The sequence below is a fragment of the Neoarius graeffei genome, chromosome 20 (genome assembly GCF_027579695.1).
Source record: "Neoarius graeffei isolate fNeoGra1 chromosome 20, fNeoGra1.pri, whole genome shotgun sequence".
In the NCBI taxonomy this organism is placed as follows: Eukaryota; Metazoa; Chordata; class Actinopteri; order Siluriformes; family Ariidae; genus Neoarius; species Neoarius graeffei.
Genome location: NC_083588.1, coordinates 2,970,902 through 3,042,990, shown reverse-complemented (window position 1 = coordinate 3,042,990; position 72,089 = coordinate 2,970,902). Strand labels below are relative to the sequence as shown.

General features: G+C 43.2%; 3 protein-coding genes across 4 annotated transcripts in view; 2 read left to right on the top strand and 1 right to left on the bottom strand.

Annotated features, from left to right (window-relative positions):
- The first annotated feature begins 23,082 nt into the window (after positions 1-23,082).
- si:ch211-157c3.4 (Lipopolysaccharide-induced tumor necrosis factor-alpha factor homolog-like) lies at positions 23,083-33,122 on the top strand. 2 transcript variants are annotated; one of them, XM_060901100.1, is made up of 5 exons: positions 23,083-23,185; positions 28,255-28,319; positions 28,913-29,023; positions 29,107-29,275; positions 31,161-33,122. In XM_060901100.1, exons 2-5 carry the CDS (start codon positions 28,277-28,279, stop codon positions 31,273-31,275), a joined length of 438 nt encoding a protein of 145 aa, XP_060757083.1. In that variant the 5' UTR covers positions 23,083-23,185; positions 28,255-28,276; the 3' UTR covers positions 31,276-33,122. The 2 variants fall into 2 exon arrangements, with proteins under 2 accessions (XP_060757083.1, XP_060757084.1); XM_060901101.1 differs by lacking the exon at positions 23,083-23,185 and adding an exon at positions 24,623-24,724.
- A 1,163-nt stretch (positions 33,123-34,285) lies between these two features.
- Positions 34,286-64,037, bottom strand: usp7 (ubiquitin specific peptidase 7 (herpes virus-associated)). Its single transcript, XM_060901099.1, has 31 exons — positions 63,087-64,037; positions 60,549-60,653; positions 58,407-58,605; positions 55,690-55,828; positions 55,490-55,578; positions 55,293-55,401; positions 54,372-54,502; positions 53,639-53,693; positions 53,468-53,548; positions 53,286-53,376; positions 53,045-53,127; positions 52,848-52,957; positions 50,732-50,888; positions 48,652-48,796; positions 47,280-47,410; positions 47,070-47,204; positions 46,412-46,513; positions 46,210-46,315; positions 46,002-46,094; positions 45,786-45,853; positions 45,574-45,674; positions 45,314-45,467; positions 44,157-44,224; positions 43,942-44,050; positions 39,806-39,883; positions 39,567-39,667; positions 39,209-39,308; positions 38,907-39,026; positions 38,584-38,655; positions 38,261-38,351; positions 34,286-35,911 (listed from the first exon to the last, which is right to left on the bottom strand). Exons 1-31 carry the CDS (start codon positions 63,181-63,183, stop codon positions 35,805-35,807), a joined length of 3,327 nt encoding a protein of 1,108 aa, XP_060757082.1. The 5' UTR covers positions 63,184-64,037; the 3' UTR covers positions 34,286-35,804.
- Positions 64,038-68,536: 4,499 nt separating this feature from the next.
- hapstr1a (HUWE1 associated protein modifying stress responses a) overlaps positions 68,537-72,089 on the top strand; it is a 7,369-nt gene continuing 3,816 nt past the window's right edge. The window contains exon 1 of the mRNA XM_060901098.1: positions 68,537-68,928. Within this exon, the coding sequence (XP_060757081.1) occupies positions 68,730-68,928 (199 nt within the window). The 5' untranslated portion in view covers positions 68,537-68,729. The remainder of the gene's footprint in view (positions 68,929-72,089) is intronic.

The window sequence follows — 72,089 nt, the reverse complement described above, 5'->3', positions numbered from 1 at the left end:
AAAAATGGGCGAGTGTAAGGATCTGAGTGACTTTGATAAACTGTGATGGTGAGATGACTGGGTCTGAGCATCTCCAAAATGGCACATCCTGTGGGGTCTTCCTGGTATGCAGTGGTTAGTACTGAACAAAAGTAGTCCAAGGATCCAAAGGACAACCGGTGAACCGGTGACAGGGTCATGGGTGTCAAAGGCTCACTGATTCGCATGGGGCATGAAGGCGAGCCCATATGGTCCAATCCCATACGGTAGTACAAACTGCTGAAAAAGTTAACGCTGGCGAAAACAGAAATGTGTATTCAAATTAAATGGTTTTAATCTTATGGCTGATACACATATAAATATATACATTGAGCACTGTTTTACAAACAGTGATGCTTCACTGAGATTAAAGATTGTTTCGCGTGATTAAAGACTGGATGCTCAGGGTAGCTCCAGTTTCAAGAAGAATTCCCAATCCCTTGTCAGTCACATAAATCACACTCAGATTATATCAGATGTTGTTGTGTTCTGGAGCACTGAACCTTTTTGGAACGCTGGAACTGGAGCACGGACTGCACCCCAGACAGACCTCCTCGACATTCTGACTTCAGTGCCTGACCTCATTCATGCTCTTGTCACTGAATGAACGAAAATGAAAATGAAAGCCTTCCCAGGAGAGTGGAGTTTATTATAACAGGAAAAGTGAATAAATCTAGAATGGGATGTTCACCAAGTACTGGTCAGGTGTGCACTGTAGGGACAGCTACAGTCCCATCTAGAACTACAAATCCCATCAACTAACTTCCGTGATGACCTACGTCACGGCGTCCATGATTACGTCACGTCACGTGACTGACTCTATAAGTGACCCCGTCACACTCAACACCGTCTCTCTCGCTCTGTGGACTTCGTGTCATACAGACATAAAGAGATACCCTCGCATCAGAACATCCAAAATCAAGACGTCTGCCTTGCAAGAAAAAAAGACTCAGCGCGCTTTTGTATATACCACTGGCCACGGTAAAAGTACCTAAGTTGCGCCGTCTCACTCAATTGAGTTACAACCGGTTTTATTTGTTTATTATAAGTAACGTTACGACTGCAGCCCAAGCAGTTAATTAAAAGTTTGAAGCGACCGGATTCCTTCTGACTTAATCGCTGTGCACATTATTGATCAGAGACTCTTCCTCACGAACGACGAAGCTTCGGATCAAGATTTCTCTGCCCTTTACAGAAGCGAACCACGAGCTTTCTGTGAAACTCCGCGAAACTTCGGGACATTTCTGCATATCCTGCATAGAGACATCAATACTGGAAGTAAGGCTGGCATTTGGGCAAACTAGTCTTAGGAATTAGCTTTATGAAGTAGTGTGAATTTAAACTCAGAAACTGTTTAATTATGCACACTGTAGACACTTAGAGTGTCGAGTTGATCATGGTGTTCTACAATTGTTCTCTCTCCGTTGTTTAATAGATAGGTTGTTGCATGCTCTTTTTCTATCTTCTCTAACGTCCCTTAATTTCATTATTACACACATTTTGACCTCATCAAGATTTCAGTGGATTTGGTAATGTTATAGGATAGTGGGATTAGCAACCACGACGAATTCCTTTGCCTCAAGAAGACCATGAGGTGATTTTCACTTCCCCCCAACACCTTAGATAACATTCCAAACTTTACAGCGCATCCTCCCGTGCGCACATTCAAACTCTCTTTGTCTCCTCCTCTCTATCTCTTCCCTCGCTTCCCCCCCCACACACAGACACACGCACACACATGCACACACACACACGCTCATCGAGTCCTACCTCACTGTTTGTGTCTTGTCTATATATTGCTGATGACCATATTGAATGTATTCAACTGCTATTCCCCATTTAGTATCATTGTTATAATAAATTCAATTATTCTGTTAAACTGTGCTTGTCTGTCTGTTGCTGCTGAAGTCACACAATCTCAAAGAACTCCAAATTGCCTTCACCCAAGTGTATATGAGTGCTATTGGCTGTAGCGTCTATGTAATCTCATCTCATCTCATCTCATTATCTCAAGCCGCTTTATCCTTCTACAGGGTCGCAGGCAAGCTGGAGCCTATCCCAGCTGACTACGGGCGAAAGGCGGGGTACACCCTGGACAAGTCGCCAGGTCATCACAGGGCTGACACATAGAAAAAGCTATAGAAGCCCAGGGTCATAAACAGGAATTTTTGGAATATCGTGAACATCAAGGGTGAGCTGGCCCCTCGATTGGATGATCAACGATTGTGTGTAATACACTATATAATATACTCACTGCTGTGTATTTGTGTGTGAAAATACAGCACTGTGCAAAAGTCTTTGGCATATGTAAAAAAAGTCTCATTTCATCTCATTATCTGTAGCTGCTTTATCCTGTTCTACAGGGTCGCAGGCAAGCTGGAGCCTATCCCAGCTGACTACGGGCGAAAGGCGGGGTACACCCTGGACAAGTCGCCAGGTCATCACAGGGCTGACACATAGACACAGACAACCATTCACACTCACATTCACACCTACGCTCAATTTAGAGTCACCAGTTAACCTAACCTGCATGTCTTTGGACTGTGGGGGAAACCGGAGCACCCGGAGGAAACCCACGCGGACACGGGGAGAACATGCAAACTCCACACAGAAAGGCCCTCGCCAGCCCCGGGGCTCGAACCCAGGACCTTCTTGCTGTGAGGCGACAGTGCTAACCACTACACCACCGTGCCGCCCGTCTATGTAATACGGTAAGTAATACATTATTGCTGCATCAGTAGTGATCATAATAATTTGGAATATACCATAATTTAGCTGTTTGGTAATTTATTATTAAACACCAAAATTAATGGTATTATTAATGAGACTGATTTAATGAGACTGATTTAATGAGACTGATCACTTAAGACCAATTGCACCCACAGCACAAACTTTTGGCCATATAGTGTAGCTTCTACTTTTTATCATTCATTCATTTTGAATAAGTGGTCAGCGTGGCAGTGACTGGCCCAGAGTCAACCTCAGGTGTGAAATACAGGTTAAATGGAACGCCAGTTCATCACAGGACTGACAGCTGCGATAACGTCAGTGAGAACAGAAACCGACTTGTTTATCATGTATGAAAAATTTTAATTGTTAGCAAATTGCTGTGGTATAAGCAGAGCAAAACACTTGCAGTTACTGGAAAATAATCAACTGTCAGGTGGTAACACCCCCAACTGGTCATGAACCAATCCCACTGCTCACGGTTATCATTGTTTTTTGGTTGTAGTATAATCGTATTCAAATATAAAAATATAAACTGCTTGAAAGGTTCTTTGGGACAGAAATAGTGGCTGCATCTGTATGTCACCTGTTTGACATTCTTCTTTCAGACACCAAATGCAGAAATCGTTCTCACTTGCGTGCTTTAGATCTCTGGTGAAGTTCAGCATTCTCGTGTGTGACTCATTCTTGTGGACACACAAACCAAGGAATGCTGTCCAGTTCACAATGTCATTCAAGGCTGACAAGACACTCACACACCGAGGGCAGCGCATTCCTCAAGACACACTCATCCGGACATTTCAAGGTGTTACCTTTAAAGGTAAAAGTTAAAGCTTTTGCACCTCGGGGGTCGATTTTGGAGCAGATTCCTGTTCGTTTAGTAGAGAAACAGCGCTGCTTTTTGAATCACAGCCTCCTCCTTAAATGTTCCAGAATTCAGGAATTAAACATCAGATTTAAATTTTAACTCAAAACTCAGCACTTTTTTCAATTAGGAGCCAAAGTGGGTTGTAAAACCCCAACTGGGATCACTTTTACTCGGACAGATAACTTTTATAAGCCAATCTAATTCCTAATGTCTAAAGAATACATATTAAAAGTTATTAATGAAAAGAAATGAATTGTCTCCCTGTCACCCTTGGGAGGTGCACATGCCCAATCCACATTATCTTTTATCTCAACATAGTGATGAAAATGCAACAAAACCTTTTTTCTCAGGGTGTCATGGTGGTGTAGTGGTTAGCGCTGTCGCCTCACAGCAAGAAGGACCGGGTTCGAGCCCCGTGGCCGGCGAGGGCCTTTCTGTGCGGAGTTTGCATGTTCTCCCCGTGTCCGCGTGGGTTTCCTCCGGGTGCTCCGGTTTCCCCCACAGTCCAAAGACATGCAGGTTAGGTTAACTGGTGACTCTAAATTGAGCGTAGGTGTGAGTGTGAATGGTTGTCTGTGTCTATGTGTCAGCCCTGTGATGACCTGGCGACTTGTCCAGGGTGTACCCCGCCTTTCGCCCGTAGTCAGCTGGGATAGGCTCCAGCTCGCCTGCGACCCTGTAGAACAGGATAAAGCGGCTACAGATGATGAGATGAGACTTTTTTTCTCACATTGACATGAAAATCCCTGTGAAATCAAATCAAATCAAATCTTCGAAGCCGTGATGGATGTCGACGTATTTCCTTTCCTTTGAAAAATTTGGCATCGCCAGTGGCACTTGAGATCAAACCATTAATTTAATAAACTGACAAATGATAAAATTAATCTCTGATTTGTGTGTGTGTGTGTGCTTGTTTTTTTCTGAATATACCTCCATTTGGGCATGGACATGTCCACAAATCTCTAAAACACACATTTTCAGGAGCACTTGAACTCTTCAAAAAGCTTTCGAAAAGTGACTTCCTTTCCAGAAGCAGCCTTTTTTCTTCTCACAATCATCTAACTTGATGGAGGAAACATGCACAAGTCACAAATTTTTTTTAAAAAAGCTCAAAACTCTCAAATCTGTGCAGGGCAGTGAGATGTTTATCTTTTGAAACAGCAAAAAAGTGTGTCGAAATTGTGGAAATGCGTTCACACCATCCTGATCGTGATCCTGATCCTGTGCTCTGTGCAGAAATGCCAAAGAGATTTATTCAGACTGGATTAGTTCGTGAAGAAGTACGCAAATGGATCTGATGTGTATTTCTGAGATTTGTGAAATTTTCGTTGTGCAAAGTTTTGGAAAAATGAGCAGTCGAGGAAACTCAGGTAAAATACGACAGTATATCCAGTCTGAACTGATTCGATGCTAAAGATCAGGTTATATTTTGACGGTAAAGAGGTTTTGCACCTTTTCTTCAGGATAAAGACACTCCTGGAAGTGTTCGCCTTTTTTTTTAATCATCTCCTGCCAAAATTCAGATGGGATATACTTGTATGTATATTACCTGGGGTTTGTTCAAGTGCTCATTTTATTTCAAAAAAATAATAATAATACGATGGATTCGGATGGGGCGAAAATCCCAAAGATATCCCTCCCAGGAATCATCATCTTACCCAACATCCTGATATGAAACTAATCCCGTCCAAATAGGGATTCGGTTTGAGTTTTTGAATTATCCTGACAAATGTGACATCAAAGACAAAATATTGTTCAGAAATTAGCACAGTCAGGCCAGGCATTTAGAAAATCTAAACTATTTATCAATTTGTTGAGTCAAGTCGAATTTAGAAGATGGATAATTCCCATCCGGAAAAAAGATGGCCTACTGGCCTGACCAGAACATGGAACATGACATGTCATGTGACTTCCTGATGCACAAACATGACCACACCTCCTCCAACAACTTTTTAAAATGAATGTCAAGGCAATCGGTTTGCATTAAAAATATCATGAGGTGTATTTGGAAAGCATGGAATGTTTGGTGTGGCAGACAGCCGTGTCATCATCAATAAGACGCCTGTTTACAGCTGTGATCTATCGCTGATGGAAATGGCTTATTCCTCGATCATAACTATGACAGACGTGCTCCAGGAACATTACTTTTGAGAATATCTGAATGAAACTTTGTCGTGTCATGATAATGTCCAAGATGCAACCTCTCATCATTCTTCCATCATGGAAAAAACTCATGTGTGTGGATTAGAAAATAAATGTGTGTTTATTTTATGGCAGAAACCTGCTCATCCAGCCTCCGATATAGGTGTTTCCTTGTTCCAGCGTATCTAAAGGATCATCAGCAACATTTCAGAGTTTATCATTTTCACTGATGTGCAAAAAAATTGACAAGAATGCCAATGACGATGATGATGATGATGTCTTGCGTTGAGGCCCAACACGTCCTCTGGCGATACCACAGACTGAATCACTCTCTGCGAGAAGAGATTTAACAAGACAACACACCCAAAACCTCACCCAAACACGTACACATACATTGAAATGCCAGACTGCATTTCCAATGGAAGATAAATGCAAAAAAAGTAAAAAATGCAGAAGAAAAACGCTGTATGGTGCACTTTATCACACATTACAGTGGAGTTCACCAAACCACACAGGGCAGCCGATTCCACAGTGCTACTGAATTCTGGATCCTGATTGGTCAGAAGGTGTTGAAGAATTCTTCATAACAGCAGCTGACAGGGGCGGCACGGTGGTGTAGTGGTTAGCGCTGTCGCCTCACAGCAAGAAGGTCCTGGGTTCGAGCCCCGGGGCCGGCGAGGGCCTTTCTGTGTGGAGTTTGCATGTTCTCCCCATGTCCGCGTGGGTTTCCTCCGGGTGCTCCGGTTTCCCCCACAGTCCAAAGACATGCAGGTTAGGTTGACTGGTGACTCTAAATTGACCGTAGGTGTGAGTGTGAATGGTTGTCTGTGTCTATGTGTCAGCCCTGTGATGACCTGGCGACTTGTCCAGGGAGTACCCCGCCTTTCGCCCGTAGTCAGCTGGGATAGGCTCCAGCTTGCCTGCGACCCTGTAGAAGGATAAAGCGGCTAGAGATAATGAGATAATGAGAAGTCAAAAATGCAGAAGAAAAACGCTGTATGGTGCACTTTATCACACATTACAGTGGAGTTCACCAAACCACACAGGGCAGCCGATTCCACAGTGCTACTGAATTCTGGATCCTGATTGGTCAGAAGGTGTTGAAGAATTCTTCATAACAGCAGCTCTGACAGGGGCGGCACGGTGGTGTAGTGGTTAGCGCTGTCGCCTCACAGCAAGAAGGTCCTGGGTTCGAGCCCCGGGGCCGGCGAGGGCCTTTCTGTGCGGAGTTTGCATGTTCTCCCCGTGTCCGCGTGGGTTTCCTCCGGGTGCTCTGGTTTCCCCCACAGTCCAAAGACATGCAGGTTAGGTTAACTGGTGACTCTAAATTGACCGTAGGTGTGAATGGTTGTCTGTGTCAGCCCTGTGATGACCTGGCGACTTGTCCAGGGTGAACCCCGCCTTTCGCCCGTAGTCAGCTGGGATAGGCTCCAGCTTGCCTGCGACCCTGTAGAAGGATAAAGCGGCTAGAGATAATGAGATGAGATGAGACATCATACAGAACAAGAACGATCTTGTTTCCTGGACAAAATGAACTGTACCCATAAATGGATAAAAAGTGTGACATGTTTATGCTGCGAGGAAGAAAACACTACAGAAGCGAGGCTCGTGGCTGTTGCTGTCACACTCGCCAGATTTTGCAAAAGTCAGAGAGTTCAAATAGAAAGACATGAGCAACAAACAAAAACCAATGAGCGACCACGGCAACAGGATTTGAGAACAGGAAGTACTGACCATATAAGAAATGTGGTGAGCAAAAAGTGAGAAAACCTGAACAGACAGTATAAATAGGCCGGGCGTCCTGAAGTGGACAAATATGGTAGGCGTCGCCCGAAGCGCCTTCGGTGTGTCCACATTCATCGCTCTCAGAACGACACACATGGAATTATTCAGAATCCTGATTGGATAATGTGCTCAAAGAGGAGTGAGTGAATAATAAGCTGAAAGAGTCTGATTCAGGAACTGGATTTTAATTCAGCTGTTCACGTTCGGATAATTCAACATCGTTCGTAGAAATGACTCTGTGACGATGATGAAGCTGATTGGAAAGGTGTGAAGTGTTGAGAATCATGGTTTTGGGTTAATGGGTTCAGTCCTACGCTTGTGAGGTCAAATCCCACAGTGATCTTGAATTGCTTCCGATGAAAGAGAGTGCTGAATGAATGAATGATATAATATCTGTGAATATTTTCTGAAAAGTCAACACAAGAAATGATTTCAGCGAGTAGCGACAGTGTAAAAGATGAAAGAAGTACATTGCAAACTTCCTGAAATCAATAGTTCCTACTTGCACAAGTTCCTACTCCTGCCATCTGGAGACCCAGAATCAACGTCTACTTCCGCTATCATGAAGCTTGAAATAAGCACCAATTGTCGGCCACAAGTTCCTACTCCTGCCACAATAAGGCTGATAAAGTTCATATTTCTGCTATCCTCAAACCCACAAGCACCAACCTGTAGGCCACAAGTTCCTACTCCTGACATCCTGAAACCCATAAGTTCCTTCTTCTTCCATGCTGAAGCCCAGAAATTTCTAGTCCTGACACCCCGAAGTAATGGCCCTTTTCCACTACCCTTTTTCAGCTCACTTCAGCTTGCTTCAGCTCACTTCAGCCCGACACGGCTCGCGTTTCGACTACCAAAAACCAGCACGACTCAGCTCGCTTCAGCCCTGCTTAGCCCCTAAAACTCGCACCATTTTGGAGTGGGGCTGAAGCGAGCCAAGCCGTGCCGAGTGAGGCTGGGGGCGTGAGCAGACACTCCCCTGTGCACTGATTGGTGAGGAGGAGTGTCCTCACTTGCCCACACACGCCCCGCGAGCGCGCTGGAATCTGTAAACACCGCAAACCCGGAAGAAGAATAATTACGAATTACGAGGATTTCTGAAGCCTTATGCGCCTCGCCTCATCTATACGCTCTTGCCAGTATCTGTCCATGTTGTCGGTGACAACAAGCCACAGCACCAAGACCAGCAACACTAACGACTCCATGTCCTCCATGTTTATTGTTTACTATCCGGGTCGTGAGACTACCGCTTAAAAGCTCACTGAATCAGTGACATACAGAGCATCGTGGACGAGTTCGCGGAGCGCAAGGCTCGTCGTATGCCCTTCAAATAATGCGCGCAGTAGGCTATTGATGTTTTATTATGAGCCATGTACAGCATGTCGCCTAATGTTTTTTGTTTGAGTTACATGTTCGTTTGAAGGACTTAATGTACAAAATAACATAGTTGCACCCTGTAGTGTTGAAATTGGTAAACACAGTGCATTCAGTGAGGTTTGCACCGCCCTCCTTTTATTTCTGACTCTTCCTGTCACCGTTGCAACCTCTGAGCGCTCATTCGTATGCCCTTCAAATAATGTGCGCAGTATAGGCTATTGATGTTTTATTATGAGCCATGTACAGTATCCTAATGTTTTTTGTTTCTGAGTTACATGTTCGTTTGAAGGACTTGATGTACTAAATAACATAGTTGCACCCGGTAGTGTTGAAATTGGTAAACACCGCAGTTGCGGACATTTTGTAGCCTAAAATGATGTTATGATAAGCTTTAATAAAGGGCCCGGTCATTTGCCCCGCCCCCGGCCCGGCTCTGACTTGTTCCGCCACTGTCACTGATGTCACTGTTTGCGCTGCTTAACGACATCACGTGACGTCCACCCACTTTCGCTAACTCCACCCAATATGTCCACCCACTTCCAGCCAGCACAGTTCAGCGCGGTTGTAGTCGAAATGCAACTCCAACAGCCCCGCTCAGCTCGACTCAGCACGGCACGGCTCAGCCGCGTTTGTAGTGGAAAAGCGGCATAAGTAAGCTCCTTCTCCTGTTATCCTGAAGCCCAGAAGCACCTCCCTGTAGGTCACAAGTTCCGACTCCTGTCATCCTGAAGTCTACAAGTTCCTCCTTCTTCCATCCTGAACCCCACAAGTTCCTACTTCTTCCATTCTGAAGCTCACAAGTTTCTTCTCCTGACACCCCGAAGTAAGTAAGGTCCTTATCCTGTCATCCTGAACTCTACAAGTTCCTACTTCTGTTATGATGATGCCCAGAAGCACCTACCTGTAGGGCACAAGTTCTTACTCTTGCCATCACGAGGCTGACAAAGTCCATACTCCTTTTATTCTTGTGACTTGTTGAAACTTGTGAGCTTCAGGATGCCATCTGTAATTGTGATTAATAGAAATAGAGTGAAATGTGCTGCACTTGTTTAAAACTGTGTCAAATTAATTGGGATTTTACAAATTTATTTTAAATAATTAATGAATTATAACAATTATGGGTGCGGTGATAATTATTGACATCATCCAGTGTTTGGGTCTGTGACTGAAATGAGACATACTTTCGTCCTTCAGTTTCTGCTCCAAGGGTGTCAACAGAACCTTACAACCATGTCACCATCAGGCAATTTATTTATCTGAAGGCTGGGTTTTGTGTGCAGGATCTCCAGCAGTCGGAATGGTGTTACACACGTTCTCAGACGACTGTGTGACAAATCGGTCCTAAAAAAACAACACGTAATGCTCCGAAGACGGGGATGGATCACGTAAGATTTCCTGAAAAATAAGCCATTCACATGAAAGAGAAAAAGAAGAATACAAATACGTATAAGGGTTTGATTAAATCATGTTTCATGTGATTTTTTTTCTCAACATTTTTCACAGTTTAAGTTTTCATATCTGGTGAATGTATTTTTATTTTTCACGTGATTTTTTTCACTACATTTTATTTATTTTCATGCAGTTTTTGTACACGATTAATTTATTTTCTCCTTGTTTGTTTTTACGGTTTTAGTTTTCTCATGTGATTTTTCCATTTGATTAATTGACACTTTTTTCATTAATATTTAAGTGTTATGATTAAAAGATTGAAATTTTTTCCACACATGACTCTTTTTTTTTCCACATGGAGTTCATGTATGATTTTTTTCCCCATATTTTTTTTAAATTATTTTTCATGTACATTTTTCAGATGTAGATTTTTTTCACCATGCTTTAATTTTTTTTTTACATGCGATGATTCGAGGAGTTCATGCATTTTTTTTCAAATGTGCCTTTTCATTCGAGTTTCATTTATGCATGATTCATGTATTGTCACATTGTGTTTTTAAACATAATTTTTTGGTGTTTATATATCTTTCACATGTCGTGCATGTGTTTTGATTATTAACATGTGATTTGTCATATGATCACATCTTGTTCACATGATGTTTCCTTGAATTCATACATTCACACAATTTCAGATGCACTTTCAGAGGTTTTTCTTCTGTAGTCATGAACATAATGAGATGGGAAAACATAATCACATGTGAGACGTGCATATGTTCTATCCATAAGAAGATTAAAATCAGATTGTGAAGCACAGATCCTCACATGCCTGATGAGCAGCCATTACTGGAATGTGAAACACAGAGGGTTTGGTCGTGAGCTGGAGAATGCTGTAGGGCAGGATCAACTGTGAAAGCAAAAAAAAAAAAAGGCGTGTCAGCCCTCGTATGTGTGTGTGACTGAACTGTCACTCTTTGGTCATCTCTTTGTGACTTTCTCTCCCACGCCCGAACTAAACCAGTGCTGGTGGCAAAAAGGTGTGTGATGTTCTCCCACTGCCTCTCCATCAGCTCCCTGTTCTCCCCCGACGCACGTTCAGTCCCCTGAATGTGGCTCATTCATGAATAATGCAGTGAGATTGCAAGTGTCAATCAGTGCGTTTACATGCACATAGAGAAAATCGAATTTCTGCCGTTGCTCGACTGAAATCGAAGTTCTAAATGGCATGGAAACACCTTAGCTAGGCTGAAATTGAACCGAACTTGATTTCTCATAATCGAGCTACACGACCTAGATTATGCGATTTTTGCCGAGCTACTTAGTGCATGTAAACCCTATCGAGCTACGTAGTCGAGCTACTTACTTCAGCACTGCCCCTTCCGGAAGTGACGAGACCACAAGCGGGAAACACAACAGCCTCGGTCGGAAAAAAAAAACAGCCTCGGTTGGCATGACACTTCACCTTAGCCGCCCACTTCATTAGGAACACTTCTGTTCGTACATACAAACTACAAACACTCTTCTTGTGAACACAGTACTGATAACTTTGTTTCTACTCTTGAATAGCTCTTCTTCATGACCACAACCGGAAGTGTACCAACACGATGGGGCGTGTAGCGCCACCTGTGGCTCGGGTGCACAATGTACCTCACACAATAGCTCGATTTCCTTGTGTGCATGTAGGATTGGATTTCTCTGGCACCCCTGCTGGGACCCTTAGCTCGATTACCGACAGTAGCTCGATTTGGATGTGCATGTAAACGCACTGAATGATTACAGGTGAAAGATCTGTGAGGCCCTTTGTGTGACGAACGTGGTTGGTGCAGGTTCTTTATACAGGATGTGAGTAAAGCAGGCACAGAAAATGAAAGAAGTGCTTTTGTACAAAGTCAGAGAGACCAAACCAGGCTGAGTGCAAGACATTAGCAAAGCACAACCACAAGAAAGATCCAGCCTCCTCGCAGAACAGACTGGAAACAAGATCTTGAAATCTTGAAGTCATTTCAGTGCAAACTTGAGAGAAAACAGGTGAAGCAAACCAGCTTACATCACCAATCCAATCCAACCCAGCTTTATTTATAAAGCACTTTAAAAACAACCAGAAGGTACCAAAGTGCTGTACATGATACAATAAATACAAAATAAATTAAAAGACATAAAAACACCAATAAAACAGACATATAATAAGACAAAACAATAAAATAACATAAAATAAGATCTCTCATCTCATTTCAGGGTAGCCGCTTTATCCTTCTACAGGGTCGCAGGCAAGCTGGATCCTATCCTAGCTGACTACGGGCGAAAGGCGGGGTACACCCTGGACAAGTCGCCAGGTCATCACAGGGCTGACACATAGACACAGACAACCATTCACACCTACGGTCAATTTAGAGTCACCAGTTAACCTAACCTGCATGTCTTTGGACTGTGGGGGAAACCGGAGCACCCGGAGGAAACCCACGCGGACACAGGGAGAACATGCAAACTCCACACAGAAAGGCCCTCGCCGGCCACGGGGCTCGAACCCAGGACCTTCTTGCTGTGAGGCGACAGCGCTAACCACTACACCACCGTGCCGCCCATAAAATAAGATAAAACAATAAAATAAAATCAACATCTTACAGGGTGTCAAAGGCCATGGAAAAGAGATGGGTTTTAAGAAGGGATTTAAAAACAGACAAGGAAGACACCTGTCTAACGTGCAGAGGCAGATCGTTCCACATTTTAGGGGCCGCCACGGCGAAAGCACGGTCCCCTCTGAGCTTGCGCTTAGTTTTTGGCACCCTCAGGAGGAGCTGATCAGCTGACCTGAGAGAGCGGGTGGGTGAATATGGGTGCAGCAATTCAGAGAGGCAGGGAGGGGCGAGACCATTGAGAGATTTAAAAGCAAATAAAAGAATTTTAAAATTAATCCTAAAATGTATGGGCAACCAGTGGAGTGAGGCTAAAATGGGGGAAATGTGGTCATGTTTGCGTGTGCCAGTTAAAAGACGTGCAGCAGCATTTTGTACCATCTGGAGACGGTTGATGGAGGACCCACTAACCCCCACATAAAGTGTGGTGACAAAGGTGTGGATTACTGTCTCAGAGTGCTGCTTTTAAAGAATTGGCTTTATTCTGGCTAGCTGCCTCAGTTGGTAAAAATTTGACTTCACAACAGTCTTGATCTGATTGTCAAGTCTGAGGTCAGAGTCCACCTTAACTCCCAAGTTAGTGATGTTGGATTTTAGGTATTGAGCCAAGGAACCTAGATCTAGACAGAGGGTCTGTCTTATTTTCATTAAAATTAAAACAATTTAGAGCCATCCAGGCCTTTATGTCGTCAAGACATTCAAGTAAGGGTCTTACAGAGAATGCTTGATTCTTTTTAAGATGCATATAGACCTGAGTGTCATCCTTAAAATCTTGCTCGCATCTGTGAAACAAAGTGACAGCTAGCTAGCTAACTAGCATGACTCAGCATTAGCAAGATTCAAGGGGGTGACATGGCCCTCTCACATACGGTGAGGCAAAAACAGCTTACCTCAAACAATATTACCTCAAAACAAATAAGCATCTGTGAAACAAAGCAATAGCTAGCGAGCTAACTAGCATGACTTAGCATTAGCAAGATTCAAAGGGGTGACATGGCCCCCTCACATACGGTGAGGCAAAAACAGCTTACCTCAAACAATATTACCTCAAAACAAATAAGCATCTGTGAAACAAAGCAATAGCTAGCGAGCTAACTAGCATGGCTCAGCATTAGCAACGTTCAAAGGGGTGACATGGCCCCCTCACATACCGTGGGGCAAAAACAGCTTACCTCTAACAGTATTACCTCAAAACAAATGAGCATCTGTGAAACAAAGCAATAGCTCACTAGCTAACTAGCATGACTTAGCATTAGCAAGATTCACAGGGGTGACATGGCCGGGCCATGATGGCCCCCTCACATACAGTAGGGCAAAAACAGCTTACCTCTAACAGTATTACCTCAAAACAAACTAGCATCTGTGAAACAAAGCAATAGCTAGCGAGCTAACTAGCATGACTTAGCATTAGCAAGATTCAAAGGGGTGACATGGCCCCCTCACATACGGTGAGGCAAAAACAGCTTACCTCAAACAATATTACCTCAAAACAAATAAGCATCTGTGAAACAAAGCAATAGCTAGCGAGCTAACTACCATGGCTCAGTATTAGCATGATTCAAAGGGGTGACATGGCCCCCTTACATACGGTGAGGAAAAAATAGCTTACCTCAAAACAAATGAACATCTGTGAAACAAAGCAATAACTAGCTAGCTAACTAGCATGACTCAGTATTAGCAAGATTCAAAGGGGTGACATGGCCCCCTCACATACCGTGGGGCAAAAACAGCTTACCTCAAGCAGTATTACCTCAAAACAAACTAGCATCTGTGAAACAAAGCAATAGCTAGTGAGCTAACTAGCATGGCTGAGCATTAGCAAGATTCAAAGGGGTGACATGGCCCCCTCACATACCGTGGGGCAAAAACAGCTTACCTCTAACAGTATTACCTCAAAAAAAACGAGCATCTGTGAAACAAAGCAATAGCTCACTAGCTAACTAGCATGACTCAGCATTAGCAAGATTCAAAGGGGTGACATGGCCCCCTCACATATGGTGGGGCAAAAACAGCTTACCTCTAACAGTATTACCTCAAAACAAATAAGCATCTGTGAAACAAAGCAATAGCTAGCGAGCTAACTACCATGGCTCAGTATTAGCATGATTCAAAGGGGTGACATGGCCCCCTCACATACGGTGAGGAAAAAATAGCTTACCTCAAAACAAATGAACATCTGTGAAACAAAGCAATAACTAGCTAGCTAACTAGCATGACTCAGTATTAGCAAGATTCAAAGGGGTGACATGGCCCCCTCACATACCGTGGGGCAAAAACAGCTTACCTCAAGCAGTATTACCTCAAAACAAACTAGCATCTGTGAAACAAAGCAATAGCTAGTGAGCTAACTAGCATGGCTGAGCATTAGCAAGATTCAAAGGGGTGACATGGCCCCCTCACATACCGTGGGGCAAAAACAGCTTACCTCTAACAGTATTACCTCAAAAAAAAACGAGCATCTGTGAAACAAAGCAATAGCTCACTAGCTAACTAGCATGACTCAGCATTAGCAAGATTCAAAGGGGTGACATGGCCCCCTCACATATGGTGGGGCAAAAACAGCTTACCTCTAACAGTATTACCTCAAAACAAATAAGCATCTGTGAAACAAAGCAATAGCTAGCGAGCTAACTACCATGGCTCAGTATTAGCATGATTCAAAGGGGTGACATGGCCCCCTCACATACGGTGAGGAAAAAATAGCTTACCTCAAAACAAATGAACATCTGTGAAACAAAGCAATAACTAGCTAGCTAACTAGCATGACTCAGTATTAGCAAGATTCAAAGGGGTGACATGGCCCCCTCACATACCGTGGGGCAAAAACAGCTTACCTCAAGCAGTATTACCTCAAAACAAACTAGCATCTGTGAAACAAAGCAATAGCTAGTGAGCTAACTAGCATGGCTGAGCATTAGCAAGATTCAAAGGGGTGACATGGCCCCCTCACATACCGTGGGGCAAAAACAGCTTACCTCTAACAGTATTACCTCAAAAAAAAACGAGCATCTGTGAAACAAAGCAATAGCTCACTAGCTAACTAGCATGACTCAGCATTAGCAAGATTCAAAGGGGTGACATGGCCCCCTCACATATGGTGGGGCAAAAACAGCTTACCTCTAACAGTATTACCTCAAAACAAATAAGCATCTGTGAAACAAAGCAATAGCTAGCGAGCTAACTACCATGGCTCAGTATTAGCATGATTCAAAGGGGTGACATGGCCCCCTCACATACAGTGAGGCAAAAATAGCTTACCTCAAAACAAATGAACATCTGTGAAACAAAGCAATAACTAGCTAGCTAACTAGCATGACTCAGTATTAGCAAGATTCAAAGGGGTGACATGGCCCCCTCACCTACGGTGGGGCAAAAACAGCTTACCTCTAACAGTATTACCTCAAAACAAACTAGCATCTGTGAAACAAAGCAACAGCTAGCGAGCTAACTAGCATGGCTCAGCATTAGCAACGTTCAAAGGGGTGACATGGCCCCCTCACATACCGTGGGGCATAAACAGCTTACCTCTAACAGTATTACCTCAAAACAAACTCATCTGTGAAACAAAGCAATAGCTAGTGCGCTAACTAGCATGACTTAGCATTAGCAAGATTCAAAGGGGTGACATGGCCCCCTCACATACGGTGGGGCAAAAACAGCTTACCTCTAACAGTATTACCTCAAAACAAACTAGCATCTGTGAAACAAAGCAATAGCTAGTGAGCTAACTAGCATGGCTGAGCATTAGCAAGATTCAAAGGGGTGACATGGCCCCCTCACATACCGCGGGGCAAAAGCAGCTTACCTCTAACAGTATTACCTCAAAAAAAAAATGAGCATCTGTGAAACAAAGCAATAGCTCGCTAGCTAACTAGCATGACTCAGCATTAGCAAGATTCAAAGGGGTGACATGGCCCCCTCACATATGGTGGGGCAAAAACAGCTTACCTCTAACAGTATTACCTCAAAACAAACTAGCATCTGTGAAACAAAGCAATAGCTCGCTAGCTAACTAGCATGACTCAGCATTAGCAACATTCAAAGGAGTGACATGGCCATTTCACATGGTGAGGCAAAAACAGCAGTATTACTTCAAAACAAATTAGGATCTGTGAAACCGCATCAAAATAGCTCGATCAGCAACTAGCATGACTCTGAATTTAACGATTTAAACAAATCCTCCTCCAGCTGCTAACTCGTGTTTCCACCCATTTTTATGTTGATGTCAGATGATTTTGCAAACAATAACGATTATCTGTTCATGATAACTAAATCAGCAAAGCAAACTCTAGACTCCAGGATATCAATCTCCCGATTTCATCGAATATCCAACATCATTCAGGGATTATTTTGCAAACTAATCACACAGCTAACTTCCAGTTTTAATGTGTTTTTTGTTTATTTTTTTCTACATCATGACTTTTGATACCTGTCAGGTTTTGACCTGCCTTACTTCGCATTCTTCTCTTTGTTAAACAGCTTTAAGGACTTTACTTTCAGATAAAAACAATAATTAAATGTTGCCAAACCTGTAACCCGTCTATTTTTGAATTCATTGTTCAAGTTATTTTTATATAGAGCGCTAAGTAGAAATACAGCTCAGAAAGAAAAAAAAAACGACATTCTAGTCATGAGGTCATCTTTGACGCTGGATATTTAGCTTTTTAAAACACCTTCAGCAACTGAGCTACAACTGCTGCGAACAAGAAAATTACTAACCAAGCTAATGTTACACTGATATGAAGAGCTCCCGAATATTAGCTAGTGCTAGCACGAATGTTGATTATTTTCCGACAACAGCACGACGGGGAGCGTTTTAGTCTTCTTAACCCATGGCAATTTACCAATTACTATCGTCATTTGTTCATGAATGACTCATGAGACATTTTGTCCATTTATCATGACATTTGATGTTATGGAATGTCAGCATCATGAAACAAGTTCTCACTTACATTCCAGCAGCAATCAGTCGTTCCCTCACCAGCCTCTCTTTTCTCTTGCTCCAGAAGGAAATAAGACAAAAAAGAAAGAAAAGAAAACAGTGTGCCACTTTCCCAACGAAACATAAACTCTGACACTGGAGACTCCTTCCATTAAAGTTGACATAAACATTTCCGAACAGAAAATGTCACTGAATCAACAATTACACGTTTTTCTTTCTGAAATCACAGCATGTTTTCAGTTTGTTATGAGTCTTAGGTTTTGCATCGCGTCTATTGTGAACGAGCTGTTACGATAGAAATGATAACGTCTTCGAACGAGCACATTAATATAAACCTGTGATTGATGGTACCGCTAGAACGTCTGCCAGTGCAGCTGTTCATGAAGATTAATCGACACTTTCAGCTCCGCTTTGGAATAATAATATACAGACGCGAATCAGAAATTAATGATGATAACGTAAATAGGTCTGAAGCGAATGTAGCCATGTTAAAAGTTTAATAGTGATGACGGTTGAGCAGCAATGATAAATAAAATAAATAAATATGTATTTTCACTTTTATGGCCACTTTATTAGGAACACCAAGACATCCACCTGCTGTTTGATGCAGTTCTCTCATTGGCCGATCCCTTGAGAGCAGCACAGTGTATAAAATCATGCAGATACAAATCGAGAGCTTCTGTTCATATTTACAACGTTCAGACATCAGAATGGGAAAAATTGTGATTTCAAAGTGTGACTTGCATTGTGGCATGGGTGTTGGTTTGAGCCAGATTGACTGGTTTGAGTATTTCATGCTGACGTCCTGGGGTTTTCACACACAGAATGGTGCGAAAAACAAAAAAAAAAACATCATCGAGTGAGTGAGCGACGGTTCTGTGGGTGGAAACAAACGTCTTGTTGATAAGAGAAGTCAGAGGAAAATGGACAGATCTGAGGTGGGTCGAGCTGCCAAGAAGGATATAGTAACTCATATAATCACTCTTTACAACCGTGGTGAGCAGAAAAGCATCTCAGCATGTAACAGCAGAACAGAAGAACATGCTGGGTTCCATTCCTGCAGCCAAGAACAGGGATCTTCGAATCAAGAACAAGTTGCTCTTAAAGTGGCCAGTGAGTGTCTATACACACAATTTCATTTCCATGAATTTATCCAGGGGCGTGTTTAGCCTATTTTTAGGGGTGCTCAAGCACCCCCAAAAACGAGCTCAGCACCCCCTAGCTCAGCACCCTCAAAAACACTGCTTTTGGACGTAATTTTCAGAAATAAGTGCCCTTGTGCACTGCGCAATGAATGTGTGTGCAGGCGTGTGTGTGTTCTTGAATTCACCTGTTACGTGATAGTTCTATGAGCAGTAAAATCCCTCTCCTCCTTGCGTCCCCTCGGATTGGGTTGCCTGTCCGCGCGAGTGCTTGCTACGACATTATGGTTTTTTTAACTGGATTCCACGCCGATGAGGAACTCGAAGTAGCACCTGAGTATTACTGGCATAGCGAGATGTGAAGGTACGGACTGGAGTTACAATTGTTAAACACAACACGATAATATGCATAATGCAATATTGATGTTCCCTGGTCTATGAACAGAATGATAAAAACAACATTTATCATCCATATCGAGATACTTTTGTGCAGAGCTGTACAAGTGCTACGGTGCTAGACCGATGATAGACAGAAAAGTAAGCTATTTCTCCTGCATTTTATTTCATTTCAAGTTCAGGTTTACACTTTATCCATAATGAGTTACATTGTGGGCGGCACGGTGGTGTAGTGGTTAGCGCTGTCGCCTCACAGCAAGAAGGTCCTGGGTTCGAGCCCCGTGGCCGGCGAGGGCCTTTCTGTGCGGAGTTTGCATGTTCTCCCCGTGTCCGCGTGGGTTTCCTCCGGGTGCTCCGGTTTCCCCCACAGTCCAAAGACATGCAGGTTAGGTTAACTGGTGACTCTAAATTGAGCGTAGGTGTGAATGTGAGTGTGAATGGTTGTCTGTGTCTATGTGTCAGCCCTGTGATGACCTGGCAACTTGTCCAGGGTGAACCCCGCCTTTCGCCCGTAGTCAGCTGGGATAGGCTCCAGCTTGCCTGCGACCCTGTAGAAGGATAAAGCGGCTAGAGATAATGAGAGAGAGAGAGTTACATTGTTTTATTTGACTATAGTTCGTTATCCTTGAACATTCCTAACTCCACCTCTGGTAGCCATGGTAACGCATGGTAAATGGTTGCCGTAGGCTGGCACTGTTTTTTTAGTGCTGTAGAATGAAGTCTATGGACCCTTTTCACGTGACGTCATGACAAACGCGGCCGCCATTTTGGACATGTACTACCAGTAGTTTACCACAGCCAACATTGAGGAACGGCAGCAAAGAAAGTTTTTACTTTCAGCAAGACTTCCATCATGCCACTATATTGTTGTGCACCTGGATGTAGTAACCATCAACAAACAAGGCAAGGTTTATCATTTTATCGGATCCCGACAGAGAAGATGGATAGCGGCCATTAACAGGAAAGATTCGCAGCCCTCAGCATACCAACGCTTGTGTAGTGACCACTTTGTTGGAGGTAAGACGAATAAAATTAGCCAGAAAAGGCATTACATTGCTGTTAACATTCTGTTAACATTCGCTGCTTAATTTGAGGGGGAGCAACGCGGAGCGCTCCGGGAGCAAGCCGGAACGCGCTGCTTAATTTGAGGGGGAGCAAGCCGGAGCGCGCTGCTTAATTTGAGGGGGAGCAAGCCGGAGCGCGCTGCTTAATTTGAGGGGGAGCAAGCCGGAGCACGCTCCAGAACCTCGGACGTTGGCGTGTATATGTATGGCGATGGGTTTTTAACGACATAGGTATACAGATCATGTGGGCCGAAGTCAGGTAAAGACGAGGGCTTTGTGTACTTCCGTACGTCAGTGAACAATCCTGGTGGAAGCAGGTAAACGTCGTTCTCTAAGCCTGCTAACCTCAATTTTTGCAAATACCTCTCCCTCTGCTCGCCCTGTAAATGCCCTACGTCGCTGGATAGTGAAGGTGTTTTCTGCATCTCGCTCCTTTTTCTTTTATGTTTTTCGTTTGTTGCCTTCCTCGCATTCAAACCGATTCGAGCCGAAGTCCACTACATGTGCAAAATGGTGGTCGTGTTTATGAAGGTCATGTGACTGAAAAGGGTCTATAGCGTGTTTAGGAGACAATAGATTAGTGGCGTGTCCAGTTTTTAGTGCAAGCACAACTGGCACCGCCTAATCAAGGTTGCGTTTGCGGAAATATTGGGTCGTTAGTGCATCACAGGGTAACGATTAGTTGTTTTGGAATAACACACTAGACCTAATCCTTTTATAGTATTTCAGCCTATACATCTCAGGAATTTGGTGGCGAAATGCTTTTATTTCAAGGATGGCCAGCCACCCCATGTGACCACACCCTCCTGAAGGTATCTTGTAGCCTGTCGACTGCATCACCTGGGTCGCGGGCAAGCCAGGTGCCTCTGTCAGCTCTGGGGGCTAAGCACCCCCAAAAATCAGATGCTAGAATCGCCCCTGAATTTATCTATTTTAAATCAGTTGCTCTTAAAGAGTGATTATCTGTTTCCAAAACTATGCATAACTTCGCTCTAATAATTGGATGCAGGCCCGGCGCCGTGAGGGGGCGAAAGGGGGCGTCGCCCCCTCGTGGCTACAGCCCCGCCCCCTCAACGGAGACTCAGATCACTTTATTGTTTTCTTATGAAAATATAATGTATTATAGACGTATTAATAATTTGTATTTTCAAATACGAAATATTAAGTGGTTGCGCATTGCACAAAAATACATTTCACATAAATCACCTGTTTTAGACATAGATATGTAATGCTGACACAGCCGCGCACACACAGACCTGTGATAAGGACAAGGGGAGGGGTCGTGCGGGCGGGCGGGGGTTTTACATGTACACTTACAAGCGCACTGTCTCTGCAATATCCTGTAATATGCAGTCAGTTTGCGGGAGTAGTCTTTCCCCCACTGAATTAAACGAATTCAATCACAATATTGTGAATCCATTTTCTTTCTTTGTAGGCTAAGTTTATCTCCGTTTATGTCGGTGTATGTGTTCATATATGGTCCGCTTTGTGCGCAAATAGCGTAAGAATATGTGTCGTTGACGTCACCCCCCATGCAGCGGGGGTGAAAATTCATCACTTCAGAGTGTTTAGTCCCCTACACGCCTAAACTGCGAGTCAGGAAGGCTATTACTGGTGCAGCCGCGGGGTCTGTTGATTTTTTTAAATTATGATTTTGGCCGCCGAGCCAAGTACCTTAGACTTGCATTGACGTTTTGTTTTCATGCCGTGGAGCTATTTGTCTCATCTCATTATCTCAAGCCGCTTTATCCTTCTAAAGGGTCGGAGGGAAGCTGGATACTATCCCAGCTGACTATGGGCGAAAGGCGGGGTACACCCTGGACAAGTCGCCAGGTCATCACAGGGCTGACACATAGACACAGACAACCATTCACACTCACATTCACACCTACGCTCAATTTAGAGTCACCAGTTAACCTAACCTGCATGTCTTTGGACTGTGGGGGAAACCGGAGCACCCGGAGGAAACCCACGCGGACACGGGGAGAACATGCAAACTCCGCACAGAAAGGCCCTCGCCGGCCCAGGGGCTCGAACCTAGACCTTCTTGCTGTGAGGCGACAGCGCTAACCACTACACCACCGTGCCGCCCGGAGCTATTTGTATGTATTTTAAATGTAAAGGACTTGCATGTAGGTTTGTGTGTTGTTGTATGTTTGGCATCTTTCCGGTTGTACCGCGTGTCTGTGAGAAAATCGGAGGGGAGGGTTAACAGGTGGGCACGGGTGTTGATAAAGGGCAACTGCCCTGGTAACATGTCACATGATTTTCCCGGACTAAAGCAACCTTCGGGCCCGTGGTTTTGTGGTTGGCGCAGTTAATTGTTTGAAACACGTTGTCAGACCGCCATCACTACTACACACTATATGAAAAATATTTGCCCCCTTGCGATTTCTAATTGCCCCCTTAGTAAACTGTTCCTGGCACCGGGCCTGACTGGATGTATGATTGTGTTTTGTCTTTAAAAAACATCCTCGCCTTCCTGTACCTGTAAGGGCATATCGGTATCAGAAAAACAGGTTATTCAGAGAGAGAAAGAGGGAGATAAAAGGCCTCTTGCATATTCAGGAGGAGGAGGCGAGTGCGTATGAAAGCGCGCCCTTGTCAAGAAGGGTGGAGTGAAGGGAAGGGAAGGCTGTGAAAAGCTTCTCGTCTCATCCTGAACTGGATTCACTCACACCAAAGACACCAGCAGCAGCACAAGGGTAAGTAAAATCCAGGACTTCCTCAAATACATGGCTTTAGAGTGTGCTTTGGCTCATCATGATGATCTCGGGTTCGAATGCTCAGTAATTAGATGTGCATTTGGGTCATGTCAAAGATATTTTGATCTTTCTCGACTTTTTGATCATTGATTTAAGCGTTAAACCTTCTTTTAGTCATTTTGGGCCTGCAGAATGAACTTTCAGTCGTGTGTAAACATCTTATTAACATCCTTTTGAACAGATACTCAGAGATGATCACATGATCAATAGACCATGTGTCATTTTTACGCAAATTTTATTGCAAGCTGTTTCAACTTTTTTTTTTTGGTCTTCTTGTGGTTCATAAAAGTCAAAATCCTTTCTGATTCCGAAATGAAAATCCAAGATATTTATTCTTTCTGAAAGAAAACATGAACTTTATCAACATCCCGATGTTCTCACTATGAGTCCAGGTTCAGGCCGCGAGTCAGTTTTAGGTTGGTATGAAATTGAAAGGAAAGAGCTTTATTATGTGCATTTAGAAGAAATCATGATGTCACAGCACCATAGTGACCTTTCATCAAAAGAACAAGTGCAACAACAATGGCGGGGCACACCTGTTCACGTGTCCTGAGTCGGACATTATTATTATTATTATTATTATTGTTATTATTATTATCTATGTGTACAGAGTGTCTTTATTTACATTTTCACATTCTTGAAGCTCATTTTTTGGTCTCAGTTGGACAGAATCAGAACATGAAAGCAAAAAAAGTAGTCAGAGGGAAAAAAAATAATTGAGAAATGTTTGTTGTTAATGTTATTAAGTCACATCTGAACTCACCGGGATGAAATGAACATTAAAACTAACATAAAACCAGTCAAAAATGTGACATACTCCCTGTAAAAGTACAATATATATGAAATAAAGGAACTGGATTTGAAATATTGAACCATAAATAAGGTTTACACTTTTTGCAGTGTGCTAAATGTCTACCAAAGAGACATTTGGTATTCAGCACGATGTATATAGGTCTATATTTACAGTATATATTTCTACATCCAGGTGTTTAGTGATGGTATATTTATACAAGTGGAATATTGTATAAATATCCGTGCAGTTGGAGGTATTTTGGTAGATAATTACTGCATGTAGGTGATTAATTCACTTTATATCCATCGTTCTTTTGACTGTTCTCGATCTAGGTTCCCTACATAGGGTACAAAGTAGTGCCTTCTCGCTCAACCACCCTTGGTAGTGCAGTAAATTTCCAAGAAGGAACTGTTTACCAATTTCCTGAACGAAGAATCAATTTGTGATGTGACTCATTTATCTCAAGGATATTATTATTATTGTTATTATTATTTAGGTTCCAGAAGAAAAAAAAAAAAGTGTTTCAGCAGGTTTTTTTTTTGTTGTTTTGTTCCTCGCCCCCAGAAACAGGAATCTGAAAAATCTTCAATAATGGGGGGAAAAAAAAACTCACTCATGAAACAGATGCCATACATTCATCATTCTGACCTACATTCTTCACTCTTTCACAATCTGCCCCCTAATCTGTAAGTTTGATCAATAATATAATTTGGATTTGATTCGGAGAGATTCTTTTTTTTTTTTCTTTGGAGTAACTGCAATCCAACATAATTTGTTTGAAAAATGAATGGGAAACTTCAACAAAATATGAACAAGTGAATGTTCCAGATTGTGATTTATCTGTGTTAACAGTGAAACTAATCGGAGATGTGTGTAGTGATGGACGTGAATGAGCAATTTGATTGTTGATCTGTTATCAACAAAAAAAGTCACTGAAGCCAAACACTCCTGCAGTTATTAATTTATTCGTCGTTATTTGGAATTATTTTACCGACCTCAGAGCAAATTATACATTTCAATTCTTTGAGAAAAGGAGACTAACCTGTCCCTTCTCATGTTGCTCTGGTGGCACCACACTGTCAGAAATAGAGGTACAGTCGGAGTCCATTTCTGTCCCCCAAGGGACAATCTACATTAATATGCCCCCTTGGGCTCATTATTGGACCTCAGGGGAACCATGTGTCCCTTTTAAGGGCCAAAAAGGAACATACATGTTCCCAAGCAGCATCTAAAGGGTACAACTAAGTACCTTAGAGGGTACTGATCCAATGACAACCTGTTGTACCCCTAAAGATACAATAATGCCCTTTATTTTCTCAAAGTGCATCATGGTACAGCTTTGATATTATTTTACCCAGAAAGATGCATTTAAAAAAAAAAAAAGCTTCACACTAAAAGAGTTACGGTCCATTTACGTCCCTTGAATCATATTTAAAGGTGCAATAAGTCCATGTGTTAAAGGTACGCTGAGCTCCCCAGCGCAAAAACAAGGAAAGGTACAATTTGGTTCTTTTTTCTGCTTGAGGGAAAGCAGTTCCTGAAAACAAACGAACGAAGGCGGTAAATGCATCTCGCAGCACAGTACCAACTGTGTCGGGTTCGTCAGCACGGTATGCGGTCGGACCAGCGCATCGCCATCGTCACACCCTAAAGTGTCCATCACTCTTCACTCATAACTCTTCACAGAGTCCTGTTAAACCTCTAAACCTGGCCTCACCTCAACGTCAAGGTGGCTGATGTTGTTCTTTCTCAGTGTCATTACTTCATTAGTTTATTCGTAAACTGCACAACACGATCTATTGTTTTGTAATTACGCCCACACGCAGAACCGTTCCATGATGTGAGAATGATTCAGCTCTGAACCAGCAGAACAGATGAGTCACAGAATAATAGGTTTTTCACCAAACAGGTTTAAACACCTTCAGCACTCAATTAAGTACCAGACTGGGTTTTTTTTTTAATCACTGTAATGGGACCACTGAGTACTGGATCGATACTGGAGCTTTAAAAACAGTCGTTCTTGATGGTACCACAGCAGTACGGTAAAGTACAGCTTGCCACCTTTATTTCTGAGAATGTAGGTTACGTATTAATTCTCAAGACGTCAGTGAGACTGCTGAGTCAAACATGCTGCCAGGTGACATTCCTCATCTCACCAGCATTCGCCTGGCCCAGGACAGGCTAGGCTAGTCAAATTTTTCATCAAGGCGTTCCTGTCTTTGAAAAACATCTGATCATTTCTCAGCATTTCCAAAAACCATCTCAGGAGAGAAGTGGACTTGTTATTGAAGTGGAAATATTATCATGGAGCATGGAGCATTATCTTGGAGCAAAAGCTACAAATCAGAAATAATATCATCCATCTTACAACACGCAAAGCATAATCTTTAGGAACGTGGACTCCATCACTCGGACCTCGTCCTGAACTCAACTCGTCCCGAAGCCATCAAACTGTTCACAGTGTTCATGAAACCATAAATGTGTTATTCATGAAGGTCTGATCTCTGTCTAAGAGCAACACAACTTTGACTCGAACACTAAACTGGACTGTGACTCGAGTCGAGGATGAAATGAGATGACGACTTTTCCACGAAACATTTTCTGCCCACTCTGATGAAGCTCATCTGCCCTCTGGTGGTCAGAATTTAGGAAACATTTCTACATGTCTAAACCTCACTGATTCCTGGAACCAACATTTCAATGAAAATCAAACTGGAGATCAAATTCTTGGTTTTGGCTTTTCATCTGGAGCGTCACATTCCAACATTCTACCGCCAACCACTCACCCACTTCCTCTTCAGAAAGAGTCATTTTCTCCATTGAAGGTTCATTTGATAACTTTTTGTATTTTCTGGTCCTGACATTGATTGAAAGACTGAAGGTCTATTACTTGATGTAATAACATTGTAATAGCATCATCAATATCACATATCCGTTCTCCATCAATGAACCAGTGCAGGATTATACATCATTATATCTTTCTTCCTTTAGAATTGCTTGTAGATCATAAAATTAAGTGAACACTCCTGTCTGGTTTGGGATGAATGTGTACTTTGTCTACAGTTCTTCTCAAGAAAAAAAAAGCACTTTCAAACACATGAACATAGAAAGTTTTTGGAGACGCATTCAGTAGTTCTTGGTTCGTGACAAAATAAATAAAATGCACGTTCGTACATAAAAGTGGAGAGAAATATAAGGATGTGAAGGAGCCAAGAGAGAACACGTGATCTCATCTTATTATCTGTAGCTGCTTTATCCTGTTCTACAGGGTCGCAGGCGAGCTGGATCCTATCCCAGCTGACTACGGGTGAAAGGCGGGGTACACCCTGGACAAGTCGCCAGGTCATCACAGGGCTGACACATAGACACAGACAACCATTCACACTCACATTCACACCTACGGTCAATTTAGAGTCACCAGTTAACCTAACCTGCATGTCTTTGGACTGTGGGGGAAACCGGAGCACCCGGAGGAAACCCACGCGGACACGGGGAGAACATGCAAACTCCACACAGAAAGGGCCTCAAACCCAGACCTTCTTGTTGTGAGGCAACAGCGCTAACCACTACACCACCGTGCCACCCCAAGAACACGTGATGTCAAATAAATAAATAAATAAATAAATACCTTGCAAGTGGCAAAAATGTTCTTTTGTAAGAAAACCAAAGGAAAAATCTCATCTCATTATCTCTAGCCGCTTTATCCTGTTCTACAGGGTCGCAGGCAAGCTGGAGCCTATCCCAGCTGACTACGGGCGAAAGGCGGGGTTCACCCTGGACAAGTCGCCAGGTCATCACAGGGCTGACACATAGACACAGACAACCATTCACACTCACATTCACACCTACGCTCAATTTAGAGTCACCAGTTAACCTAACCTGCATGTCTTTGGACTGTGGGGGAAACCGGAGCACCCGGAGGAAACCCACGTGGACACGGGGAGAACATGCAAACTCCGCACAGAAAGGCCCTCGCCGGCCCTGGGGCTCGAACCCAGGACCTTCTCCAAAGGAAAAATATGGAAGCAAAAACAAAACAAAAACACCCTAACAACCATAATATCAGCACAACTGTACATCAGTCCCAAACAAAATACATCACAGAAATGCACATAAATAAATATTCGTATTACTATCAAATAATTCAGGTCAATATGAATATCACTGAAATGAAATGAATACTTTCTTTGATTGATTGATTGATTCTCTCTTGCAGTTACAGCTAAACAGATACAGAAATGACTTCAGGAGCGCAAGACCCTCCGCCCTACGCCGTACCGGGTCAGTACCAAATATTCACTTTTAATGCAAAGCAGCTCCTTTCTCTTGAAACTGTATATGGTATGGAACATTGAAGTGGGCTCGACATGATGTGCGATTTAATCATCTTCTCCTCATATTCCTTGAAATATCTCAAATGTATTTCATGATTAAAAAGTTATTTAAAAAAAATAATAAATTTGGCAAAATGAACACAGAAGTAGAGGTCCAGTTGGAGTCCATTTCTGTCCTCCAAAGGACAATGACACTGATGTCCCCCTGAGGGCTCATAATTGAGGTACAAATACAAGGTACAAAGATGTTCCCAAGCAGTACATAAAGTGGACAAATACTGTCAGTACCTAAGAAGGTTCTGCCCCAGTGTCAAGCCATTGTACCCTTAAAGGTTCAATAAACAATGTACTTTGTTTTCTGAGAGTGTCTCCTGGACTGCTGAGCTGAAAGTACAGATCGTTGGAAACGATTTGATTCGTTTAATATCATCTGATGCTCCTACTGGTTCATTTTCTTTATCCACCTTTGTTCTGATGGGACTCATGTCCCAAGGCCCTCTGAGTGCACCACATGATGTCTTGATCTCTTGTTATCCGTAGTGGACGAGCAAGGTGATAACGTGAGGGTGTACAAGGTGCACACGCCATTCGACCCAACGTCTGCCGCTTCCGCTAATCCAGATCACAGAGTGAAGACCCAAACCACGACAGGTGAGTGTGTCGCTGGTGATCAATGACACCTCAGTTTCACCTCCTGTTTGCTCTCTGAATGTTTCCCTCCCTCGCTCTTGCAGTTTACACGACGTCCACTGACAGGAACAGGTTTGTGAATTATGAGTCGGAGCTCGGACGCTCTCCCGGCATGGTCACCTGCCCCAGCTGCCAAGAGCAAGTGCTCACCCAGGTCACATATAAAGTGGGAACATACGCCTGGCTCATGTGCATCCTCTTCATCCTGTGCGGGTAGGACAAAGAAAACATCATTGACACTGAAATTTCACATGCAATTCAGCTTAACGTGCAACTTTCATGAAGAAAAACGAAAGAAATAATAGCAAAAAGGCATAATTTTACGTCAATACAAGATTGCACAATCTGACATTTTCCGATAAAATATGCAAACGATATGCAACCAATATTTAAATATGCACCGATTCACACCTTGAAAACCAAATAATTTCACTCAGATTTACTCACAAATATTCACACAAAAGGACAGGCATATATCCTGTATTTTCCAAACACAAACTGTATTTTGCACAGGTTTATGGAGGTCATTTAAAAGCAAACTACTCAAGAAAGCAAGAAGAAGAAAAAAAAATCTCATGTAGAAACAGACTCTTCTGGAAAAATGGTCAAAAAAAATACGAACAGAATCACAAGAATGAATGAATATTTCAGCAGAAATCATTCAATCATCTCAGGAAACGTGTGCATGTGGACTGAATCGTGTTAGGTTTTTAAGAAACAAAATTCAGTCCTGAGAGATTCTAAAATGCATGTTGAATTCTATGTGGGAAAAAAAAACTATGCAAGGTGTAATTAATGGATATGTTAGTGATAAAAATGCGATGAAAAAATTTACACTCGCCAAACACTTTAAAAGGAACTTGTTAATTCGAAGACTCCTGTTCTTGGCTGTAGGAGTTGAATCCAGTGTGTTCTTCTGTTCTGCCGTTGCACGCTGAGATGCTTTTCTGCTCACCGCAGTTGTAAAGAGTGATTATATCCAAGAGTTACTATATCCGTCCTGGCAAAAAAGCTCGAACCAATCTGTCCATTTCCCTCTGACCCTCTCTTATCAACAAGGCATTTGTTTCCACCCACAGAACTGTCGCTCGCTCACTCAGTGTTTTTTGTTTTTCACACCATTCTGTGTAAATTCAAGAGACTATTGTGTGTGAAAACCCCAGATCATCAGCAGTTTCTGAAATACTCAAACCGGCAGTCCCTCTGGCTCAAACCAACACCCATGCCACAGTGAAAGTCAGTCGCACTTTGAGATCACAGTTTTTCCCATTCTGATGCCTGAAGTGAACATTAACTGAAACTCGATTTGTATCTGCGTGATTTGATGCATCGTGCTGCTGTCGAGGAGCGCAGGTGGCCAAGTGGTTAGAGCGCTTGACCGCTAAGCGAACGGTCCCTGGTTCGAGCCTCGGCTCGACGGGGATCTGGGGCTCGCTCCCTGTCCACCCAGCAGCGAATGGGGACCTGGTGGAAACACTGGGGAAGTTAAAGGCGGTGAGGAAAGGAACTGGCCACCCTACCCCACTATGCCGATGGCCCAGGACAAGTGCGCTCTCTAACAGGCACTCCCCCAATGTACGAATCGTATATGGGACTCCCCTTTGCTTTTGCTGCTGTCGAGAGGTCGGCTGATTAGAGAGCTGCGTCAAACAGCAAGTGGACGTATGGGTGTACCTAATAAAGTGTTCGGTGAGTGCTAGGTGTTTATCGGAATAAATGTAAAATAAAACATTCATGATAAAACACAAAATCTCAAATTATATCAGGTGAATTACACCAAAAACAGCAAATCAAATCTACACTTTTCATATTTTAATTAAATGGAAATTTTGAAATTAAAACCAATCTTGAAATTAAAAAATAAATAATCACAAAGCTCAAAATGAATAAACGAGCCACATGGCAAGACTGCAAAATTTCAAAATAGTCTTAAATATATTATCATGGCTCAATAACCACTTGTTACATTTTACATACCGCCCCTTTAAAATGTAAAGACTTTTTTTTTCACTGATCATCTGAAGATCTGAATGAAACCGGTGTTCAAAATGAGTGAACTGTGATGATTGATGCATGTCTACATGATTGTGTGTTTCAGGTTTATAATCGGTTGCTGCCTCCTGCCGTTCTTCCTCAAGTTCTTCAAAGACGTCCAGCACTCCTGCCCCAAGTGTCACCGTGTTCTACACGTGGAGAAGAAGAAATGTTGCTGACCCCGGCCAAACGCTCACGCCATTGCTGAAGAAAAAAACAGAACACAACCCACTCCAAACCTCCCAACATCATCTAGTTGACGTGATTACGTTTGAACACGAGATTAGCTGATGGACACTACGGCACACTTTAGAACACTCAATGTATTATCCTTATTTGAATTTTGTAATATACTCCTGCAAAACACAACCTCTGTATTTTTAGCAACCTGTCACTTTTTTCTTACTTCAGACGTTTCTAAATTCAGAGGTTTTGATTTACATGTTCTGCGTTTTGCGATCGAGAAGTTCGCGGTTTTGCTGCGTTCAGTGTTCTTGTCTGGCGCTGAACAAGCGCAAAAACGTGTCCCAAACCCGAGATTTCAACAACGTCATCAAAATTGTTTATCGTGTCATGATTAAAAGTCAAGAAAAAAAAATCTTTTTTTTGCTATTTTCTCACCGATTTATCAACCTAAATTCCTCCACTCAATACATATAAAAGTCTTTAAATCCTAAGAAAGCTCACCTGACAAGATTGCTATCGCATGTCTGTAAATAGAATTATTCTTCCCCGCTAATGCTAATCACTGAGCTCACATGTGCTCTCCTGCCAGCATTTCCACGAAGTTATTCTTATAAAATGTTAATGTTCATTAAAAATGCTAACCTAAATAAACTAGCTTGAGAGACAGGACGAAGAGGAATTTTAAATTATATTCACCATTACTCTTCCCTGCTAATGATAGCTAGCCTGCTAAAATGAGGAAACCTGACAATTTCTGAGAGGATTTTTGAAAAATTCTTGCTAATTAGCTCACATCAGCTAACCTGACAGGATTTCTCAAGCAAATTGATTATTCTTCTTGACTGCTTGCGCTTGCACGCTAAACTGAGAAAATGAGGATTGTTAAGTCATAAAAATTCATCATCTTCCCTGAAAATCCTCAGAGCGAGCATCCACAAGCTAATCTAACACCACATCTGTGGATTTCCAAGTCATATTTTGAAACTTGCACAATTATTTAGCTAACGTGGGCTCACATGAAAAGATGACTGGAAGGATTTTAAAGTCATATTCATAAATCATTTTTCATCACTCCTCACGCATGCTTGTGAGCTAGCTAGCTAACATGAGCTAAACTGACAGGATTTCCAAGTCATAAATGTTTTTAATCTTCACTGCTAATGCAATCTAGCCTGCAAACATGAGCTAACTTGACAGAACTGAGAGGATTTTAAGACAAATTGATAAAAGATTCATTTGCTTTCAAGAGCAACACCACATACATTCTTAAATGATGACTTTTCTTAAAATGGCTGATGTTATTTCGGCAGAAACTCTAGCGTTTGGGATAAAGCTGTGGTCTGGATTGAAATATGCTAATCTCCAGCCGCGGGTTTAAGTTCCTCTGGACTTCATGTACAGATGAACCTGGTGTTTTATCTAAAGGAAAAAAACGTGGAGTGCATACAGCGTTCAGAAAGACAACCGAGAATGACTCACGCCATAGCTACTATCATATACTACGGAATTTGAGGCTGTCTCAGGGAAAATCGGGTGCGGCTATTTTCGGGCTCTGTAAGCGTTATGGAAATGATTTTGTGCAAAACCTTCCGTCATTATGAAGCACAAAACTACCGGTACCAGCCGGTTCTCAATCACATACCAATTGAATTAGACTTGATTAATAATGTCAAACAAGTCCACAGGAAACCCACGTGCTTTGTACAGAATTGTCCATAAATCTGAAATATTTTGAAATGTCTATTTTTATTGCAGTGTAGAACTCTGTTCCAGATGTGTACATCTAAGTAATTGAGAACTGCTGCCTCGTCATTAAAATACATAATTTTATGAACTGAAATGTCATTAAAAGTGTTTCCTTTCTGGATTGGGGGTGAAGGAAAAGAAGTCAGTCATTGTTGAAGCCCATGAATTTCTCACCCCTGCTCCAATTAGATGTGCAATGGCTTCAAATCACACATCACTGAGCATTCTTTTATTTAAAAGCTCATTCATTACCAGCTTAACAGCTTTGGTTTTGTTTTTCAAAAAAAAAATTTAAATAAAAACATTTCTGGGATTATATTAAGGATTGAACACAACTGGAGAAACTTTAGAAATTGTCAGAGCTTCACACTGCGGAAATAAAATTATTTTTAAATTCTTGAATAGATACCAAGTCTTCTTTCCAGCCCAGTCCCCTACCCCATAAAACCAGATGAGTCTGTCAACCAACCAATGGAGGAAGGTGGAATGATCTACACAACTCTTTTAAACACCATAATATTCACCAACTCTCTAGAAACCCCACCCAACCATCTCATCCATCCGTGCCTTTTCTCTCCTGGCGATCTTCATGAATGTTAATCAGTGTACAAGGAATTAACAGGTTCAACAGGGACACATCCACCACCAAGAAGTCACCAAGTTACTCATTTGTCTGTCAGAAGTCCCCTGAAAATCAACTTCCCACATGAAGGAAAGAAACTTGAGAAAAAAAAACAAAAAAAACTCAAATTTGTCCTTGGTGTGACTGGCACCTGTTTCAAATTCAAAATCTTATCAGTTTGTTTTGGCTCCTGTGATATTTCCACATAAAATTTGACAAACATTGAACTCCTTGCTCTTGAAAAATATTGCACTCACCCAAAGAGACAAACCTGAAAACGTAACGCCGCATCAGCACAAAGGTGAAGGGGCACAAACATGTCCATGTGAACTGCTTTAGTATCGATATAAAGCAGCATATTTGCGTAAATCCCTTTGGGTTTGGCGAGAACATGTTTAAAAAAAAAAAATCATAAACGTCCCACACTCACCCAGCCTGTCCTGCTGATGCTAGCTTGTAAACAGAATATGTAGAATGAACAGATTCAGTTTCAGGAAAAACAACAAAAATTTGGTGACTTAAAATCTCCAGATTTGCAAACATTTCAGCTCAGTGTTTTAATCGCAGCACTGAGGTGCCAGTCGGCGGAGGAAAGAGGTCTGTTCAGGATCACAAGGTTCCATCAATAGTTGCAGTAGCTTTTATAGAAAATTTTATTCAACATACATTTTTCAGCAAAAAGGCAATATACAGGAATAGTTGTTGTACACTGCTGCTACACGGAGGAATTTGACCGAGGGTGGGAACTGGAATCAAAAAGACGTGAACTGCATCTGCACTGAAAACGAACTGTAGCAAGTAGTTGAGGAAAAGAAAAATAAAACTGTCCAAAATAAAACTACACACAATGAATATGAACATCTGAATCGATCTGTACCCAACAAAAGTGTGTCTTTAATTTTACATGTCCATTCTTTTTAAATATACAATTTTAAATGTTTGTCTTTACAAAGCAGACTACGCACTCAGGAGCATGCCTCCTCCTGTGCCGAGTGGGGGGGTGGGGTGGGGTTAAAGGAACAAAATTAAAAAAAAAAAAGGGAGAAAGAAAAAAAAAAAAACCACACAACAATGGTTGGTTTTAAATGCTGGTTTCTCTACATCCTGAACCAGTCTCGCGAAAGTCTGCAGCCTCCTGTAAGCAAAAGGACGAATGTGGAGCAACACCACCTCCCAGCCCATGGCAAAAATGGACAGAGGAAAGAAAGAAAGAGGGTGGAAAACCAGAGAAAGAGAAAGGAAGCACAAGAGGGTGAGCTTGGGGAGAGAGAAAGGAACACACAGGGGCCACAGGGCCAAAACACAACCCAGGATTACATTTACCTATGTGGAGAAATGTAAAACCTGAAGTGCCAACGTGCAAAATGAAGTACAGACGATTCATTTCGTTTGTTGTTTGTTTTTAAAACGATGCGGTGGATCTTTATTTTTATCATACATGTTTTCCATGAAAGATACGACTGAACTCTTAATTGAACTAAGCGAGAGTTGTGTAAACATTGGGGGGGGGGGGAGGGGACAAAAAAAACAAACAAAAAAAAAACCAAACAAAATTAGTTTTGTGCTAAGGGACGAGAAAATACGGAACTGCTTCAGAGTCAACCGCAAGCTGGAGCCATCATGGTGTCCTTTTTGGTGAAAAGTTGGTTAAATATCCGACATCCATCCGTTTGTCTCTTGATTTGGAAACGACCAAATTTTCTTTCCGTCCTCCTCCCTCCCTAAGCACGCAGCAGCTTCTTTGCCGTAACAATTCTTTAAAACCCAAAAATTAAAAAGAAAACCAAAAATGCGAAGGAGGGGGGGAAGGGGAAGAAAAAAAAAAAAAAAATTATACACCTGTCTTGAAAGTTCATACTGTTCCCCGTTTGTTAAAATTCTATTCAATCTCCCAGACAAAAACAGGCAGGCAGGCGACAGAAGTCAAACTGAAGAGCTTCTAAAGGAGGGGGGAGGGGAGGGGAACCCACAACAAAAGAAAAATGCGCAGGAACTCTGGTTTGCTGAAGACTTCATAGGCGGGGCCTGTGTAACCGCAGGGCAGGTGGTAAAAAGTGGCGCACGCACACACACACACACACACACACACACACACACGCAACTTCTGGTTAGAGTCTTTAATCAGGGTCGGTTAGGGCGGAGAGCGCGAGCGCGTCAGTTGTGGATCTTGATAGCCTTCTCCAGGTACGTGTAGCGCCCTCGCTTCGGCGCTTTGTTGAAGTGGTCGAGCCCTAACCAAGGTCTCGGGTGGGACATGTTTCCTGTGGAGGGAAAGAAGAAAAAAGAGCCATCAATCCATATTTGGTAAAATGCAGTCAGTCATGGACAAGATGCACAAGTCAGATACTTGATTTTTTTTCGTTAAAAATCTAATCTTGTGACGTGATTAAACAGAGTTACTGTTATGCCCAAGTTGTTTATTTTCCATCAAAGCACATCCCCTGAAGAATTATTCTACAGCGAGGAGAAACCGTGACTATAGAAATGAGGGGTGTTCACACGGCAACTTTTACTCCGGTGTAGGACCGGGGCTGCCCCGGTAGAGCGTTCACACGGTACAAAGTTATAGCGGTGTAGCCCCTGAAAGCTGCTTAAACCGGTGCAAATCTAACCCTGCTCGGGAGGCGGTTTAAGAAATTTACTCCGGAGTAAATGCTAGTTTGCGGGGCGGCAGCGATATAAAATGGGACGTCTGAACGCTACGGGGTAGACTCGCTACGCGTGAGGAGAGTTGATTACATACGGGCATTGCATAATTTGCATCCTGGTATTTTGCGCTTCCAAAATGGCGAATATCAACAGCAGAACTGCGTGTCTTCCAGTGTTGCCAGATTGGGAGGTTTTAAGTGCATTTTGGCGGATTTGAACATATTTTGGGCTGGAAAACGTCAGCAGTATCTGGCAACACTGGTGTCTTCATCCACGTTGTTTTCCTGGCGCTTGGTGATGCCATGACAACCGGGAAAAGGAAGTACATTTTCACACATTTCATTTCCGCATTATTACTATCGTATAGCACGGTTGCAAAAACTGCTGTGTGAACGCAAGTGGGGCTGCACCGGTGCTAACACGCTTCTCTCTAGTAAGCAGGTTTGTGACGTCTGAACGCTCCACAAAATTTACACCGGTGCAAGATATATCGCAACAAAATACATCGGTGCAGCATCGATGCAAATATGTGCCGTGTGAACACCCCTAAGATCACGTATTACAACGAGGCATTTACAGCTGCACGACTGAGCTGCCGTGACAAACAAACACCTTCTGATCAAACTGTTTAAGGGCTCCTTTGTGCTCAAAATATGTCTCCAGATCCAGGCGGAGCTTTCAGTCCAGACTCTAGTTTTGTGACGCATGTTTTCTGAAAGTGAACGGATCCAGATGAAACAAACTAGAGATCGTGGGGCAGTGCAAGTGAGATATGAACTTTTGAAGGGAAAAAAAAAAACCCCGGCATGAGTTTGAGGAGGGGTTCTGCGATTTACTCAGAAATTTTCAACATTTGTGATGGTCAAACTTTTGACTGAGCTGCCCTCTAGTGGCTGTACTGCTTCATATCCAAATTAAAGGAAAAGGCAACTTTTGTACAAAAATCACCACAGATAGATAAATATATAAAGTAATCGATCATGGAATTTATAGAGAAAGAACAGACCGCATAACAGTATCTTTTAACTTTTCATAATATGGGCTTGCGCTGAGCTCAGCGAAGATGCGTTCCGCCATATTGATCTACTGCGTGACGTCATGCGGCCCACCACTGAAAAGAACTTCAGTGCTTCATGGTAATAAGGTAAAAAACCAGTACAATCGCTTCTTCCAAGTTTCACCAAATGGTTTTATTTATGCAACTTAAACTGTATAACTTTGGTCGAGTATAAACACGGAGCAAAAACACGGCTGAACCCTGAATGACTCCTATTTGGATTTGTCCTACCAAGCCTACTGCGCATGCGTGAAGCGGCTCGGCTTTCCCTTTCGGGCGCTCTCGTTTTCTGTTAGAATTTGGTAAAGAAAAAAATAAATAAATATTATTTACCAGCTTACCGGGTCCATGAACATAAATCCGACAGCTGACAAGGTCGGGACATAAACAAATCGAATACAAGCCACCCGCCGGGACTCCTAATCACAGTGATCTGTCTGTAAACACTGTTTTCATGGGCCCGGTGACGTCATAGATCAGAGCGAGGCGCATTAACGAAAGATTCTGATTGGTTTATAGTTGCCCACAATCTCAAAATGGCTGACTCCTCCAACTTCGGCTCCTCTGTGTCAATTCATGATTTCAAAGTTAAAAATATTTTTTCATGTTCGATATATAATGGAAATAATTAACGGAATTGATTACGTATATGTTTTTCTCCTATTACACACTGTACAAAAGTTGCCTTTTCCTTTAACAAAGGACACATGGAGTCTGTGGCCAGTGACAGTTACAAGGGTTACATTCGGAAGCATCTATTTTTAATAATTGAAGGGAGCGTGAGTGAATCTTTACGCTGTCCAAAAACGAGAACGAGACTAATTCTTATTCTGCGACTGTAAGTGACGACGGGTTTGTCTGTCCGTCCAGGACACAGCGCTGAACATTCAGCTGAATGACCTACCGGGCTGCGGCTCGAAGTCCTTCAGGTTCACTTCATAGTCGTCCTCGTTGAGGTACTGGTGCCGGCCCATCATCACAATCGCAAACTTAAACTGCAAAATGCATGCAAGAAAAAAAATTAAACCACAACAAACTAATGATTACTGAAGCTCATGTTGTGGGGTTCGCCCAGTTCTCAAAAATAAAAACATCTCACAACTGCAGCGTTTTATAATCTACACCACACACGCGTCACAAAATACATCTTTCCTTGTCCGTTTCGCACAGCGGTTGTGTTGAAATCTGCACGCTACGTTGTACACAATGAGCAGCAACAGCGTTTACCTTTTCAAACTCTTTCTCCTGGATATCCAGCATGCTCTGGATCCTCTTCATCACCTCTCTGAAAGGCTCGGCCTGGACACGGCACAACACCAGGTTCGGGTTAATTAATGCTCGTGAACAGACAACTCGATGTACATTCTAGTATAAATGCTCCTGTGAGCAATTCCTGAATAAACGTGTGCAACCAGTTTGATAAATGAGGCAGAGTGGGTGTGGCACAAACACAAAAGCAAGTTTACTCTCCGCAAGCAATTCATCAAGTCAATCCTGCTGCGATATCGCCAGACGCGCTGACCCCGCGCTTTCACAAGACTCGAACGCACCTGACGAATCTTTAGCAAAAACGGAATTCCAAAAGTCCCGAAGACCTCCTTGTGGAAATGTGCAACTGGAATCAGCATCTCGTTCTCCTTATCCAGGTCGACCTGGTCCAGAGGGATTTCCTAACGGACACAAACGAGATTCCAAAAATCAGCACCCGAGACCTTCACAACCTCCACAGAAACCTATCGGAGGAAAACTAATAAAATAAAATTGGAAATATTTGATAAGGTTATGAATCTCAGTTTACAGAACAAAGCAAGGAGAGAGAGTCCCCTCAGGGGCAGCGCGAATAAGATCTCACCTCTATTCTGAACGTCCGACTGGCTGCAGGAGATAAACATTCGAGCAGTTCGTCCTCCTGGTGAACCCCGATAATTTTGTAGCTTACGATTTCCAACAGCCTGCAGGAAAGAAGGGGGGGGGGGGGGGGGGGGGGGGAGATATAAAATGATGCCCAATAAAAGGCTTATGAAAAGCAGAGACAGCGACATGGAGCTCATCAGGTTGAATGGGACACTTGAACAGGAGACATATTAGGAAGCATCCAGTGTCAATATTTCATTAAAATGCTCAGAGCTTTCGACAGAGAACGAGACCAAAGAACAAGACAAACAAAAGCATGAAAACTCCGGTTGAAACACAGTCGCGGTGGTTTATACCTGAGCTTCTCCGAGCCTTTGTCCGAGAGCTCCACGGCCTTTTTACATTCCTCGAGAAGGTCTCGAACACAGCCATGCTTATCTGGGTATAGTGTGATCTCCTGGTGGACAGAAGCAAAAATCAGGAATGGAACAAAGTGAACAGAGATTATCCAGCTTCGCTTCAGGTCTACGAATTCAATAAAAGAAAACATTAACAAGAACTGAACGCAGGAAGCTCCTTGAGGAACTCGCTTTACCTCCTCCCGAAACTGACTGTTGAGCCATATGGACTTGAAACTCCTCCGGTTTTCAAAGTCCGTGATCTTCATCTTGAGCTGCAAGAGGAGACATGAATTAATCAGAGGACTGGAGCTGAACCCGCACCACAGGGCTCAGGTTCCTGTCCAGGGAGCTCGGATTGCCACGTTGAACACGTCAGGTTTTTCAGGAGCACTGTGGAGAATGCTCATAAGGTACCAATGATCATTCTAGTCAGGATGTGCTGCTTTACTCACTCATATTCAAAACACACCAGTAAAAGCTCAAACTTCCAAAAACATCATGGGAGTATAAGCAAAAAGTTGTCTTTACAGCTGTTGTGTTGTACTTTTGCACCCAATGAATCACTATTTTTCACTCGCACTTGACCTCATGAGAACCAGGACACAAAGACATCACCAGGACACCACAGCACGAATAAAGCAAGCTCTTAAATTTGTGAAGAATCTCAGTCATCCAGGTACATAGTAATCCGTGGTTGGTTGAAGAGAGCAACTGGACTTGCTTGAAGATTCTTGAAAACGTTTTGCCTCTCATCCGAAAGGCTTCTTCAGTTCTGTCTGACTAATACAGGGATGAGAATGAAAAATATTTAAAAAGTCTGAAAAAACCAGGGCGGGGCCCATAGCCCAAGGGGGCGGGGCCCAGGGGTTCCAGGGGCTAATGATTTTTGGCTATTTTTTATTTAACCCCAAAACCATTAATTTTATCAGCAAAAAGTTGCAACGTATTCGGAAATAAATTCCCCTTCTTGGTGGACTACCAGGTGAAAATGATTAATATGGTACAAGAGACTTGTTTTTAAATCAATTCACATTTGATGACTTCAAAAAAAAAAATCAATGCACCTTTTAATATAAACGAGCTCTACAGTATTATATTTCTGCATTTTTGCTATTCATGTCTTTGAATACTCTAATCCTGTACAATGAAGTGCAAACCAGAAAAAAGTTCTGTCAATTCTCTGAAGCTTTCTTCTGATGTTCTCATGGTAGCAGGAGCTCTTGCATATTAAGCAGGCAACATTCAACATCACTCATCACTTCCCTTTCAACTGTTGTGTGCACTAACTAGGATTTATCTGGACAGGATGTTGTGTAATGTAATGCAATGCAGATACCATACGGTCAATTTGAAGATCGAGATGGTGATTTTGAGTTAAACAACAGGCATGTACAATGGGCATTACAAATTGGAATTTTTTTTTTTTAAAATCAAAAACTAAAAGTTCATCTCGGCCTAAAAAAATGTGGGCAGACGCTCCCACACGGCACATGCCAGCAATTCCCCCCCATGAAACGAGCAATAAGTAGGAGAGTTATACACGGTATCATACCTAAAATTTTATCAGAAATATAGATATGATACTATGATTCTCCCCAACATGCTACATTAGACAAGCTAACCTCATTTATAAAAAGATACACACTTCTATATGACGTGTATTTGATATATATGATGTATATTCATACATTGTTACTTTACGGAAATCTTCAATAAGTTTGGTCTTTCCATGCCAGCCTGTTGTAGACCTATAATGCACATGAACTGACACTCCTCACCTCAACATGTCCTTTACAATCATTTAAGCCACCATGGGCAATGCTGAAACCACTGCTGCAAACAGTACATCACGCGAAACTGTCATTATTTTCTACCCTTATTAGACGGAGATTCTTTTGTGTAATCTGAGCTGAAGTGGGTTTTGTACTTTGGTTTTTTGGGGCGCGCACTCTCTCTCGGCTATGCCGGTCGGTCCTCGAGAAAAGGGATAAAAGCCCGCCCACACTGAAAGCTGATTGGCTTATTTTGCTGAGTAACCCAATCAGGATGCTCTTTGTCTGGCATGCGCTACATCAACAGGCACACAGGCAGTGTTGCCACATTGGGTGGTTTTAAGTGCATTTTGGCGGGTTTTGAACATATTTTGGGATGGAAAACGTCAGCAATATCTGGCAACATTGCACACAGTCTCCCTCGCACATTTTAAGATGCATGATGCAGACCTTAATGTTGCACGCGCACGCTCTTGCTCGCTTCTATCAATATGCAGGAGACTCCCGGAAGTTCTGGGAGACTTGGGATGTCTGCGTTATAAGCTGACCACAGATCGTTAATCATAACCCCCCCCCCGGAAATTTCTCAACGGATTTACATCGATCATTTTGGTCTGAAAAAGTCGGAAATCCGCCAATCGGCGGAAAATTCTCATGCCTGCTAATAGGGAGTATCCAGTATTTATCCTCTCATGGATCATACAGGGTTTCCCCAGGTTTGACCACCATAAATTTAAGACCTTTTTAAGACCACTTAAATAAGAATTAAAACCTACATCGCACCCATTATGTGGTCGTAGAACACCAGATCAAATTCACAATAATGACAAATGTTTCAAGTAAAAATACTTTTATTATAAAGGTTATATACTTACAAGTCATTATGTGCATTGCTTGTCGAATCTTCACATTCAAGACAAGCAAGACCGAATTTTGTTCTGTAAGACGTTTTGTTTTTTTCCACAGGAGAATGTTGTAGCGACTTCCGAGTCTGGGAACACAGCCTTAAAAAGTTCGCTTATGCCCTCATTCGAGCTGTGCGAGTGGTGTCCTGTAATTGTTTTTAAAATCCAGAGCACCTCTGCCCAAAGTGTCAGGGTTCCACCGACACCCATCATGCCACTGCTCGGCCCTTGTGTTGTTGCTTGCCTTGCCGATGATGTCTGGCTTGGCTGACGCTGCTGATGTTCGACAGTGGTGCTCGTGCCAACTCCAGGTGCATTCGGAGATTGAACCGTGCAGAACTGAGTGATGGGCTGGTGGCGGTGGAAGGCAGATGCAATGCGCTTTGAGCTCTTCATGTGAGACTCTAAAGCGAAATGACCTATAGTGGACAACTTGAAGGTCTTTCGACAAACACAGCATCTTGCTTCAACGTCGCTTCCAGGAACCTCCCTCACCCAATCACGAGATCTTTCATCTGAAAGCCACTGCTGATTAAAACGACACTTCCCCATGCTGCGATTTGCGGAGTCTCCTCTCCACCACGGACTCCGACGATTGCGCCGGTGCGAAAATGTATCAGTATTGTTTCTCTTTGTGCATACTCCAAGAAATTCACTGATGTTACGCAAAACCCACGTTTTCACATTGTAGAATAGTATGAGTAAATTTAAGACCTTTGTTTAAAAAAAAAATTAAGACTTGAGCAAAGCAATTTAAGACTTTTTAAGGCCTTAATTTTGGAATATTAAATTTAAGACTTTTAAGACCCTGCGGCTACTATGTCATAGAATCCGAATCAGAATGCTGATGGCTGCAGTGTAAGTGGCTGATAAAAGATGTCTTAGACACCCACCTCTGTTCAGTGATGGTCGTTCCAGGTTGACAAAAATGAACGATCCTCTCTGGCTAAGATGTCTGCCAGTTTTCCGGAAGTCCTCTCATACTCCCGCACCAGTCGAAGGGAACTCATTCCAAAGTTTATCAGCCACCTACAATGCAGCCATCAGCATTCTGATTCTATAATGATCCATGAGAGGATAAATACTGGATACGCCCTTTAGTCAGACAGAACTGAAGATGCCTTTAGGATGAGAGACGAAACGTTTAAGAATCTTCAAGCAAGTCCAGTTGCTCTCTTCAACCAACCAGAGATTACTATGTACCTGGATGACTGAGATTCTTCACATATGTTTCTACGCACTTTGGGATGAGATCCCTTCGACTGGTGCGGGAGTATGAGAGGACTTCCAGAAAACTGGCAGACATCTTAGCCAGAGAGGATCGTTCATTTTTGCCAACCTGGAACGACCATCACTGAACAGAGGTGGGGGTCTATGACATCTTTTATCAGCCGCCTACAATGCAGCCATCAGCATTCTGATTCGGATTCTATGATGATCCATGAGAGGATAAATACTGGATACTCCCTTTAGTCAGACAGAACTGAGGAAGCCTTTAGGATGAGGAGGCGAAACGTTTTCAAGAATCTTCAAGCAAGTCCAAAGCACGCTCTTACTTCTGACCTTCACTTAAACCGTTTCTCTGCGTGTTCCTGGTTTCCTTTCAATTCAGAATTCAACGACGAAGATGCCGAATGAATCGGATCATCTCACCTGTTGGTAGTAGAGCTTCTTGGGCTGCCGTGGTTTGAAGAACTGCAGCAGGTCTCGGAGAGTTCCTTCGTAGTTGTGCCTGAGTGGGTTGCCCGGGCCGTCCCTGTACCTTACCAGGACGAAGAGGAAAATGCCTTAAAACTAGTTCTAAAAATATTTAGCGATTAATTTCCGTCAGTCATTCGGACAATGAAGTGAGACGGGAGTAAACTTACCCTTGCGACTTGAAGAACTGTAGGAGCATGGGGTCAGTGTTTAACCTCTGCGCAACAGTCTTCGCCACCTACAAATAACATTAAAAAGAAACCACATCAGCAAACGAGGGAAGCAGATCAATCCCTCGTCCGTGTCCAGATTCACTAAAGCTTTAACTGCTCAAGCAGTGGCTTCGGCTTCCAGAAACAAGTTAACCAAGATTTAATTAAGTCACAAGACAGCAGCTGAAAACGCAACGGAGGAATCGAGTGTTTAATGAAAGATTAAAAGCAGAACTATCATGTGGATTACAATACGAACCAAACCAGTGGAATTTCTCCTCCTTGAACTCAAACATGAAGAGATGACCTCTTTGGAAGGATGATTTAATCAATTGCTGTCACTGAGAATTAAATCTCGTTATCTTTTGAAAAGAACAGTTCAAAATCAGTACGACTCAGGGAATGCCCAGGAAAGAGGCGTGGTCTCTGAATCTGTCAAATCATGACAGAGGTCAGTCCCACAAACAATGGATGTTTGAGTAAGGAAGGCGTGGCCTCGAACTGCCAGTCATAGAGAAGGTTTAGCCGCTCGTCAGTCTCCACGAAGGAGGTGGAGCATGATGACTCAAATATTTTTGATTTGCCATGATTTTTTTTTTTTTAAAATAACACGACCAATAGGGAAGCACGGTGGTGTAGTGGTTAGTGCTGTCGCCTCACAGCAAGAAGGTTCGAACCCCGTGGCCGGCGAGGGCCTTTCTGTGCGGAGTTTGCATGTTCTCCGCGTGGGTTTCCTCCGGGTGCTCCGGTTTCCCCCACAGTCCAAAGACATGCAGGTTAGGTTAACTGGTGACTCTAAATTGAGCGTAGGTGTGAATGTGAGTGTGAATGGTTGTCTGTGTCTATGTGTCAGCCCTGTGATGACCTGGCGACTTGTCCAGGGTGAACCCCGCCTTTCGCCCGTAGTCAGCTGGGATAGGATCCAGCTCGCCTGCGACCCTGTAGAACAGGATAAAGCGGCTACAGATAATGATGAGACAACCAATAACCTGCATTGCATTCAGTTCTCAGCTGCTTTCATACCGCCTGTACGCACAATCATCTGAAGCGCACACACACATTTAAATGTTCCATCTCTCACCCAGTCAAGACTGTTTCATTCAAAGCAAACCAACCTGGAAGTAGTTCATTCTATTAGATAGTGTCACAACGAAGCCCGGGTCGTTGTGGATGGTTTTATCACAAAAGATGACGTCCACGCGGTGGTACAGGTCTCTGAAGTAGTCTTTCGCCGTTGGCAGCTCACTGTTGTCGTTTTCTGGGTCATCCCTGTGAAACAGATGACAGGAGGGGTCATTTGATGATTTTTTTTTTTTTCCCCCCCCTGAGAAATTGAACAGAAACTCTGAAAGCTGACTGAGGACAGAATGCGTACTTCTGGAACACGATGATGTCTCCGTCCATGAGCTCGTCCAGAGCTTTATCCAGGGAGACGTCGTAGTCCTGTATCCGCTCTGTTAAATTCGGTTTAACTTCCTGCCGTGTGCGGGATTAGTCACAGATTAACAACGTAGCAAAAACGAGACTGAGGAACAGAATCAGTGTGTGAACAGAAGACAAACAGACTTGAGACAAAAGAAAACATGCCTCATAGAGGATAAGAGAAGTTCCCTGCTGAAACCCTGCTCTTTCACACATGACGGGCAGCAAGTCTCCTGTTTCACAACACGGAGAGAGAAAGTCCGTCAGTTTCCCATCATTAACACCGCAAATGAGCTTTATCTCTTTAACGAGGTCATTTAAAATAAGAGAGAGACGTGGGGTGTTCGGAACCTCATCTGGACGTTAATTTCAACGACTCACGTATTTTACAGGATATAGGTGTGTAGATATGTCCACAATAATTTAAGCTTCTGGTTTTTGGGTCGTACATCTTCAAGAACAACATGACATCATCTGAAAATCCAAGGAAGAAAAGAAGAGTAAGCCAGAAAGCTCGAGGTAAATCAAGCTGGTGAAATGATTTCGAGGGAAAATTTACATTTGTGGGGGATGGGGGTGTCACACTCACGGTCTTTGTCAAACTTGGGTAACGTTGCTCCGCTGGCGGCCATTTCCGGATCTACCGTTTCCAGAAATATTGTCCAGGGATTCTCGTTGTCGCTCAAGTCAATCATCTAGTGAGTGAAGTAGAGCAAAGTCTATCTTAAGCATCGACACGGACCTCATACGGAACGTTCAGAACGACTTCCGTGGCTTTGTTCATCACTTACGGACTTGTTGCAGTCTGCTTCGTAGTCCAGCATGGCTGGCCGCTTGGTGCCGTTGCTCCTGGCCTGCATGGGCCACAGCCGCATCTGGTCCTGTGGGAAACCCTGCAGGAACACAGTCAACACCACCAGGTTGAGGAGACGGCGCACAGAAGCAGGAGATTCTGATCTGATCATAAGGAGTTTGATTAAATGACACTGAAGAGGCTTAGAAACAGCTCTACAACTTGATCCTGATAATTTGCACATCCTGCATGTTCATAAACACCCTCATGTCCTGCTGCCCTTCATACAGCTGGTTAACCTACAACTCTTGGGGGTTATTGAGAGCGATTTCAGCATCAGTTTCGATTTGCACCATCATTAAAAAAAAAAAAAAAAGTGATCAACTGATTTAATAAACCTTTTTTGACTTAATCATCAAATCAGCAAAGCTCAACACCGACAATTCTGCTCTCTGTTAAAACCAGCCATATGAACGCAGGCCCCGTCCTCTGTTGGAAAACTAAGTCTGGTGTCCTCGGCTGCTTTAACAAGGTGGAATTTCCTTACAGAACCTTGAACGTCTCCAGAAGCTCCTAAGGGTGCTGCTGTTAGAACCGTGAGAGAGCCAGCAGGTGAACCCAACATGGTGTGTTGAGGGATGCGCTGTTGAGCTCACCATGGTCTGAGAGAGGTTCTGCACAAACTCGGCCAGGGTGGAGCTCTTCAGCACCTTGAACACTGTGTACTTCACTTTCTCCTCGTCGTACATATCGTTGCCCTGGTGACCACAGAACTGGTCCTCTGTCACCATCTACAAATGAAAACACACACGTCTAAGAGCCTTCCTGAGCTCAGAACTGAACTAAGTGAGAGAAACTCTCCTCACCTGCACTTGCATGTAGAGATGAGCTTCCTGGCGCTCCTTTCTTTTCTGTGCCTCCACCCGCTTCTCCTCCTGCAGTCTCTCCACCAGCTGCTGAGGGATGTCCATGTCTGTGACCGGCTGCAGCACCTCACCTGGACACAGTGTGACAATCATGATGCTACATCACTGCAATGCTTCCCGATATTTTAGGATTATCCAATTACAAGAGTCGTGTGTCAATGTTCAGAGTCCTCTGCTGTCCACAAGGTGAACTGGCAAGCAACACACCCTGCTTTCAGACCAAACAGTTCGAGGGACGACCCACCGAGGAGCCGCTCTAAGAAAATCAGTGAAGAGATGAAAACCGGCTAACGGTCACCCAAGAGCAACATCACTAGTTTTTCTTCAGATGACCGTACGTAGTCTTGCGAAAACAGCAAACGTGAGGATTTCAACTTGTCCACTTTGCTGTGTCGGTTGCAAGTTTCTTTCAAAACGGATCACTCCATTGTGCCGTCGAACAGGGGAGACCAGGAAGTGTCGTGCACCGAGAATCTTTATTTTCCATTGATTTTCATGATTGGCAGCTGCTGGTGCTGCACCGGCTCACGTGTTTGACCAGTCAGAACGTACACTTCCGTCACTCATGGTTCCCCGTCCCTACCCTGAAGTCAGATCTTAAAAAGTCCTTCAAAACAGTCTTCAAAAACAAGTATAATCATCCTCCCTTCACTGCGCACACAAAAAAAAAAAGGGGGGGGGGGGGGGGGGGGGGGACAGGACACTTCAACAGTTTGAGGAACTATGAAAAAGTTCCTCTTGTCCGAAATCACCTGCCAATTCCGACCCTGTGCCGAAACTATCTGCATTGCAAGTGGTCACTTTCGGAAAAAACATACAGCGTGAAATCAGCAATATTCAGGATGAGGGCAGTCCTCATTTCATGGAAAAACATCAAGACACAAACACCCCACCCTAAATTACCCTTCCTAATTAAAACATGATCTGCTAAACCCAAGATTTTTATGTTGGCTTATTTTTCGTTTGGATACCAGGTTCCTCTATTACCCACAATGCCCTTCAACAACCCATCGATGGCAGAGGAGTGAGATTTGGTCTCGTCAAGCCGAATCTCGGCCGTCATTCATCGTTTGCACGGACTACGTTCTCTCTCCGCTTGATTTTCACCATGCTACGTTTTGGCTTCTTCACAACTGGTCTAAGCTCAGAGGGAACCTTCTAATCAGAGCAGTCCAGAGTTTAACAGGTTACGTAACGGAGCGTTTGGTGCTCACGTGCGCTCCGGTTTTGTGTTCCGTAACCACCGGACCATCACAGAGCAACTGGTTTCGGTCAGATTTAAAAGGAAATGGCAGAAATTAAACCCACTTACTGAGCTTGGACTCTCGGATGTAGACCAGCATGTAGGCGTTGGTGCAGTGGCGCACGGAGAGATCGTCGTCATGGCCACCGTAGTTGTGTTCGATGGCCTCTTCTTTAGTGCATCGGGAAACAACATCGTCGTCGAACTTGCACCACTGGAGGAAGGGAAACAAATTAACTCCACCAGCCTGCGGCCTGAATGTATGCATACAACCCACATTTTATTCACATCTTAAATTAAGCTTGGATGAATTGCAGGAAAAAACAACAAAGCTTTCATGGGAACTCTGCTGCTAGTGTGGCGTCTTGTGAACGAGTGAAGATCAGACATCCTTCCTCCTGTTCAGCCTCAGAAATAAGTTAGCAAACATTACGAGACAACTGGAAGGTTCATCTCAGCGGTTAGCATTGCAGACATCGTCTTCCCTTCTCCACCACAGCAACGTTTCGAAACTTGACTGATGAAACACACCGAGCTGATTCGTCCTCCCAGGCATCAAAAGTCACCAAGATTCTTTAAATGCTGGGCAACGTGATGAAGTCAATCTCATGGAAAATTATCTGCCGATACCTCTTGTAATTGTTAGGAACTTAAGCTGACCGCGATATCCTGATGCACATGCGTCGGTAAATTGAGACATGATGGTTTTGTCACATCACTCTTCTAGCTGGAGGCTCTCCAGAATATTGAGAGCGGGTGTGGATGAAGCAGACTGAGCCCATGGACTAAACATATCATAAACATACCAAAAACATGTTCTTTAAAAACTGAATTTACATAAATTTTGCACCACTTAACTATTTGAAGAGCAGTTGAGGGAAAAACAACGTTTTGCATTTCATTTGTGGCTGATTAACGCTGAGGGAGGAAGAGGAGTGGGGGGGGGGACAAAAACCCACAACCCCACACACTTAAAGGAACAGTCCACCGTATTTCCATAATGAAATATGCTCTTACCTGAATTGAGACGAGCTGCTCCGTACCTATCCGAGCTTTGCGCGACCTCCCAGTCAGTCAGACGTGCCGTCACTCCTGTTAGCAATGCAGCTAGGCTCAGCATGGCCAACGGTATTTTTTGGGGCTGTAGTTAGATGCGACCAAACTCTTCCACGTTTTTCCTGTTTACGTAGGTTTATATGACCAGTGATATGAAACAAGTTCAGTTACACAAATTGAAACGTAGCGATTTTCTATGCTATGGAAAGTGCGCACTATAATGACAGGCGTACTAACACCTTCTGCGCGCTTCGGCAGAGCATTGATACGGAGCTCAGATATCAATGGGCTGCCGAAGCGCGCAGAAGGTGTTAGTTCGCCTGTCATTACAGTGCGCACTTTCCATAGCATAGAAAATCGCTACGTTTCAATTTTTTTAACTGAACTTGTTTCATATCACTGGTCATATAAACCTGTGTAAACAGGAAAAACGCGGAAGAGTTTGGTCGCATCTAACTACAGCCCCAAAAAATACCGTTGGCCATGCTGAGCCTAGCTGCATTGCTAACAGGAGTGACAGCGCGTCTGACTGACTGGGAGGTCGCGCAAAGCTCGGAGAGGTACGGAGCAGCTCGTCTCAATTCAGGTAAGAGCATATTTCATTATGGAAGTACGGTGGACTGTTCCTTTAATTAATTAGACAAGACCAAAAAGTCATCCTTAAGTATAACACAAACAAGGCAAGGTGCTGAGTCTATAGCATGCAGCAAATACAATTCTCAGAACTACAGATGTTTACATATTAGAGACGTCAGACAGCTGTCACTCTGAACAGAGACGCAAAGTCACAATACGTTTTCAATCTCAAAAGGTCAGACTCTTTTCAATTTCAAAAAAATGTTATTACACCTTAAAATACTCCATTTCAAACCAGTTGCATTGTGTTACCGTTTCTCTGGGAACGGCTTATTCAGAGCAACCTGGAATGTGAAATTCTAACCTCATCGGCAACTGCCATGGACGTGCCGTTACTGGAAAAGTAATCAACGAGCTGAGCGACATCTGTCTTGGGCTCTAATATGCTCATCTATTATAAGAAAAACCCCCCCGAAATAAGGAAATGGGTCCTCACTATTGGCTCCGTGACACTCACTTTGCCGTCTCCTTTGGGGTTGAGATAGACGACGTAGTGGCCGCCGTGGTTGTCTCCGCTGTGCACCAACACAGCGTGCAGGATGTAATTGGCCGGGTCCTTCACATCCGGCTTCTGCAGGAACTCGTCCAGTGGTAACTGATCGGGAAACTCGAACCTGAGGACGCAACATGAAATCATCACACACCTCGACCCTCATCAGCAGGGAAAAAGCTTTCAGCAGCTGGGAACTATCGAGTCAGTGATCGGTGCTTCAACGCAACTCATCACCCAGGGTTATTTTGAGAACTAAGAGTACTCTCGGCATGACATGCACTCGTACTTCATCAACCGGAGGATTTGATTCATCTGATGCAGTAAACTCCAGTGCCCACCGAGTGCGTGTACAAACGATGCGGAGTGTGTAATTGAGTAGGTTTGGATCTAAACTCGGAGCCGTTAAAGAATGCAAACAACTGGCCGACTCAGGAGAGTAGCTGCTTGGTCAAAGGAGATTCAAGATACGGTTTAAAAATTACATTTTAATTACTTTCAGGCTTTAGCTCGCATCGTAATAAAGCCTGTGATTTTACACACACACACACACAGAGCAGTCGCGAACGACTTCAAACAACCGTCTCGTCATGGTCTATGCTCACTTCATGGAGTCTAACAAAGTGATCAAGTCTCCGCAGTGCACAACATGCACCATCTATAAACACGGAACGGTGTTATGTATTTGGAAGTCAAAGCGTATGAGCCGGTCATGATTAACTGAAAGGGGAGATAAGAACACACATGACGGACTTTTATTAGGTCGAAAAGTACAAATGCGAATTTATTTCCTTGCTAAACATGCAAAATGTGATGCATTTATTTGTATTTAAAACAGCATTCAAAACGGGAACGTTCTCAATATTAATCAAATTTTTCATTTCAGGACTGTGGGGAAAACCTACCACACCCCTTTGCATTATAATCTATCAACTGGATTTTTTTTTTTGTGGGGGGGGGGGGGGGGGGGGGGGGGCAACACTGCACTGTGAGGTAACAAATATTCGAATGAAAACTGCTTTAAAAAAAAAAAAAAAAACCACAAGCAAGCAATGCATTTATAAAAAAAAAACAAAAAAACGAAAAAGATTTAAAACCACCCCAAGTTATCCGACTAAAGAGTAATACTTCAAGTACAGCTTGTATTTTAACTGTCTCCACCCATAACTCTGCAGTTGTGTGTGTGTGTGTGTGTGTGTGTCTCTCCAAGGCTGAGATTTAGGTGGTGTTTACATTAGACCGTATCCGTCTCGTTTTCGTCGCGGATGCACTGTCCGTTCACATTAAAACGCTGGGAAACGACTCCACAGGTGGAACAACTTGAATCCGCCAGGGCCCACGTATTCAACCCAGCTCGTATCTGATCCGGTGCTGTGTAAACATTGAGATACGAGGAAACGCAGTGCTGAGCTCTTGCTGACGTCGTCATTGGACGACGTCACTGTGACATCCACCTTCCTGATTCGCTGGCGTTGTTCATGCCACGTTGGTCATGTGACGCGACTGCTGAAAAACGGCGCAGACTTCACTTCCTGCTATTGTTTCTGCCTTGTACCACCTTTTTGTTTTTCATTAAAGGAGTATAAAAGTATGAATATAATGCTTTGCCATTCTTAATGTTGTTCATGGTAAGATGCAAATACTGCCCATTGTGTAGTTATGATTGTCTTTAGGCTTGCCATCCTTCCACTTGCAAGTGGTGAGTGACTTGTGCATGCCCGATATGCACTGGGCTCACACACACACAGCGGCTCAGTCCCCAGTCACTGCTCGTGCGCTTCACTTGCGCGCTCTGTGAGCTGCGCAGGGCCGGAGTGCGCACCCTCCAGAGGGCACTCGCTGTTCAGGGCGGAGTGATTTGGAGCGCAGCCGCTGAGGAGGAAGCGCTGAGCCGCACTGACACATTTCAACTTGCGTGCCGTCTAATTAGTCATGTGATTAGCGTATCTGTGTGCACGCGAATCGTTTTAAAAACGTTAATCTGATGATCTGCTGATACGGTCTAATGTAAACACCACCATAGGATGCAGCCTGCTTGGTCATCATGAGGACTGATTCAGCAGTCTTGCTCCGTGGTTCTTACCTGTCGTTGATTTTAATATTTTGGTCGGTCTGGGGGTCATACATGAACCTCATGAGCTGTAAATGCAGGATGGGAGGAAAAGTGAGGAACTTGACCCCCTTCTCAGCTTCCTGGAAAACAGAAGTACGAGTCAGGACCATTATGAACTCCAAGCGTGCGGGTGGTTTAACGGCGAGTTGCGAAAGCGAGATGTGCACCTGTAGGCCGTGCTCCCCCGCATCGTACTTGTTATCCCCGTCGAGCTGCTCCACCGCCACGTAATCTTTAAATGACTCAAAGACTGTGGGGGGGGGGCACACATATTGAAACAGGGAATGATTTCTCACAACGCAAAAATAAAACGCATCACAGAATAAAGTATTTTACAGTGAGCAATGCACCGACATCAAAAAGGGGGAAGAAAAACAAAAAACACCCAAACACACATGAAGTACTCACTGTTTTTCTTTCCCTTTATGCTGAGCTGGATATCATAGTAATCCTCTATTCGCTCAGATCTATAATCCACATGCTTACACTGGATGTAGGACTGCAAAAACCCGCACACCACACAGTTATCAATTCGTCTCAACGAGTTTTACAAAAATACAGAAAACCAGAGAAAATGTGAGCCAGCTTACCACCATCTTTCCTCTGAAGAGTTTCGGGATGGTGCCTTCCACACACGTCCCCTTCATCTTGTTCTCAACGTTGTCCAGAAGCTGGAACGGAGACACGTCTCAGCTTCCGTTTTCATCGAGACGTTACAAGCGAGAATACTTCTACATTGTGTTTAAACCTCTGAAACTCACCACTCTGCACAGCTCCTGGACATCGTGCTGCATGAAACTGTCCAACGTCTCCCACCTGACCAACACACACACACCTGTGTAAGTCCTAAAGCAGCACAAAACTCATCCCGCAGCACAGAGACGTGCATGAGATTCACGTGCGCAATAAAGTTTCTGAGACACCAGACATCAAGCATTCTTCCCTCCACATCACTAATGCTCGCGTTATTTATTTATTACAACCTAATACCTAAAAGCATTTCATCGCAAATTATTCTTCAGTGTCTCAACTCAAGCTTTCAAAAAGCCATGGACCTTTTGAGACTTGACAGAATATAAAGATGCAAATTAAAATAAAGAAATAACAGTGGTGGTCTTCTTCGCAACATGCCTCCAACAGGATCCATCAACCACTGCCGTCAGAAAGAAAGGCGGCAGGAAAAAAAAAAAAAAAAAGACACGACTTGGCAGCATTTAACTCGCTTTTTATGACGTGCCTTAATTTTACTGCTGCATTCCATGCTACGGTAATGTCCATTTTTACACACATACAGTTCCATTCTACATTGCGAGTTTTCTTCTGCCACTAAAATTATTTACCCATTTTATTTTCAACTACTTCATTGTAAATGAAGCAAATTCGTTGCACAAAAAGCTTATTAAATACCAGTGATATTATTGCCAATAGAATTCTCTCTGTTGCTGTTATTCTTATGCAGAAGGAGAACGAGCATTTCAACAAAATCTCTGATACCCAAAGGACTTGGTCAGTTTCTTTGTGCCGACGGGCTTATCGCTGTGCTGGAGTTCATAGAAGACCCTCTGCAGTGCCAGGGGAACACTTTTGGAGGAGTCGTCACCCTCGGTGGGCATCATGTAGACCGCCTGCGTGAAAGCGCAAAAAAAAAAAATCCATTAAAAAAAAATTAAGAACTTGAACAAAGAATTACAAAACAGCATGGGATTAGAATTCAATTTCAAAATATTTCAGTGAAAAGAAACTTGACAAAAGCACTACTTTTGAGAGGAATAATAACCATCATTCATAAAAAAGTACTAGATGTGGACGTGCCGATAATTCTGAACAATCGCTTTTTTTTTTAAAGCTTAAATAAAACGTTAGCTTGTCCTCTCACTTTGCATCACCACCACAAACCTTTCCTGGCCACCTTTCCCGAGGGCGCCAATAACCCTGGAGCTCACTGTAATTACGATTCCACTTTCCTTCACGTCAAGCAGAGTTCAAAGGACACCAGCCTGTTAATTTCTGCCCTGCTGAGTTTTTTGAAGAAAGAAGAAAAAAAAAAATTCCCCCCCCTCCACATTTTCACAGCATTATGACCAACAAAGCATGTTTCTCGGATTTTTGATCTCCAGGATGAATCGCCAAACGAGAAGTGATGCAACGTCAAACTCCATAAGAAACTAACTTGACCTAAAAAGATCACAAAAGCTAGAAATGTATTCGAAGTTTAACTCCATGTCATCACCAGCTTGCCGTTTGCTTTTACACGCCTTTCGGAACGAGCCCTGATGGTCCCTGTGGCTTCTCGGCTTCCTCTATTGCCAAATGGTGGAACCATAAAATGCTTGGACCCCTAATCGCACCTCCCAGCGATATTTTTCCACAACGTCCTCGTCCATAGTTTTACTGAAAGGGTGACGCGTCTCTTACCCGCCGGAGCTGGTTGGTGAAGAAGAGTGTTTGCAGCAGACTGTTCATGTAACATGTTGCTCCTTGGTTCTTTAATCCGACATATCCAGTATGCTTCTTTGAATCCCATCTGAAACAGAATTTACATCATCACTATCACTTACTGTTAAATAAACAAATTGAAAACATGACGCATCGATACACAGCAGTTCACTTACGCTACGCCATGAGGAGCATCGGCTTGGACAGAAACCTCGAACGTGACCTTATCGTCTTCCACAAAGCCTCTCTCGGGGTCAGTTACATCCTAAGAAGCGCATGCACACACCGCAAGTAAGTACAGAGAATCAATAAGCCAGTCGTTATCAAGGAGAAACGAACAGATTGTAAAAACAAACAAACAAAAAAAGTTACTTACACTCCAGGACATGAAGTTGGAGAAACCCCAGTCGTTCTCTTTGTGGAAGAACAGGTGGCTGATGCGCCGGCTGAAAGACTTCTCATCGTCCTTGTAGTTGATGATTTTCAGCATGGCTTGAGCATGACATGACCATGACCTAAGGACGAGGAGAAATACAAATCCGAGTGTGATGACGTTACAAAGACAAACCATTCCAAGTCACAAGACAGCTTCAACATTGGAATGTGTCCAAAGCGTCAGAAAAAATGAGAGGGACGGGGAGTCCTATGACAGCAAAGCGTCTCACCCAAATACATTTTCCCCAAATCGCCACAGTCTTGCTTCAAACAACATGATAAACTCACAGCAACGGTGTCTCTTAACAAATCCACTTCCAAGATGGCCAAGCGTACATTGTTTCCATCGGTCCTCTAAACCCCTTTTCCACCAAATCAGTTCCAGTGCTGGTTCACAACTCGTTCAACTTGCAAGCCAGCTGAGAACCAGTTTGCTTTTCCATAGCTCGTGGTGCTAAGGGAAGCCACGTTATTACGTCGCTACGTTTGCATAAACTTAACGTGAACATCAAAGCAAAAACACCACAGAAGAAGCAGCAACAACAAAAAAATAATAAATGACTTCACATTTGCACAGCTGCTGCTTCTCGTCGCTTAAAAATGGCGATCTTCTGCGGTCTTGCTATAGAGATCTTGCAGTCACGTGACCGGAAAGTACACAACCGCCATCTTGTCGATCAAAAACACCGCTGAATACTGCTGCACTTGTGTGCAGAATGGATCAATTTCAACCGACGGACTACACGGCTCATTTTTCTAATGAACAGATAACTAGATATATGTCTAAAATAAACGATCTACAGATTTGTGACCCTTATGGCTTACCGGACGGAGTTTTCACGACCGGATTTTGAACTGCCAGCGGAATACCCGGACGTGCATAATTACCTCATTAACTTTCCCTTGCTGTTCAGTGGTGAAGCACTGCGTGCTTACAAATCTCTGGACAGTTATCTTTACAGAAATTCAGGATGTGTCAGCGACTCAGATGTGGCATCTTGTAAACAAGAATCCTCATTGGATGGGTAAGTCACTTAAGTATTGAGTATAGCACTGACCAGCCGATTATAGAATAGAATAAGGTAATTCCAGCTGTAATTCCAAATCGTCCGTCTTGTTTACATGGATCTGGCGTTGGAGAGGTAGAGGCTTGGCAGTGGAGATTTGAGTAGCTGTTTTCTGAGCTTAGTCAACAGGCCAGCTCTGCAGCCTCGCTTTTGCTTCCGCTCCCGGCGCCGCCTCCTTCGCGTTGCTTCCGATAACAATCCACGGAGACCCCACTGGTCTCGCTATCTTGTCCGGAATGTTTTTTTTTCTCGTCCGGAATGTTGTGCCTGCAATGGAAATCGCTACAAACCGTCATTTTCTGCTGGAAACCAATGCCCAGTAAGTCCATACGGTTGTAGTGGATATTGAAGTCCGGTACAGACGAACAAGACGCAAAAATACACACAAAAAACAAAATGTGCACAGGTAGGGAGAGCTTGTAGCCACAGCCGTTGTAGTAGAATTGTATATAGTAGGGTTTTCCAGAAGAAAAGGTAGAAGTAAAAGCAGAAGTAGAACCAGAAGTAGAAGTAGAAGGCGGAAATATGGCGTTTGACCGACAAGATGGCGTCTGTCACAATCTGGATCGGCTGTGACGTCACATGCAAGTGCTCCATTGTTGATGACTTAACAACTCCCCCCTGCTGACATAAGCGGTTCTTTCCTCTGGCCCAGCAGAGAGTTGGTGCTAGCCTGGAACCGGTTTTTCTGGCCCCAGAGCCAGTTCTTTGTCAGTGGAAACAGAAAACCCGGTTCCAAACTAAGCACTGGCCCCGAACCAGCCCTGGAACTGCTTTGGTGGAAAAGGGGCTATCAGACACTCCGCCCCCTTTTATTCAGGACTGGCTTATTGACAGACTTTCCTGACATGTTCAATCGTTTATTAACTGAAAGAGTGGGGAAGGAAGGAAAAAAAAAAAAAAAGGAGGCTGGTGAGGGAATGACTGCTTATTGCTGCTATGACGCAAGTGAGAACTTGGCCTTGCATCCGTTTTGGCAAACTGCTGCGATACAAGTGGAATAAAACACTTCCAGACTAGGTGTTCTTGGAAAATAATCAACATCAAGGTGGGAACAGTGACTGCGTGTCATCAGGTGGATATTCTCAGTAAAACTTCTCCGATTGTATGCGAGATACACGAACGCAAATGCTAAACATAACATTTGTGGAAAAATTACACGCATTTGACTTCAAGTCACCTGGTCGTGCCTCAGCACTTTTATTCAAATGAGAATCATTTTTGCAAGGCAGACGGATTCCCGTCGGATATTGATGAGCGAGTCAGAAGGCAACACCTCCGTAATCAGGGTAATCCATCCTCAAACTGCTTGTCACAATTGGACATTTATATACGGCTTTCACATTTAGGAAGTGATTTATTGTCGAACTGCACTTCCAGGTTTTGTTGAATATTCAGCTGAGACTGATTTGATCCAGCTCCTGATACCGCTCCAGCATTTTAATGCCGAGACGAACAGGAATGCTCCACTGTCAGCACCATTTACACACAGTATGCCCAAAACACCAAAGGAGGGGTCAGAAAAACAAACAAGCAAAAACACACACCTTTGTCTACGCTATAAACGAACAACATGAGCTTGATGACTTACGTGGAGTCCGATTCGGCGTTGCACTGCAGGAAGAAGCCGACGCTCTTCTGGTGAGGCCGGTCTGGATAGAAGCGAGGCATGACCATGATCTTCCATGGCAGGTTCCTTACGAAACACGACGGGCTGAGCACCGACTCGCTGAGCCGGCTGAAGCGCTCCACCACGAAGCGGAAAGTGGCCTCGGAACGCCAGCTCGTATCTGTGGAGTTCAGGAAAGCGTAACAGACATTGAACACCCCCACCACGCTGACTGAAGCGAGTGTGTTCCTTGAACAAGCCCATTAATCTCAACATCAGGACAAAGATAAAGCTGAATATAAAAAAAAATAAAATTAATTTAAAAAATAAGTTAATAAAAAGCCCACCCAACCCCACACAGATTTTACAAAGATGGACAATTCAGTCACTCAGACACCTGCGACAATCCCATTTCCAGACAGGATTAAATTTCCATGGGGCACTTCCTATTTTACAGACACTCTCCTGCACCTTTATTTCTGTCCAGATCCATCATGTCAGTGTTTTTATCTTCTGTGGAGATGTTGCATTGGGGGAGGACCCACACGTGACCGCTGCGACTCGTTGCACTTCCCATCAGGCCCCTTACCCCAGAGGTTACACACTTCCTGAGTCAGGAAAAGAAAACTGGATGCTTTTCGTATTATGACTTATTGTCTTTTCAAACCACTGCTCCAACCTTGATTTTGCTCCAGGCTGAAAGAGCAGCCAGCGCCTCGTCTCTCCTCCAGCACCTCTTCCGTCTCCACGTCATGAATGGAGTGCAATCATATGACCATGTTACGCAAACATCCGAGTTGATCCGAAATACAACCTATTCCTCCCGATCCGAGCAGGGCTTTTCAAATGAACACGTTCCACGTGATCAAACTGGACGACCTGGACGCTTCCGCAACCCCACCACCTGCCGTCCAACACAAACGATGTCCGTTTTGCAATAATTAATTCTATGAGCAATTTGAGGACAACACGGCAGCTCAGAGCCTCAACGTTCGCTGACGACGAGCGGACGTTTTGCTGAAGCCGTAAACGCCACTGCTTTCTTTATTCAGCTCTGTCAGTTTCCAAATGCACAAAGTCACATGACCAAGCAGTCGACTTGTCGGATACAGACCCCCTCCGGCTCAGGCGAACCCTTTGAGGTTATTCTGCAGATCCATCGTATGGATATCTTTCGCAACAACTTGTTCATGACAGATTTCGCTTGTCTTCATTCGGATTGAATGTTTCCAGACGGAAGCACGAACGTCTTTTAAGCAACATCTGCAAAGGCTCTATTAAATTTCGGATTTACCCAGCCCTGATTAGATTTGTCCGCCTCACTACACATCCACACAGGCAGCAACTTGACAAAGCAGCCGAGTCATTAACTTTCAACCACCATTCAGGATGTAACACGACAACCCAGGCACGATTTAATTCGAGTCAAGATCCTACATATATAATTTAATTCTCAAACTGAATTTTTTTCATTCAAATTTTGTTTAAGATTCCCTTTTTTAAAATTTGATTCATAAAACAATGCATGCATCAGTATCAAACTAAATACATTAAAATTTCCAACAAAAAGGTTTACCGAGATAAATCCGGTTCTCATCTTTTGAGACTCTCCATGAAAGAACGCCATCATGTGACCAGAGCGCTTGAGATTTTAATTCTCAGGCTTGTGCAAAAACTGCAATTGCATAGCATGCATAATTTATAGACTGCTGATGTTACACTTTTCCTCAACGCACAGTCATGTTTTTGCACAGAACCCGAGTGACCACTGCATGTAGTTGAACGCCGTCACTGTGACCGACAGGACAGTGCTGAGCGCGTCACACCATCCCCTCACTGTAAAAGCACAAACACGCTGACCACAGCACCCATGTATGTTCATTTGCAAGTATTTAAAAAAAAAAAAAAACTTCACTGATTTGAATTATTAGTGGGCCACTTTTAGCACCATCTTCTTTCACCATCACCCTTCTTGCCATTTTTAAAAATCACATCATGATCCAGATTCGTCAGAAATCTACTCGCACTCACTCAGTCACTCATGAGAAACATCCAGGTCATTCAAGATTTGTTAATTTTCAGCACTCTTCCCCCTCCCCTGCATTTCTAAAGTTCAAGACTCACCGTCCTCCATGTCTTCTTCTGTGTTGTTGTGTCCGTCTGCCATTGCCACATTCCCGTTGATGACCGGATTTTGAGGGATTCTTGGGGGATCATCCGTGTCCCCAGCTGAAGGAAAGATAGAAAAAAAAAGATAAAAGGAAGAAACGTGACCAAAAAGCTCAGTGTTTTCAACATGTCCACAGGACGATCATGATTTATGGTCAACAGCAGCACTTGGAGGCTCATGGTGCTTGAGCTGGTCAAATTCAGCTTTAAAAAAAAAAACAAAACAAACCCCACAATGACTGCGATTTTATTTAATTTCACACAGCCAGCACGCCAGAATTTTATCACCTCATCCCCAGCAAATTACACATTCTTAAAAAACACTAGCTGATATAAAATTACTACACTGAGGCACTTTCACATTACGGTCTTTATTTGAGATCACGTTGTCAGAATTCATGTTGATCTGATAATTTCTTAAGTTCTGTTCATCAGCATTGAGATCAGTCATTTCTGGACAAGACTTTTGCTGAGCTCTTCGCCAAACGTTCTTGTAAATAAAAGCTCTAAATGCATCCAGCTCGTCCGTTCAGAGATGGAAGCAGAATTTGCATCCTGATGCATTAAGCTCGAGCATGACACCGAGTCCAGAACCGGTCCGGTGTGGGTCTGAGGCGCGCCGTGGCCTTGCCGCATCCTCATTATTAGCCTTAGCCTCATCAGCTAACAAACACATCACCCCGTTTAATCTGCTCATAACGGGATTATAAACGCTCTATGAACACACACACACACACACACCGGTGTCCGTTTCTCTTCTCTGATGCGGTTTCGGAGCTGATCCAACTCGTCCCACCCCCCTCCACCTCCGCCATGACTCGCGCGAGATCAAGCTAACATCACTGCTGTTATTTTCCCCTCTCTCTTCTCGTCCACATTACCTCCACTACTAACTGTCGCTTTATCATCACACACAAAACAAACTGACAATCCTGAGAATGGATTCCGTGTTTGTGCGGAGTCATCTTGTTGCACCAAAAATATATAAACAAACGGACTCACCGGAGCAGACGCGGGCCTCGCGCTGCTTAATTGATCATTGAAAAAAATAAGTCCGTTATTTTTTCCCCATCCGTTTTCAACAAACCCCGCCTCGTGCTCAAGGATTGGCTGTTCTGTCCAGTTGCACGCAGGAGATGCCGCGTCATCCAATCGCAGCGCAAACAAAGAATAACGAGCCAATACGAAAAGGACAGGAGGCGGGATTTGTCGGAGAACGGATGGGGAGAGCGGGCAGTCCGCCATCTTGGAATGAAAAACGCCAGATACACTCCCCCCCGTTCTGCTAGTCAGCTTGTTATGCGGCTAAGAAAAAAAACAAAAAACAAAAACGATTACATGGTAGACATTTAAAAAAATTAAAACACAAAAACAAAACAAAAGTATGGACTTGAATCTTCGAGCGTATGTTTAAGTGGTTTTGCGCAAAAAAAAAATAAAATAAATAAAAATAAGCACTGCTATAGTGTTCTATATCCACAGTTGGGGGACTGAATTATTTATTTATTTATCTTGCGAGTTGTTTAAACATTTCACGGTTTAATTCACAGCTCAAACGTGCACAGCATGCTAGCTGGCCTGGTTTCTCATCCTCCTCCCCTCCACACACACGATGATAGAAATTCATGAATTAAGCCTGTATAAGATAAGCTACAGTTCAACAAGCTTTTCCACTCCTCAGTATTCAAACCGCATTATTTACTTCAGCTTTAAATTCATTTATCCATCTTTGCTTGAAGGAAAACTCGGATTTACTACTAGGCCTGCTCGGAAAATACAAACAAACTTGAACACCATTTCACGCTTTTATAGTCAGGACACTTTTTAGTGTAAATTCAGGGAATTACTTCATTTTAGAGATTAAAAGGGAGTCAGAAACATATGTTTAGTCCTGCGTTCCTTCTCGCTAACTTCGCTTAGCACCACGTTTGTTGATGGAACCCAGAGCTAGCGTTAGCTTCATACAGGAGTTTAAAGCTAATTAAAAACACACAAACCCAAGCTACAGCTACACAGACTGTCCAAGTGTCCGTATTATTATTATTATTATTATGAAGCTATAAATACTTGTGTGTGTAAAATTATCTATCCCGTCCTGAGACAGGAGGCATCATGATAACGTTAAACGTGCTGCTAACTCCATCAAAACTGCCTGTCAGACGATTGACTTTTTTTTCTTTTAAAAAAGTGTTTAGAAAGTAAGTCAGAATAGCGTATTAAGGTTTTAATTTTCGCCTCCAGTCCAGCTCTGATATATAACCCAAGTTGTTTGGAGGTAAATAAGGCTAGCGCGCTAATTAGGTCAAAACAAACACTAGCTAGCGCAAGTGCTAACAGTTTAGCGAGCTAATAATGTTTACAATACATTTGATTGTTTTTATGGATACATGTGTGACCAAAGATAAATAAAATACTTTATAAAAATTTATGATGGGGTGGGGGAAAAACCTGGCGGAAAGAAAGAGTTCGAGTACTTCGAGCTGAAAGTTCTACCTTCCATCTCCATGTCCTCGGGCTCGCTGAGCTGCTGCTCGCCGGCTTTCTGTTGCTGCTGCTGTGTCTGATGGTGGTGGTGATGGTGGTGGTTCATGTTTGCGATCTCACGGTTGTTGCTGCCCCGGTCGTCGTCTTGCTTTCCCACGCCCTTGTCCGGGTTCGGTTCCGTTTCGAAAGGACTCCGGAGAGCCGGAGGATGAGGGTGCGGATCGGGGCTGCACGGGTCAGGCCGGGCCTGCGCTGACGCGACCTCGGCCTTTCCTGAGGTCGGCGCCGGGGAATGAGGGAGGGAGGCCGGCGGGGGCGCAGGCAGAGAAACGCGGACGTATTTGCTCGCTATTCGCCCAATCTCGGCGCCTTTTGTTGGGCGTTTGAGTGAGCGGCGACACCGAAGGATGAGCTTAAACTCTTAACCGGGCTCCAAAATAATAAAAACAACAACGGAGGCCCAAATTATGAAGGAAAAATACGGGAAAACAAATAGCTTGTTTATAGCTAGCCGATGCTAGTTCGCGTAAAACTAGCATAAATGTTAATGCACGAAAATAATAATAACGAGACAGTCATGCGATTTCTGTGAAAATGTTTAACTTCCCTCACAGTATTTCCAGTCCGTGTGCTCCTCCGATTGTCCCTCTTCTCGGGGGGAGCGGCGAAAAATGCAATCCATTCAAACCGGATTGTTAATTTAAATCCGCACTCATTTAGAAGTTTAAACCGACAAAAGACGCTCGCGCTTCTCTCGGACGGGAGCGCGCAGAAGGCGAACACAAACCGAACGCTTCAGTTTCACGACACGCTGCACTTCAAACGTTTTCTCAAGAAAAGTACATGTGTGTGCGTTTATATCTAAATTTTTTTTTTTGCCCGCTCACGGCCAGAGCAGCTCTCTCGCTCCCGTTTGGTTCCTGATGTGCAGCAAGAGCTAAAACTCAAAATGGCGGTCGCGCTCCTCTCTGAAATGTCACATCCGCACGGGGATCTAAACACTCATGCGGGCTCGATTACAAACGCCTTTCGATCGGACACGTAGTGCACTAGGTTGGCGCCGGAGAGCCGCTATTTCACGCCCTTATTAAACAGCTTGTCTAGGGAACACAGCGCCATTCCAGATTCGCCCTTCACTGTGCTTCAGCGTTACAGTTAAATCCCAGTTATATTTTTGAGAGCGGAAAAACACAGATATATTCTCTGCATTAAAATATCCTTTTCAGCCTGGAGACTTTTTTAAAAAATATACTTTTATCTTTTGTTGTTGAATGTCCTTTTGAGCATGATTTTGTAAAAAAAAAAAAAAAAGTTGCATCATGCACCTGTTTTCTGTCTAGTGTGTGATGATGATGATGATGATGAAGCATGCTGTCAGTGCAGTGGAGTTTATTCTCTCAGACACAGCACGCATTCAAAACAAAACAACACGCTCATGAACATGATTCATATCAACTCATATGACATGCAACATTTCATTAAAAAGGATAAATGTGATGTTTTCCCACTGGACACAGCTCAGGACCTCAAGGATCATCTTGAGCAGAAGCAGGACAGTGTGATCATGAAACTCTGATCAAAACCTGGAGCTTTCAGAGTAAAACAGGAGCACAGTCACACACCCTCTTACCTCAGTTATAACACAAACAGGTTATTTTAACAGCATGTAATTATCAGTGAGAAATACAAACGGACAAAGTTATTGGACTTTCATTCCTTTGTTCAATAGAGAGACAGAAAGATAAACGATCAGACAGTTAAATTGACAGACAGACAAAAGGATGGACAGACAGATCAGTGATGGACAGATTGATGAGGAGAAAGACAGATCAACAGATAAATAAATAGATCGAGGAGTGAATGAACAAATGGACAGAGACAAACAGACAGAAAAAATGGATGAAAAGATAAATATCTGATATACAGGCAGACAGACTGATATGTCAATAGATCGATAGATCAATAGATCGATAGATATCCAGACAAACAGACAAAAATAAATGAACAGACAGATAAATATCTGATAGACAGGCAGACAAACTGACAGATAGGCATGTCAATAGATAGATTGTTCGATAGATAGACAAACAGACAGAAAATAGATGAACAAATGATAAATATCTGACAGACAGATAATAAATAGAAACAGACAAAAGGATGAACAGACAGATTCATGATAGACATAAACAGATGGACAGATAGATAGACAGAGGAATCAATGAACAGACAGATAGATAGACAGATTGAGAGATATACAGGCAAACAGACAGAAAAATAGATGAACAGACAGATAAATATCTGACAGACAGACTGAGAGATAGATTCCAAAATCAGAAAAACTTTGGACGGGATGGAAAATGCAAACACACACACACACACACACACACACACACACACACACACACACACACACACAAAAGAAAGCAGTGATTTCTAAATTTACTTTGACTTGTATATCATTGCAGACAGAATGAATCCAAAATATCTCAGTTGCAACATCCTGTCCCAACTTTTTCTGATTTGGGGTTGCAGATAGATAGATAGACAGACAGACAGAACACAGATTTGCCTCTAAAGCCTGTGAGACAAACCACAGAGTGAATAAAGTTGATATTCTCCCACATCATGTCAAAGTGAGTCAGTTTTTCAATTCAGGACCATGAACAGATGTTGAAGTTTGGGTTTTCTTCATGTTATGATCAAATTCAACACCTAAACCCATCTCTTTCATGGAGGAAAAAGTCTAAACACTGAGTACATTTTAGTGAAGGTCCATCGCAGTGAATATTGATCCTCCAGTCCTGACTTTGAACAACTTGTTCAGACACGAGTTTCATCATAAATTACAGTAATGCTTTTATGGCTGAGGACTTCAGTTGACTTGCTAACTTTAGGACTGCAGTTGTCATGAACAGTTTTGCACTCAAGTTTCCATCAATGAAGAGTTTATAACATCAACGAAACTGACTTCATGTTAAAACCATTAATGCTATAGTCATGCTGTCTGTTGTTGCCCAAATGAGGATGGGTTCCCTTTCGAGTCTGGTTCCTCTCGAGGTTTCTTCCTCATATCGTCTGAGGGAGTTTTTCCTTGCCACCGTCGCCACAGGCTTCATCATTGGGGATAGATTAGGGATAAAATTAGCTCATGTTTTAAGTCATTCAAATTCTGTCAAGCTGCTTTGCGACAATGTTTATTGTTAAAAGCGCTATACAAATAAACTTGACTTGATAAAGGTTTATACAAGTGAGACACGATTCTTCTGAAGACAGACTGCATGGACTTCAAAAATACACCTGTGAAATACAGAAGAGGGTTTTGTTGTTTGCCTGCACATAAACGGTGAAACTGAACAGCATGCTTAATTAAAGTATATATATATATATCTCATCTCATTATCTCTAGCCGCTTTATCTTTCTACAGGGTCGCAGGCAAGCTGGAGCCTATCCCAGCTGACTATGGGCGAAAGGCGGGGTACACCCTGGACAAGTTGCCAGGTCATCACAGGGCTGACACATAGACACAGACAACCATTCACACTCACATTCACACCTACGGCCAATTTAGAGTCACCAGTTAACCTAACCTGCATGTCTTTGGACTGTGGGGGAAACTGGAGCACCTGGAGGAAACCCACGCGGACACGGGGAGAACATGCAAACTCCACACAGAAAGGCCCTCGCCGGCCACGGGGCTCGAACCCGGACCTTCTTGCTGTGAGGCGACAGTGCTAACCACTACACCACCGTGCCGCCTTATATATTATATTTACATCTTAACTATTTTGTGAATATGAGAGAGAAAATTTTGGCCAGAAATACATGATACTTATCATTTTCTGAGGGTTTCATTTGATTTAGTTTCCCGACTTTACTCTGAAGCTGCTGGATTCATTCAAGAAGAAGAAAAAACCTTTATTTGTCACATGCAGACTTCAAGCACAGTGAAATTCATCCTCTGCATTTAACCCATCTGAAGCAGTGAACACACACACACACACAGCACCCAGGGGTTCAGTACCTTGCTCAAGGGCACTTCAGCCCAAGGCCACCCCACGTCAACCTAACTGCAACCTAACTATCTTTGGACTGTGGGGGAAACCAGAGCACCCAGAGGAAACCCACGCAGACACAGGGAGAACATGCAAACTCCACACAGAAAGGCCCTTGCCAGCTGCTGGGTTCGAACCCGGACCTTCTTGCTGTGAGGCAACCGTGCTAACCACTTACACCACCATGCCACCCATAAGTGGCATGTTAAACAAGCACTAAACATCTCATCTCATTATCTTTAGCCGCTTTATCCTGTTCTACTGGGTCGCAGGCAAGCTGGAGCCTATCCCAGCTGACTACGGGCGAAAGGCGGGGTACACCCTGGACAAGTCGCCAGGTCATCACAGGGCTGACACATAGACACAGACAACCATTCACACTCACATTCACACCTACGGCCAATTTAGAGTCACCAGTTAACCTAACCTGCATGTCTTTGGACTGTGGGGGAAACCCACGCGGACACGGGGAGAACATGCAAACTCTGCACAGAAAGGCCCTCGCCAGCCACGGGGCTCGAACCCGGACCTTCTTGCTGTGAGGCGACAGCGCTAACCACTACACCACCGTGCTGCCTGCACTAAACATAAACATGCTCAAAATTATTGTTCCATGATTAATTTTCAATTATTTTTTCTATATTTGTGCAATCTGACCAAGTTGTGAAGCCACTTGCTAAATGCATGAAATGAGGGAAAGCACCACTTCTTAATAAGTAAGTATTCCTCTTCATTGCAAAAGAAATTTCACAATCCTGTCTTTATCAAAGTACTGCAATAAAACCCTCTGTGACACTTGTTTGTCAGAGATAGGGACATATGATGAAATTATTTTCACTGATGGCCTGCGCAAGAAGCACAAAGATGTCAACAAAGCCATCTGAGTGGGAAAAAAAAACATTTGGAATGAGGCCACTTTAAAAAAAAATCAAGCAAACACAAAAAAAACAAAATAAAACAAACATGCAAAAAATTTAAAAGGAAGGTTTTAGGGCAGGAAGAAAATATTTGCATTCAGTGTCACCCTTTAAAAACCTTTATTTGACATTTAAATGCAAATAATATACGATGAATATATTATCCGAACGTGTGCACTTTGATAAACCCACAAAGAACTAGATACAGGTTGTGTTTTCTTATATTTAGCATCTTTAATAGAGCTTTCCATTGTGAAAACCAAACTTGCTACTGCTATAAATACATGAAAAAGGACCTTGTCATGCACAGAGTTAAAATACGCGCTGGCCCTTTAATTCCACGTGACACGCTTCCGTTCGCGGTTTGATTGGCGTTTGCTCTACCCAATGAAATATTCGGATTAATCCTCGTCCTCGCGAATGGAACAAGAATAGCCAATCGTATTTCCTTTTTGTCCCAGTGGGCGGGGTTTTCCCGGCTGACAAAGTGAGCGTTGTCAGTTCAGAACCCTAAACACGTCAAAGAAGTTGGTCGGGAAGATCCGACTCAAACAAACCTCATTGTTTATCGATTCCTAATATGATGTTTCATGTGAATTGAAGACAGTTCGCCAACTGTGAAGTTTCACACCTTTACGGTCCACAAAGTGAACTTTATTTTGGACTTTTTTGAGTCTTTTTCATGATGGAGGATCGAAAAGAAGAAAACGAGGCAGAGATTCAGGAACACGGACCTGAACATTGGTTTTCAAACTGGGAGAGGCAGTGCCTTGCCGAGGCCGACCAGGAAGAACCGAGCGAAGACCAAGTCGATCAAAACCGAGAAAAACTCTGGCATATGTTTCAAAATTCGGCGACGGCGGTGGCGCAGCTTTATAAAGGTCTGCTCTGAGCACTTGCTTTCTCTGAATGCTAGCTGCGCTTTATTTTATTTTGTTTCACATCCATGTTCAGGCAAGTTCCTGGTCATGTGATTTAAAGATTGCCCAATCAGAACAAGGTCGTGCTCCTTGATTGGCTCGTGGCTCGTTGGGTCGCGGAAAGGCTCGCGAATTATAATGAAGGGGGCGGGATTTTGTTTTACGGGTGCGAAAAGAACGACCGCTACACTTTTTTTAAGTCAGCTGTTAGCTTTTATATGTCAAATGTTAGCTAGCTGGATTTGGCTAGTCTGTTTATTTGTCGACTAAATAATGTTTGCTGGGTTTTTACTGCGATTTTGATTTGATATAATTTTGGTCAAGTTTATTTGTCAGCCTTTGTGCTAGGTTTCTCTCGCTGGCTCAGCGTTATGAGCACTTTAATTAAAACGCCTCAGCGGAGTTAGCATGTAGCTATGAGGTCGTTTTTCATTCACTTCACTTGAATTGGATCAAAATATTAACCGGTTAATCTTGACTGGACCGTGCTCCACCAATTCCTGAAGCGAATTTTAGAGAAACGTTTGATTTTCGACGACGGTGATGACTAGCTCGCTCGCTAAGCTCAGACAGATGGATGTGATAAAGCGTGGTGAAGAAAGTGAGTCACTGAGTATTTCAGTGCTTTATTTCTGTTTGTGGTGATTTAATGTCAGTGTCAGGTGTGAATTCAGAGAAGCGGCTGATGGTGACAGCAGTCAAGTCTGTAAACATCCTGGAGCTCAGGGGTTGGCAAAATACCGACGGGTCACCGACTACGGATGACGTAAATATAATAATAATAATAATAATCTATTATTATTATGATGATTATTATTATCATCATCATCATAAATACGGATTTGTTATGGATGACGTATCAGGGATGGTTAATTTGACGGACGTTGCTCCAAGTCAACGCAACAATGACACTGACGTCACAAAGCTCGTCTCCATGGTGACGATATCTGCCCATGGTAGCTCCATGAAGGAGGTAGAAGCACCAGATCAAGTCGAGCCAACGCTCGCTAATCCGCAGACGAGTCTTTCAAAAAGAGATGTGGAACAGCTAATATTGTTCTCTCCACATTCACTGGATATGAGCAATCGCACGTTCTGATTGGCTGCTCAAATCATATCCTAGGATATCAGCTCATATACCGCGAGTAGAGAGAAACAAAATGGCAGCGCGTGTCGCTGAACCAACCAAGGACGAAATAAAAACTCTGCTCGAAAACAAAACCCCAGAAATACACACAAAAAAAGCAACAAAATATGGAATAAAAGTATTTGATGCTAAGAACGTATCTGGTTTATTTTTCAAAAATTATCATCGCACTTTTCACAAATTGCTCCTGTCGTTTCGCCGGTTTGTTTACGTTCTTCATCTTTAAGCATTAAAATTTGTTGGATTTTTTTTTTTTAAGACTGGTTCAAAAGTTTGAAAATGTACAGAACTGAAATGTCCAAGAAAGAATGAAACAAACGTCGAAAGCTATTCTATACCTCGGCAAGATGGCACTTTCTACAAAAAAAAAAAATCAACACCAAAAGTCAATTTGTGCCACCATCGATAGGTTTTTAAGAAGTCCGTCTAAGCAGAAATGATTTTGTCGGATGTTAATAAAATAAAAACGCTCTGTTTCTCAAAATCCAGTGAATCTGGATCGAACGGAACAGTTATTCTACTCAATCTCATCGTACATGGCTTGGAGTTGAGTTGAGTCGAGTCGGTGTAACGTGTCTCGTCGGCGATCAGCTCGTGTACGACTTGATTTTGTGGAATAACTGTTAAATATACAGAGAACATCACTCTGAAATGCCGTTTTTGCCAAAAGGGGGTGAAGTTTATGCATTTCACCCAAAGATTGATGTAGAAAAGTAGTTTCCGTCCCGTCGTCGCCAATCTTTAAGAACATCGTAGTGTTGCATGACATCAGTGATGAATCTCTAAACCGAAGGTATGTGGAAATTGCATCAAGCAAACAAAAATATCCATAAGACCAAAGCCTTCTGTCATTAAGAAAATGGAGATGGTGGGGAGGGAGCAACACAGACCGACTGAAGTGCCACAGAGAAAAGGCAGAAATCACGGACACGCCACTGAATGTCCGTTAAATCCGTTCCCTCAAATGGAAGAAAAACCCCAGAATAAATTTGCAAGCAATTGCAAATGAAGACAAAGGATTTGTTCATTTCGTTGCAACTTTTACGGAGCTTATTGTGATTTTTGGCATGGAAGACAGGTTGAATGAATGAAACCAAAGTCTTCAGTTTCGTCTTCTCATCTTCAAACAGTTAAATGTTTGTGTTGACCTTCATAATTAAAATATCTTACCTGCATTTGCATGTTTATTCATTTTTTACTATTGATATTTCACAGAAAATATCACACGTGATGAAATGATCTTTTTGATTTTCCGTGACCCGTCTGTATTTTGTAAATATCCTGCGGTTCACGGCTATCGGGTGGCGTTTTGGTCACCAGGCTTCACCTTCTCTGGGGCTCAGTTCGGTGACATCAAGGTTTAAAAGCCGTTTCCTGTCTTTCATCGGGTTCCTGTGTGTCCAAGTCTTCCTGAGGTTCTGTTCATGGAAAAGTTGCTCCAAAAGCTGCTACAAGTCCACAGATGACAGCCTGATTTGTCTATTCGTTGAATCATGGTCATTTGCATACCACAGTTTGGAGCATGAAGGACAAATCTCTGGACACCTTTGATTCAGGATTCAGATCTCATCACAGCTCGTTCCCAGGGATTTGGAGATTGGACACACGACAAGTTTATTTATTTAAGTAATTTGTAATTGATTTTGAACATTTTCTGTAAGGTGTCTCCAGCATCAGCAGGTTGTAGCAGTCAGAGGTAAAGCTGTACCTGGGTTTTCTCACCTTCACTTCAGAGGAGTTCACAGTGGGGTAATGCTGATGTTCCAAACCACATTTGGGATTGTGATGATCTGAATTTGACTGTGCCGAGGTGTTTACTGTTTCGCGAAGGTGAACGCCATGAGTTCATGCTCTGTCGGACAGTGTGTCGTGTCACTTTACGTGGCTCATCGCAGGAACATTTTATTTCTAAAATATTTTAATGCATAACTTTTGCATCCTGAAAATGTGATGTTTATTCAAAAACAGTCATCTG

Coding starts and splice junctions, on each gene's coding strand:
- si:ch211-157c3.4 (XM_060901100.1), top strand. CDS start 28,277: ATGACTTCAGGAGCGCAAGACCCTCCGCCCTACGCCGTACCGG. Junction 28,320..28,912: donor TCCGCCCTACGCCGTACCGG/GTCAGTACCAAA, acceptor TGTTATCCGTAG/TGGACGAGCAAGGTGATAAC. Junction 29,276..31,160: donor ATCCTCTTCATCCTGTGCGG/GTAGGACAAAGA, acceptor TGTGTGTTTCAG/GTTTATAATCGGTTGCTGCC.
- usp7 (XM_060901099.1), bottom strand. CDS start 63,183: ATGAACCACCACCATCACCACCACCATCAGACACAGCAGCAGCAACAG. Junction 50,889..52,847: donor AATATTAAAATCAACGACAG/GTAAGAACCACG, acceptor TTGCGTCCTCAG/GTTCGAGTTTCCCGATCAGT. Junction 47,205..47,279: donor ATCTCTACATGCAAGTGCAG/GTGAGGAGAGTT, acceptor TTTCATTTGTAG/ATGGTGACAGAGGACCAGTT.